The 61,991-nt window shown below is 36.0% G+C and overlaps 3 protein-coding genes across 3 annotated transcripts; 2 read left to right on the plus strand and 1 right to left on the minus strand.

The window, feature by feature from the left end:
* Positions 1-23,191: 23,191 nt before the first annotated feature.
* LOC143615543 (zinc finger CCCH domain-containing protein 19-like) lies at positions 23,192-28,782 on the plus strand. The gene is made up of 10 exons (XM_077088645.1): positions 23,192-23,686; positions 23,772-23,851; positions 24,176-24,357; positions 24,436-25,231; positions 25,841-25,965; positions 26,046-26,105; positions 26,189-26,239; positions 26,385-26,455; positions 26,617-26,768; positions 26,954-28,782. Exons 1-10 carry the CDS (start codon positions 23,265-23,267, stop codon positions 28,780-28,782), a joined length of 3,768 nt encoding a protein of 1,255 aa, XP_076944760.1. The 5' UTR covers positions 23,192-23,264.
* A 5,475-nt stretch (positions 28,783-34,257) lies between these two features.
* On the plus strand, positions 34,258-40,691 carry LOC143615541 (SH3 domain-containing protein 2-like). The gene is made up of 10 exons (XM_077088642.1): positions 34,258-34,317; positions 35,676-35,795; positions 35,880-35,949; positions 36,024-36,175; positions 38,217-38,318; positions 38,401-38,601; positions 38,694-38,756; positions 39,941-40,090; positions 40,177-40,251; positions 40,376-40,691. Exons 1-10 carry the CDS (start codon positions 34,258-34,260, stop codon positions 40,490-40,492), a joined length of 1,110 nt encoding a protein of 369 aa, XP_076944757.1. The 3' UTR covers positions 40,493-40,691.
* A 2,025-nt stretch (positions 40,692-42,716) lies between these two features.
* Positions 42,717-46,855, minus strand: LOC143615542 (squalene synthase 2-like). Its single transcript, XM_077088643.1, has 12 exons — positions 46,661-46,855; positions 45,402-45,444; positions 45,235-45,320; positions 45,090-45,169; positions 44,930-44,999; positions 44,596-44,739; positions 44,273-44,524; positions 44,015-44,090; positions 43,857-43,945; positions 43,666-43,757; positions 42,882-42,927; positions 42,717-42,794 (listed from the first exon to the last, which is right to left on the minus strand). The coding sequence occupies exons 1-12, from the start codon at positions 46,853-46,855 to the stop codon at positions 42,717-42,719; spliced, it is 1,251 nt and encodes a 416-aa protein (XP_076944758.1).
* Positions 46,856-61,991: the final 15,136 nt, after the last annotated feature.

A 61,991-nucleotide genomic window follows, 5' to 3' on the forward strand; every position in this document is an offset into this window, starting at 1 on the left:
CATTTTCAAGCCAAAAACCACTATGAAAATCCGAATAAACGCAATTGCACAAAACATACCTAGGGTTTTCCAAATGACCCCGAACTTCATATGTGACCATAATATATCAAATATGAGTTCCCCACAAAATTTCATAATGTTTCCAGCATTTTAAGTATTTTTCCCAAATAAACGCCCCAAATCGATAATAAATTCGTCAAATATTCTCGGATGGTCGAAAAATTACCAAATTTGGACAGGGACTCAATCATAAGGTCGCTGATGTCTCTGAAAAATGTCATGGCCTAACAAAAAGCACATCACAACCTTAACCTAAACAGCCCGTAATCGAGTAAATCGGTATTACCTTTGCGGTTTTGGTTCGTTTTCGCTTTCTTAATAAAGTTTCCGGGTTCTTGGGCTTCTATGTAAGCTAGATACAAGTCCTATATCATAAACCAAGCATGTATCATCAAGAGACCAGCTCTGAAAGTTAGGTTTCGGTTAGGGTTCTAAGCCAAACTTTTAAACCGTAAAAACTTCGTTTAAACCCTTTAATCCGTGTTTATGGCCAAAAACACTATCAAAACAGGTTCCTAACCATGTGTATGATCAAACCATATTTTTAAACAATTTTAGGGTTTTTTCATGGTTAGAAGTGATTTTTGGTAATTAAACTATGTTTATACGTAATCAAACATATTTAAACAAGTTAAAAATTGATCAAAATGACAAGTTTACCTAGGGTTTTGGTTAGAACATATGAAGAAGCACCCTAGCAGCTGCAAATGGCCAGATTTGTTTTGTGGAAAATATTGTGAATTAAGCTAGAGAAAAAAAAATATAAAAAGGGGACTTTGGCGGGCTGGACTTCTTGGGCCCCTTTTTGGGCCCAATTTTGGCCCATTAGTCTCGTTTTCCTTGTCCGATCGTGAAATCCCAAGTCGAAGTTTATTTCGGTTTCGGTTTTTGGTAAGAAAAATATATCGGGTATGACAAATAACGCGAAAACGAGTCTTTTTTGGCCATTTTTGTGTAAATTTAGAAAAACATACAATTTGTTTGTAAAATTCGAAAATATTTTCACGGATAGGTTAAAACATCTCCAACAAGTGTTTGATAGATCTTTCGGCTTAACGGATGATATAATGCTTATTTCGGAACTATCTTTCGCGTTTAAATCCATAGCGGGTAGTTAAACGAGCATGCTTTCGTTTAACTAGTTTGCTATCATACTAAGGTCTTAATATCAATATGTTGGCTTTTAATAGACGTATATCACTTATAGATGCCCCCCGGGATATCTGGGTCATAACGAGACCCATTCGGTTATTCGTTTGTTCGATACGCAATAAGCGGTTAATCGCTTATTCGATAAACAATTGCTAAGGCATACTCGATTTTTGTCATGATTGTCACATTCTCCCCTAGTTAAGAAATTTCGTCCCCGAAATTCAATATGCCAATTATGCCCTTTTAGGGGAAAATTTTATAAGTATCTATTTCACAATTCGTTCTTCTGTTTCTAAACACGTTTGATTCCCCATTGTGGATTCCACCGAACTTATTCAATGAAATTTTATTGAGTCGTAACTGTTTGATTTTCCCCGTTCAACATTTTTACGGGTTCCTTTATAGAGTTTAGTTGTATACAAGTTTTCAGGTGGTACTAATTTCGCTCGGTCAGTAAGGCACTCGTCTGATTCGATATATATTAAATATCGAGATTGAGATAATTTTGTTTAATACGTTATGGGGTTAACCTTCGAGGCAATTTTTGTACAGTTCCATGCATTTTCAAGTTAACTCTTCGGTTCCATTAACTCAACTAACACCCTTCATGTCACATCCCGACCAATGAAGGCGGAAACGTCGAGGCGCGACATGATTGCTCATTGCACAATGACATTATAAAGTTACAATATTTAAACAACTCATTTAAATCCATATCATCATAAATAACACAACAATTGTTCATACAAAATGCCAAATAGATAGATAAACAAATAACTTGTTCTTTTATTTTCTAATATCCTAAAGCCAAGATGATAAGTTTCTTCAAGTAATCCAATCAAGCTAACATCAAACCTGTAACATTGCATAAAATAGATTTGTCAACACGAAGGTTGGTGAGCAATTTTCATAGTTTTGGACAATAAGTATATAGTATGAAATCCACAACTAGTATATGAAAACAATAAATAATAACAACAATTTAGATAATAAAACCGTCAATAAGAATACATTGACGACAATAATGAAATCGTCAATAAGAATACATTGACGACACCTTTCTATATGGGGATACCATATATACTCGGAATTAACGTATGATCATACTTTGATGAGGCTACCCACCTTAGCATTTAAGAGGCTACCCGCCTTAGCATTCAAGAATTTGCACATAATCATGTAAAGCATATAACACCAAATCGAGCATTTATTTAAGTAAACATATACAATACGTGTTGTGGTTTAAGACTCAAGTATAAATCATTTGAATTTGAATAAGTATGTAATGCCACCCCCAAAACGAAAGATGGAAAACGGGGGATGAAAAAGTACTCACATTAACAAGTAACTTGAAAGATAGTGTCGTGAATAATCGGAGAGATCGGTTTAACGAGCAAGACCTATATTAAACAGGTCTTGTGTTAGTAGGTAGTCTTGGAAGGGTTTAAAATAAAATACATGACAAATAAAGTAAATAAATAAAGTTTAGGATTTAAAATGTAAATATTTGAGAAATTAAAGAAACGAGTTTTGTAAAATAAGTTTACTCGAAACCGGGTCTCGGTATTCTATTCATTAGTTTTTTTTCTTTTTTTACTCAACCTATGTTAAGTAATAATGTGGGTTAAAATGCGATATTGCAAAACCCTTGATTATAAGAATACCAAAACGAGGTTTAAACGAGTGTTCGGGTTTGTCGGTTCGAGACTTGATAATTGACCAAGATCACAGTTAACTTCCCAAAATAATAAATGTTATGAGGTAACTCAGTAAAATCAAAATAGACTTAACCAAGTATGTAGTTCTATTGTGAAGAACCTTAATGTTCGTTAAGCGAGTATACGACCTTATCGGTTCGAACTTGTTATAAGATCAAGTTGGTTACCAACATGCCAAGTATGTTTAGAAATTAACTAAAATTGATTTAAAATACAATCTGGAAGAAAAATATGAGTTTTGGTGGCTAAAAACACACTTGTGTGTCTTAAGCGAGTGAACTCGGTTTAGTTCGGTCCTTGAAAGACCGAGGATGGTTACCACATACCCAATTACCATGGAACTTGAAAAATAACTTATAAATAATAATACTCAAGTTTTACATTCAAAAAGTTAACAATAAAGCTTTTAAACAAAAGTTCAGTTTTTGGTTCGGTCCTTGACTCGGAATAAGACCGAGGATGGTTACCACATACCCAATTACCATGGAACTTGTAAAATAACTTATAAATAATAATACTCAAGTTTTCCATTCAAAAAGTTAACAATAATGCTTTTAAACAAAAGTTCGGTTTTTGGTTCGGTTCTCAACTCGGGATGAAACCGAGGCTAGTCACCACATACCCAATACCATGGAACTTGACAAATATGAACAATAAACTAAAATATGTAAAATTTGAGCAAGTATAACAAGTTATATGGTTAGATTTGTTAAATATATAAACAAGGACTACAAAGTCCTCAATGTAACCTTGCCTTACTAGCCCGACATTTCAACCTGTCGAGACCGGAGAAATGAAAGACCGAAGGTAAACAAGGAGTGTATATTATATATATGTTGTAAAATAAAGCTTTAAGTATTGAGAAGTTAGTTAAAATGAAAGATTAGCTTATGAAGAACAACCTATGAATTTAAGAATTTGAGATAGAAATGAAGAAATGAGCAAGCACAAATGAAGAAGATGGGTGTGTATATATAGGGTAAGTTGAATGGGTCTTTCATAAAGGGTGTTTTATGAAAATGGGTTGGTTATAGACCCAAGAAAACACAAACTACAAATGGGTCCTTCAAGTCTCCATTTTGGTAGTTTTAGTCCCTGGAGTTCGTTTTGAGCGTTTTCGGGGAATTTTAAGAACCGAAAAGAGTTTTTTTTTATCCAACAACTATAAAACAAATATTTAACATACAATTCATCATTTTGATAATATCGAAAGGTTCGGGATACGAAACGGGTCAGGTTTACATTAAGAATACAAGTATAAAATAACCCGAAATTGACAAATGTCACACTTCAAGAATCGTCATCTTCTCACAAACGAACGATTAACCGAACGGGTCGGGTTATGACCCAGATATCTCGGGGGGGCATCTATAAGTGATATACGATCTATACAAGCTAAAATATTAGAAATATGGTCTTAGTTTGATAGCAAACAAGTTAAACGAAAACATGCTCGTTTAACTACCTGCTATAGATTTAAACGCAAAAGATAGTTACAAACCAAGCATTGTATCATCCGTTAAGCCGAAAAAGACTTACCAAACACTTATTTGAAATGTTTTAAGCGATCCGTGAAAATATTTTTGATTTTTACAAACATATAGTATGTTTTTATAATTTTACACAAAAGTAGCCGAAAAACACTCGTTTTCGCGCTGTTTAACGCACCCGATAAGTTTTTCGCGCTAAAAACCGAACCCAAACTAAATTTGGACCAGGCTTTTAGTATTTAGGCTTGAGAAATCAGAAACTTGGGCCAAAATGGGCCCATAGACTTCCGATCGGCCAGAAGCCACCCCCCCTTTTTATTCTTTCACATTTAAACTAGATCCAAGATATTTTCAACATTATTTGTTGAAAAATCTGGGCATAAGCTCTGTTCCAGCCAGAAAACCTTCAAAACCTAAGGTAAGGGGCTTAAATAAGTAGCTTTTATGCTTGTTTAAACTTGTTTAATACCATAAAAACATGTATTGGTTACTAAAAATCATTCCTAACCGTGTAAAAATCCTAAAAATGATCCATAAACATCTTTTGATCATAAACACGGTAAGGAACCTGTTTTGATAGTTTTTTTGGCCATAAACACGGATTAAAGGGTTGAAACGGCGTTTTTACGGTTCAAAAGTTCGTTTTTGTGCATTAGCCGAAACCCTAAGTTAAGGGCTGTTATGTTGATGAAAAATTGCTTGGTTTGTGATATAGGACTTGTACCTAGCTTGATTAGAAGCACAAGAACCTGAAAACTTGATTAAAAAGTCGGAAACGAGCCAAAACCGCTAAGGTAATGCCGAAACACTCGCTTACGGGCTATTTAGGTTAAGGTTGTGATGTTCATATTTTTAGGACTTGAAATTTTGTAGGGACATCAGGGACCATGTCAATGAGCCCCTGTTCAAATTTGGTTGTTTTTCGACCATCCGAGAATATTTGGCGAATTTATTACCGAATTGGGACGTTTATTTGGGAAAAATAGCAAAAATACTTCAAAAATTATGAAATTTTTCTGGGAACTCATATTTGACGTATTTTTATCACATATGAATTTTGGGATCATTTGGAGAAGTTTAAAGGTGTTTTGTTTATTTGCGTTCGGGTGAACTTTTATAGCGGAATTTGAGCCGAAAAGAATATCGCACGAACCTTTTACATTCTGGAATTGATACAGGTTGAATTGGGACATGATTTGAGCATTCAGGAATTTTTTGTGGAATTTTTGGAAATTATTTGGGGTAAACGGACGATTTTCAGGCGAAATATATCTGATAAAATGAATTTTTATAAATTAATAAATCAGTAAATAATTCCAGAAATATTTTTATAAAAATCTAAATATTTTAATTGATAAGTGGCTAAATTTTCATAATTTAATGATTAACGGTTAATTAATTATGCTAATTTGAATATTAAAAAAATTCAGTTTTTATAAAAACCGGTAAGTTCGCGACTAGTGAATCTGCGGGAATTTCAAAACACCAAGAGTGATCAAAAATCATATTTTTGGACTAATTAAGTAAAAATGAACTTTTCTATGAGAAACCTGGACAATCCGGGTGGATTGTGCGCGTTTCTTCTCAAATCAAACTGAATAAACGGAAACGGGCCACGTGGCTAATCCGGGACCCTAATAGGTGATTCTTCTTTATAACTTAATAATTTTGTTAACCAATACATTTACCCAAGCTTATTTTCCCATAACTGTTTTCTGAACGCGTAAACGAGCAACTTGGCCCAGCTGGGAAAACGGGAATCTGAGCCAAGTTCGGTTTTGAGTATTAGTCATTGAACAACATCACAACCTAAGCCTATTGCCACTTTCTGGGCGTTCCAGCTACACCCAGATTAGTTATACAGCCCAGATTAGTATTGAGATTATAATAATGTTAAAATATTAATATTATTATAATATTGATTATAGTAACTACTGATAGCGGACCGAACAAACCACGAGCTGATACAGTACTGAATATCTACTAAACCGTGAGTTTCATGACCCCACTTTTAAACTGTTTTACGAAATTTTGGGGTGAAAAGCATGTTTGATTTCATTATACATACCTGAAACGTGTATTGATGTGAATTATCTAAGTGCTAACACACGAAAGTCCCCACGATCACAGTGATTAACTTCGAGCTGGTGGCTTGTGAATAGTACTATTGGTTTGACAATAAAATCAAAAGAAAATCCATAGTAATCGAAAGTAATTATCAAAATAGTTAAGTCAAATATATGAATATCCATAGTAACAGATTGGTTATTGGATATTGATGAAAACAATCTTGGTGGTTCAAATGATGGTGAATCAACTCTACAAATTCTAGATGATCTTCTAATTCAATGATCAGTAGATCCAATATCTGATTTAATCAATTTTGTTTATCCATCGATTTTGGAAAGGTTCAATGAGGTGAATTACTTTCAAGAACGTGCAATATTGGCTCCTTTAAATGAAGTCGTGCAAGAAATTAACGACCGTATGTTATGATTTTTTTTCCTGGTGAAGAGATGAAATATCTAAGTTCAGACAGTGTAGATGAGGTTGAAAGTGTTTCTAAAGACTTTGATCCAACTTTGTACTCTCTTGATTTTCTAAATGGGATAAAGATGTCTGATTTGCCTAACCATAGATTGGTACTCAAGGTCAGTGTTCCGATTATGTTGCTACGAAATATCAACCAGGGAAAAGGTCTGTGCAATGGAACTCGCCTACAAACTGTTAGCTTGGGAAAAAGAGTTATTGAAGCTAAGATTGTTTATGGTACTAATATCAAATATCATACGTTACTTAGTCGAAGTACTCTTACTCAATCCGATAAAAAAACTTCCTTTCAAGTTAAAGTAAAGATAGTTTGTTGTTTCACTTTGTTTTGCAATGACTATAAATAAAAGTCAAGGACAGTCGTTAGCAAGAGTAGGTTGTACTACACACGACCAACTATATGCTGCTTTGTCAAGAGTGAAGACTAGAGATGACATTAAAATAGTCATATTAGAGAAACAAACCAATCTTACGAATCAAACAACAAATGTGACATATAAAGAAATTTTTGGAAACTTATTATGATTAAGCTTACGGGTATGTTTAGTATTTGTTTTCATGTTACCACATTAATTAAATACATTTTTAATGTCTTTGATATGTTACTTTTATTTTTTTATTGATAATTTTTAAAGATGGTTTAACACGTGCCAGTTTGTGGTTAAACCTCATAACGTTTTTCCTTCCAAACTAATAACTATGTCATAGATCAATAATTATTCGCTTTCCTTTTACATTCTATTTATATTATATCTATAGCCTAATTAAATTATTCACTTTCCTTTAACCTCTACTTTATTATATATACTATATATTTTTATAAAAATAAATATTCTTATAAATTATATATATATGATTTAAATATATCAATTAATTTTTTCAGTGAATTTACTAAACTATACATATGTTAAAATGTAATAATATATACCATTTACTTTCATATATAATAAAGTTTATCATGGTCAGTTTCTCGGGTTTTTTATCAATGATTGTTTCAAGGTTTTTGTGGAACTTAAATTTGATTGTTATGGGTCAAAAGTTGGTAAATAGATTGCGTAGTACAAGTTAATTACATGTGATTCAAAATTTGTTACGAGTCAAAAAGGGGTAATATGAGTATTTTTAAAAGTTTTAGAATGCAAGTAGATTTATCATCAAATTTGTTACGGATTCAAAGTTTTGACTTAAAAAATGTCAAACACATGAAAGTTAGAATTTTAAACGTGATTCAGGTTTCGAATTTATTTTCAATGACATTTTTGGAAATAATGAAAATATTCGGGATTTGGCTAATTTACTATTTTTCTCACAACTATTAAAATTTAAGAGACGACGAACACTTTCGACATGCTACCTCCAGGCCTATCTATGCTTCTAGCGTTTATCAAATTTGAAACATTTGTGTTAGCATTGACTTTTTCTTTAATGGTGATTAAAATGTAGTGTGTGAAACATATCATACAAAATTATGCTCGAGTAAAGTAAAACATTCACAAAATTGAACAGGTTAACATGTTATTTTTATGAGTTGTCATTATGGCAAAGTCGAGAAGCCCCCTCAAAATTATAAAAATCATTTTCATGGTGTAGCTCAAAAGTATTATTGTATGAAAGTTTTTTTTTAAATTGGTTCATAACCTCAATTCTTTCAATTATATATCTATATATATATATATATATATATGAGATACCGAGAATCAAATTTCCAATAGATGAACCGTTCTTATGTATGTTTTTGCACTTGCGTTATTATTATGATTATTTATTAAGTTCATTTTTTTTTGAAAAAAAAAATCGTTTTCTGATATAAATAAAATCAATTTATGTACACATAGTATAGATATAAGTATAGATGTAATCATTTTTTCATATACAATATGTACTTATTTGCCTTATTTATAACTTTATTATTTTGATCATCTCGTGTGTTACACGGGCGCTAAAACTAGTTTAGTATATGAGACATATGCAAATTATGACACCTACTTTTTAAGAAATTTACAAGTTTTAAAGCATAAAGTACACCTTCTATAGCATGTAAAGCAGAGACAAACTTGTCCATCTACCTATTTAATAAAGTAAAATAACTGTGGAAACGTGTCAGTTTGTGGTTAAACCTCATAACTTTTTCCCCTACAAACCAATAACTATATCATAGATCAATAATTATTCACTTTCCTTTTACACTCCATTTATATATATATATAATAACATGATTAAATTATTCACTTTTCTTTAAACTTAATTTTATTATATATACCATACATTATTATAAAATAAATATTCTTATAAATTATAAATTTATATTTTAAATCTATCCATTTATTTTTTCAGTTAATTTACTAAACTATATATATGTTCAAAGTGTAATAATATATGCCATTCACTTTTATATATAATAAAGTATATCATAGTTAGTTTCTCGGTTTTTTTATCAATGATTGTTTCAGGTTTTTTGTGTGACTTAAATTTGATTGTTAATCGTCAAATGTTGGTAAATAGATTGTGTGGTACAAGTTAATTACATTTGGCTCAAAATTTGTTATAGGTAAAAAAGGGGTAAAATGAGTATTTTTAAAAGTTTGAGAATGCAAGTAGATTTATCATCAAATTTGTTACGAGTTCAAAGTTTTGACTTGAAAATGTAAAAAAATGAAAGTTAGAATTTTAAATGTGATTTAGGTTTCGAATTTATTTTCAAGGACATTTTTGGAAATAATGAAAAGATTCAGGATTTGGCTAATTGACTAATTTACCCATGATTATTAAAATTTAAGAAAAGACGACGAACACTTTCGACATACTAACTCCAAACCTATCAATGCTTCTAACTTTTATCAAATTTGAAAATTTGTATCAGCTTTGACTTTTCTTTAATTGTGATTAAAATGTAGCGGGTGAAACATGTCATACAAAATTATGTTCACAAAATTGAACAGGTTAACGTGTTATTTTTATATGTTGTCATTATGGCAAAGTCGAGAAGCCCCCTCTAAATTATAAAAATCATTTTCATGGTGTAGCTTAGGACTATTATTGTATGAAAAGTTTTTTTTGAAATTGGTTCACAACCAAAATTCTTTCAATTATATATATATATATATATATATATATATATATGTACATATATGATAATGAGAATCAAATTTCCAATAGATGGACTGTTCTCAGGTATGTTTTTACACTTGCGTAATGTTAGGGCACGGATTTTCAGTATCCTCAGCAAGCAGTATTCAGGCTAATCTAAGATACGGTATCCTCCAGAGGCGACATGTATCCTAATTACATTATATAACTAACACATTGTCAGCTACTTTCTTTATTTACCAGGTCAAATACCGTTGCCATGATCTCCCAAAGACTCGCACTTGCTGTTATTAGAGCGTGGCCGATAAGGAAACGTGCTGATTGAAGGGCTAACGGCTAATTGGACTGATTCCTTAGTTTCCTAAATTATAGGCAATAGTTGTTAGACTTTGTTTATTATAAATAGAGCTCTAAACAATGATCATACACACACTCTAGCACTCGAGAACTTACTAGTACTCGTTGTAATCACGATCAAGTTTGAGCTCTGCACTTGTAATCACCTTTATTATTAATAAACCGGTGGTGATAGTTTTCACCACCCGGGGTTTTTTGCTTATTATCCCAAGGATAACGAGTTTTTTCCTCGCAACAAATCTTTGTGTTCAAGCCATTTTTATTAGCACCAAGTCCCATTTTACTAATTTGGTTGTAAAATCACTATTGTCAATTTTTGACCAAAACACGTTATTATTATTATTATTTTTTATTAAGTTTATTTATTTTTTTTGAAAAAAATCAATTTATGATATAAATAAAATCATTTTACGTACACATTGAATAGATATAAGCACAGATGTAATCATTTTTTCATATACAGTATGTACTTATTTGTTTTATTTATAACTTTATTATTTGGATTATCTCGTGTGTTACACGGGCTCTAAAACTAGTTATTATATGTATAGAAATAGTTATAACATTGTCCCCTCAACTTTTATAAATTTAAGAAATACTCACAACTTTAAACCTTCATCTTTTCCCATTTATTCCTTTTGATATTAATTGTAAAACATCTTCCCACCAAGGCCGACTTAGGGTTTACCCAAAGAACGGATGGGTGACACGTGTATCAACAATCTACCACATATGCAAAGATTTGAAATTCAAAATTCAAAAATTTTACAGCTATAATGCATATCTACAGCCGTTAAAATTTGAGGACAATTGTTAGGGCACGGATTTTCAGTATCCTTAGCAAACAGTATTCAGGCTAATCTAGGATACGGTATCCTCCAGAGGTGACAGGTATCCTAATTACATTATTTAACTAACACATTGTCAGCTACTTTCTTTATTTATCAGGTTAAATACCGTTGCCATGATCTCCCAAAGACTCGCACTTGCTGTTATTAGAGCGTGGCCGATAAGGAAACGTGCTGATTGAAGGGCTAACAGCTAATTGGACTGATTCCTTTGTTTTCTAAATTATAGGCAATAGTTGTTAGACTTTGTTTATTATAAATAGAGCTCTAAACAATGATCATACACACACTCTAGCACTCGAGAACTTACTAGTACTCGCATTTTTTGTAATCACGATCAAGTTTGAGCTCGGCACTTGTAATCACCTTTATTATTAATAAACCGGTGGTGATAGTTTTCACCACCCGGGGTTTTTTGCTTATTATCCCAAGGATAATGAGTTTTTTCCTCGCAACAAATCTTTGTGTTCAAGCCATTTTTATTAGCACCAAGTCCCATTTTACTAATTTGGTTGTAAAATCACTATTGTCAATTTTTGACCAAAACAATTTGGCGCCCCCGTGGGGCAAACGGTGCTTAAATCCATCAAAAACTGCTTGCTTCATACTCAATCACTTTTTCATCCTTTCATTATGGCCTCACAACCAAAAACTAGCTCTGTCTTTGCTTCGGTGGTCATCGCTGCTTCAAACGTCAACTCAGGACCTCCACCAGTGCCAAAGAAGAGCACTCAGCCCAGAGGAGAACTTCCACCATTCGCGGGATCCTCTACACGGGTAGACCCGGTTATTTCTAACAATGACATTTTTGCTTTGATGAAACAGGTCAAAACACATATGGAGCAGAAAGAAAAGACTAACTCAAGGCTGTTTAAGGAGATTGAAGGGATTAAAAAGAAGCCAGGGCAGGAAAATACTCCAATCATGCCCAGGGTTCTTGATTACGATTATCCAAGATCATCTGTCCTCCATAATCCCGGATCCTTGGGGACACAACCAGAAAGGACTCCGTCTCGGCAGCAATCAGGATACGGGGGAACTTATCTTCCGACATCCTCGGAATTACCCAGACCAACGAGGCCAGATTTTATCAACATACAGCCTCGTTCAACCATGTCAGCCGGCATATTCTCGTCAGGATCCCTCATGGTATCCTCTAAAGTACATGTTGGAGATGACATCCCAATGCAGGCGTCACCTTATCCTGAGGATACCCTCAATGGAGGAACTAGCCGACAAGGCTCACGATACCAGAGACCTAACCATGACCTCGGTAACAGTTTATTTAATGCTAATTTATACACTAATCGTGGACATGTGCAGGATAAGGGGATAACCCCCGAGATAGCCAGGGAACTGCAAAAAATGAAAGATATGATTTCTAGTATCCCAGGGATAATACGTCCCATAGCCGAAGTACCCGCTGGTAGCCACAAGTTATCTAGGTTTACTTGGCCTATATGCGATGTAGAAATCCCCAAGAAGTTCCAAGCTCCCAGCATGAAGCTCTACGACGGCACTACGGATCCTGAGGAACACGTAGCTCAGTACAGAGAAAGGATGGAGATCAACCCCATCCCCATTGACATCAAAGAAGCTTGCCTATGCAAGGGATTCGGCTCAACATTAACGGGGCCAGCCCTCAAATGGTTATTGAGTATTCCTTCCAACACTATTACCTCATTTTCTCATTTGATTAATTTGTTCAATAATCAATTTTCTTGTAGTAGATCTTTTGAGAAAGTGACATGTGACTTATATAGAATTGTTCAGCGTAATAATGAATCCTTAAGGGATTAAATCACCAGATTTAGTAGGGAGCTTTGGAGATCCCCAACCTTGACATGGCAGCTGCTGTCGAAGCCTTCAAGATGGGACTAAGAAAGGATTCTCCTTTCTATGCTGACCTTGTCATGACTCCATGCAGGAATCTTGATGAAGTCAGAAACCGGGCATTAAGATATATTCGGCTAGAGGACGATAAGAAAGCTCATGGAATCTCGGCTATCCCGAAGTACGAGTCCACCAACAGGAAGTCAGACACTCCACAGAAGTACACTAGGCCCAAGCCTTATTCTAAGCAGGATAATCCCAGGATAAACGCTGTGGAAGAAGATAAGGATGATGAAGAGTATCTTAAAATCTCTTAATATTGTTTTAATATTGATATTAGTGGTGTGATTTGTGCAATGCAGGATCTAGGTGACAAGGCCAGATGGCCTGAGAAAAATGAGAAGCCCGGATCCATCAAAGACAAGTCCAAATGGTGTGCATTCCATGAAGACTTTGGCCATCGCACTGAAGATTGTATAGCACTTCGGAAAGAAATAGGATATCTTCTCAGCAAAGGATACCTGAAGGAACTATTTGGAAGAAACAAGAACAAGAGTTAGGATACTATCAAGATACCTGAAAGAGCACCTTCTCCTCCACCCGGGGCTAAGGTTGTATCTTTCATCTCAGGAGGATCTGACATTTGTGGAACCTCGTATTCAGCAGTTAAGAAGTGTTCTAGAGAAACAAAAATGGACAACGGAGAAAGACCTCTCCGCACTTCCACTTTGAAAACTCAAAGGATCATATCCTTCGACAAGGAGGACCGATGTGATCTTGTGGATCCCAACCATGATGGTTTGGTAATCACTTTATGTATAGCTAACTGTTTTGTGCGCAGGATACTCGTTGATGGAGGAAGCTCTATGAACATTATCCAAATGGATGCCTTAAAAAAATGGATATTCTGGAAACGGAGATTATCCCAAAATCCTCAGTTCTAGCAGGATTTAGTGGCAAGACCAAGAACACTTTGGGAGAAATCAAACTTCCATTATATATTGAAGGAACTAACTCTCTACAAAAATTTGTGTCATTGACTCATTATCTTGTTGTAATGTGATATTAGGCAGGCCCTGGATCCACAGCATAAAGGCAGTACCCTCAACTTATCATCAATGTGTGAAACTACCAAGTCCTTGGGAGGTCATCAAGATTGAGAGCGATCAGCAAAATGCCAAGGAATATTATGCTTCATCAATGAAGTGGACTACAAAGCCTACTCAAGCATAGCAATTACAGAAACAACTAGGGAAGGTCCTGCAAGCAAGAGAGCAGAATGTAAAGGAAGTATCTTTGGATCCTCAGGATACTGAAATCAAAGTATTGTTAGGATCAAGTATTCCTGAGGATATTGAGATGGAATTGATATCCTTTTTAAAGAAAAGAGCTTCTACCTTCGCCTGGAAACATGAAGATATGACAGGTATCTCTAAATCTATAATCACTCATAAACTTGGTATACATAAATCTTTCAGGCCAGTACATCAAAAGCGAAGGAAGTTTGCTCCTGAAAGAAACGATATCATACAAGAAGAGGTGTAGAAGCTGCTTAAAACCAAGATGATAAGAGAGATCCAATATCCTAGATGGTTGGCCAATCTAGTTGTAGTCCAGAAGAAGAACGGAAAATGGAGAGTATGTGTGGACTTAACAGACCTGAATAAGGCCTGTCCAAAAGATCCATTCCCACTCACACACATTGACTCAATGGTGGATGCAACTGCTGGCCACGAGCTGCTAACCTTCATGGATGCATCCTTAGGATTTCAACAAATTCAAGTGGAGCCTTTAGATCAGGAAGATACAACCTTCATGACTCCCACAGGTATATACTGTTATACTGCAATGCCTTTTGGACTAAAAAATGCAGGTGCAACATACCAGAGGCTAGTCAACATGATGTTCAAAGACCAGCTGGGAGACACGATGGAAGTCTATATAGACGACATGGTGGTAAAGTCAAGAAAGGCTGAGGATCATCTCAAAGACTTGGCAAGAGAATTTGACATTCTGGATGAGTATAACATGAAGCTGAACCCAACCAAGTGTCATTTTGGTGTCAAAGCAGGAAAGTTCCTTGGATATATGGTTACCAAGAGAGGAATAGAAGCAAGCCCTTAGCAGATCAAAGCCATCCTGGACATCAAGTCACCAAGAAATGTCAAAGATGTCCAAAGGTTGACCGGAAGAATAGCTGCACTCAACAGGTTCATTTCAAGATCTTCAGAGAAGTGTAAACATTTCTATGATATCCTGAAGAAGAATCAAAAGTTTGAATGGGGAGAAAAGTAAGAAAGGGCATTGGTATCCTTGAAGGAATACTTATCCTCTGCACCACTCCTGATGAAGCCGGTTGATGGTGAACCATTATCCTTGTACTTAGCTGTTTCTGGAAGTGCAATAAGTGTTGTATTAGTCAAAAATCACGAAGGTCAACAGCATCCAATATATTATGTAAGTAAAAGTCTACTAGATGCTGAATCTGGGTATTCTTATCTTGAAAAGTTGATTTTAGCACTTATAATGGCTTCTACTAAATTAAGACGTTATTTTGAAACTCATGTTATTCATGTAAAAACTAACTATCCTATTAAAGCTGTTTTAAGAAAACCAGAAATGTCAAGTAGGATGGCAAAGTGGGCTGTGAAGCTCAGTGCATACGATATCTTGTATGAACCAAGGACAGCCATAAAATCTCAAGCACTTACCGACTTTGTGGCTGATTTTAGCCAGGATATACTTGAGCAAGTAGAAAGGAAGTTCAACAACTGGAGATCAAGGAGAGATGGACTTTGCATACCGATGGTGCCTCCAACATAAGAGGAACAGGTCTAGGTATCATGCTAAAATCGCCACAGGGGGACATAATACCATATCTTGTGAATTTCAGACTACTAATAATGAGGCTGAATATGAAGCCTTAATAGCTGGTTTGCAGTTAGCTAAGGATATGAAGGTCAGGTATCTTCAAGTTTATGTTGATTCTTTGTTGTTAGCTAACCATTATAATGGCTCTTATGTAGTGAATGCAGAAAACTTAGTAAAATATTTAGAAATAGTTAAGAAATTAGCTATGTGTTTCGAAACATTTGATATAGTACAGGTACCAAGAGAAGAGAACACTGAAGCAGATGCCTTAGAAAATTTGGCATCAGCTCTCAAAATACTAGATGATGTCAAGATACCTATCGTGCATATCTTGACTCCAGCAACAAAGGAGAACCAAGAAGTCCTGGGGACTTCGAATCCTGAAGATAATCCAATATCCTGGACCCATCCCATAATGCGGTATCTTCAGGATAACGAGATGCCAGAAGGAGAAAATCCAAGAGCTTTCCGAATGAAGGTAACCCAGTATATACTATCCTAAATAATATTTTATATAGAAAATCACTTGCGGGTCCATACTTGAGATGCTTGGAATATCAAGAAGCATAAGAAGTTCTCAAGGATATACATGAAGGTGATTGTGGAAACCACACTGGAGGCAGAGCCTTGGTATCCAAGATACTGAGGACAGGATACTTCTGGCCAACGATGAAGAAAGACGCAATGAATTTCTCCAAGAAGTGTGATGCTTGCCAAAGACATAGCAACATCCTGCATCAACCAGCTGAGCCATTATATCCTATCATATCCCCGTGGCCATTTATGAAATGGGGAATGGATATTGTGGGAAAACTGCCCAAGACTCCTGGTGGAAAAGTCTTTATGCTAGCCATGAGTGATTACTTCTCCAAGTGGATTGAAGCCGAGGCATTTGTCCAAGTTAAAGAGAAGGATGTGATCTCATTCATCAAATGCAATATCCTCACTAGATTTGGTATTTCGGCAGAGATTGTTTGCGACAATGGATCGTAGTTCATCGGTAGCAGAACAACTAACTTTTGTGAACTCAAGATGGTGACTTCAACTTCAGTACATCCTCAAGCCAACGGTCAAGCAGAGTCAAGTAACAAGATCATCATCAACAATTTGAAGAAGAAGTTAGGATCCAAGAAGGGAAAATGGGGTGAAGAACTACCATTTGTTCTTTGGGCTGATAGAACGACGTCAAAAAATGCAACGGGACAAACACCTTTCTCCTTGGTGTTTGGGGCCGAAGCTGTTATCCCAACAGAGATGGTGATCCCCACAGCAAGAACCAGCATTCAAGATACTGATTCCAACAACCAAAGCCTTACTGAAGACCTAGATACCATTGATGAGCTCAGAGATCTCGCCAAGATCAGAATGGCAGCATACCAACAAAGGATAGCCAAGTCCTACAACAAGAATATTCGGATTCGAAGATTCCAGGTAGGAGATATGGTGTTAAGAAAGGCATTTCAGATACCACTAACCCAGCAGATGGGAAGCTAGCTCCAAAGTGGGAAGGTCCCTACTTGATTGATTCAGAAGCAGGAAAAGGGGCCTACAAGTTAATCACTATGGAAGGTATTCCTATACCAAGGGCTTGGAATGCGATCCATCTTAAGGCATATTTTTGTTAGTATCCTCGACTGGTATGCTCGTATCCTCAACATTTCAGGATAAAGGTATTTAACCTATATTTAAATTCTTATTTATTTAAACTTTATTATCCCATTATCAAGATTACTGACTTAAGCATAGGAGGGGTGTTAGCCAGGCTAACACCCACCCCTCATCAAGAGTTTAGAGTTTTGTAGGTATCTTAAGGATACGATATCTTCACAGCAATCAAAGGCTAATCATCTCACACACGAATAAGATATCCTGGATATCTCCTAAGGTTTAAAGGTCTTTACCTTTCTAACGAACGCAGGAGCTCAAGAATAAGATATCTTGGATATCTCTCAAGGTTTAAAGGTCGTCACCTTTCTAACGAACGCCAGGAGCGCACGAATAAGATATCTTGGATATCTTTCAAGGTTTAAAGGTCTCCACCTTTCTAACAATCGCCTGGAGCGCATAATGATTCGGATATAGTTCGAGGCAGGCGGACCAGACCAGCTGATAATCCGTTTGTTGTTGGCTATATACCGAATCCTTAAGATAAGTGGTAGACGTGTCACACATATGGTTTATAACATTTTCATGTTATATAAGGTTTATAACATTTTCATGTTATCTCAAGTTTTGGCATTTACATGCCCGTACGTTTGGGACTTTCCCCAGTATTATCTCAAGTTTAGACATTTTCATGTCTCTTAAGTAAAGGCCTAGTCGCCAGTTCAAAGGCTTTATTGCCAGTAAATGGGTTTTATCGCCAGGATTATCTAACTTTGTTTTGACAGATCGAAGATCGGACAATCGCTAAATTTGGGGACATCATATGTAAGCTAACTAGATGATCTACATGAAGGTGCTCTTTACATTTAGTTTTATTACTCGATTTATATTTCAAAGTATGATCATTTGGTTTGATTGTGATAACTCACACAAGGCATAATGATTTATTATCTTTAAGATATTTTCAAATCCTAATAAGTCTTTTGATTATGTTTGCTGAAGACATAAAAGTATTTCATATTCAGGATATATGATCCTCAAGATATCTTGACAAAATGTCTTAGAGATATATTTTCTAAAACTATAAATATTCAAGATACATTATCCTCGACATAACTTATTTCAGAAAATTAAAGACATGTAATATTCCAACTAAAACTTATAAGTTACTGTACACGATGCTTAAAGCCAAAAGATCATATCATTACTAATCATAAGTGCAGGAAATTAAAAAGGCAACACCCGGGTTTCGTCTTGAAAAGCCAAGATCCCTCCACCCGAATATTTCCAGATGTCCAAAAGTCAAGATAACATGGGCTTCGTCTTGAAAAGTCAAGATCCCTCTACCCATGTATCCTAATATCCTAAGCATAATATTGTTCAAAACATAAAAGTAAATTGTTTAACGACCATTACAACCCAACACCAAACACAAACACATAAAAATTGGGCTCAAGCTTTTTCTTTACCGCCATCACTGCCCAATTGCACTTAATCATCAACCGCCTTCACCACTCCCTTGATCGCCACATCCACTGCCTCCTCCGCAACCTTCTCCGCTCCACTCAGACCAGCCTCCTCCACTGTTTCCCCATTCAGATCAGCCAAGACCCTCTCCCAACCAGCTACATCCCAAAAGGGAGTATCCAGACCAGCCTCCTTCTTTAGCCATCCTGAGCCGAGATTGAAATACGGAAACAGCAGCAGATTTCTTCACCCCCTCCATAGCCTCATAAACCTTCACCAAGCATTTAGCTTCCTGATGGACCAGTTCCTTCTTAGCCATTGCCAGCTTCAATTTCACGTCGTCCAGCTCTTTAGTCTTCTTATCAAGAAGACTGGTCTTTGTGACTCCTATCTTCATTAGTTCAGAGATACGAATGTGGGCTTCACGGAGTTCGAGGCTCATGGCAGCGAACCGGGAGGAAAGATACTCGAGGCCCTACAAGGATAAAGAATCATCAATATAAATTATCTTCAAAATATAGGAGACCGTGAGAAACTGAAAAAATACCTGCTGAGTCTTATTCACGGCATCATGGAAATCAATGTCATGCACGGGAATGGATTCACTGGTCTCTTGATTCTTCCGCTTTTTAGAGCCCTTTACGCGGCTGCCTTCTGGTCGAGGGATAGAACTGGGGACATGTTCCTTCTTGATGGTGCTTCGGGTGGATACCATGCTGTCAATATCTACAAGAGTAAAAGCAGAAGCAGACTTGCCTACAAATACACAGGTTAGTATCTCTGATCCTTAACAATCATACTAACATCTCGAATGTTTCTTACCTAACATAACGGAACTCGAGGACGGAAATGGTTCTTGAAAGCTTGACTGAAGATAAAACGTTCTCTCTTCCTCGTCAGTAAGGAAGAAGGAGGTAAGCTTATCCTCGGTTTCTCCGGTGGGAGGAGCGATCTCAAAGAGCTTCAAAGCTGCAAAAAACCAAAGAATATATATCAGTTACAAAGATGTCAGCACATATTTTCAAGATACAGTATCCTACTTTTGGAAACCCAGGGATACGGAAGGGTTTCGGGCTGTGGAAGAGAATCTCTCCTAACAAAGAAAAATTGTCTCTTCCACTAATCATTATTCTGGGTGTTTTTCAAAACCAAAGGAGATCGACCGGATTTAATTTTAAGGAGATATCTTGAAGACCCATGGCTGCGAAGGTCATACACCGAAGCAAGCTCCGAAAGGGTAAGATCTAGGGCATGGTCAGTAATTAACCTCTCTAAAACGAACAAGGTCCTCCAAACCAGGGGCATGGTTTGGGCATAACTAAGACCCGTTTTGGAAAAGAACTCGGTGGTAAAGGTAGGAAATGGATAAGAAAAACCGATTTTAAACGGGAAGCAAATCCAGGTTTTAGAAACAAAATCAGAAGATAAAGCGACATCAAAAGGTCGGAAAACAGTTCCAGCAGGAAAACAACCCCGAGATCGAAGGTTCGTGATATCGGCGTTGCCAAAGATACATATCTCATTCACAGGACTTGCGAGAAGATTCTAAGACACAAAATCCTCAATACCGGAAGGACGAAGTTTCGGACTCATGATTTAAGAAGAAAGAAAAGAGAAAATTTACCTGGATAGAAGAGAGGATTGATGGAAATGATATTTATCCAAGTAATTATAAGGCCGACTTAGGGTTTACCCAAAGAACGGATGGGTGACACGTGTATCAACAATCTACCACATATGCAAAGATTTGAAATTCAAAATTCAAAAATTTTACAGCTATAATGCATATCTACAGCCGTTAAAATTTGGAGACAATTGTTAGGGCACGGATTTTCAGTATCCTTAGCAAACAGTATTCAGGCTAATCTAGGATACGGTATCCTCCAGAGGTGACAGGTATCCTAATTACATTATTTAACTAACACATTGTCAGCTACTTTCTTTATTTATCAGGTTAAATACCGTTGCCATGATCTCCCAAAGACTCGCACTTGCTGTTATTAGAGCGTGGCCGATAAGGAAACGTGCTGATTGAAGGGCTAACAGCTAATTGGACTGATTCCTTAGTTTCCTAAATTATAGGCAATAGTTGTTAGACTTTGTTTATTATAAATAGAGCTCTAAACAATGATCATACACACACTCTAGCACTCGAGAACTTACTAGTACTCGCATTTTTTGTAATCACGATCAAGTTTGAGCTCTGCACTTGTAATCACCTTTATTATTAATAAACTGGTGGTGATAGTTTTCACCACCCGGGGTTTTTTGCTTATTATCCCAAGGATAACGAGTTTTTTCCTCGCAACAAATCTTTGTGTTCAAGCCATTTTTATTAGCACCAAGTCCCATTTTACTAATTTGGTTGTAAAATCACTATTGTCAATTTTTGACCAAAACCCGTTATTATTATTATTATTTTTTATTAAGTTTATTTATTTTTTTTGAAAAAAATCAATTTATGATATAAATAAAATCATTTTACGTACACATTGAATAGATATAAGCACAGATGTAATCATTTTTTCATATACAGTATGTACTTATTTGTTTTATTTATAACTTTATTATTTGGATTATCTCGTGTGTTACACGGGCTCTAAAACTAGTTATTATATGTATAGAAATAGTTATAACATTGTCCCCTCAACTTTTATAAATTTAAGAAATACTTACAACTTTAAACCTTCATCTTTTCCCATTTATTCCTTTTGATATTAATTGTAAAACATCTTCCCACCAATGATTTTCCAACGGCCGTAACCTTTTCATACGTTAATATATATTTTTTTAAAAACTGTACCATAAAATGAGCATTTTATTGTCTTTAATTTGGGTATAGTATTGCTATAGTTTTTTTCAATTAAAAAAAATTAACACGTTATGTATGGACGTTCACAATTCGATTTTAATAGTTTCTAAGTTAAACTGTGAGTCAAACCGTTATTTGATATTTTATCATTGAAAACCAAAATTGAACCTTTGAAAATTTAAATTGAATCGTTACTAACGGTTTGGCTTCACGCATTGAGTTTCAATAGTAAGTTTGCAGTTCTGTCTAGTTTTGTATGGCCGATTTTCGATATAAACCGTAAACCAAACCGTTTGCTATTGTTTTGAACATTCAAAACCGGTTAATCAAAAGTGTTGATTGGTTTAAACATTTTCAAGGTTTCAAACGAACCTTAAACACCGGCCGTACCGTTGCGAGGTTACAAACGCACGAACACCGGCTTCCTTTGCGCTTAGTGTGTATATATATATATTATACGGGGTAAAACCTAGGAAGTTTGTAAATCACAATAGCCTGCCCGCCTGTGAGAAACCAAGCCAGCACAAGATATTGTTTTGTTGTATATAGAAAATTAGGGTTAGGGTTTTACGTGATGGAGGTTGAAGAAGAACAAGAAGCCATCTCAACCGAATCAAATCAAATCTTCACGGAAAACACCACCACTACCCAAAAGCCACAACAAGTCTTGGCATTGACCGGTGGCGTTGTGGCGGAGGGTTTGAATGATGACATCAGCAAGGGGGTTGACGTGGCAGCGGTGGAGTGTGGCGGTGGTGAGGAGGAGGATGCTAACGGAGAGTGTACGGGCTTGGGTGAGGATTCGGTGGTTCAGAAAGATGAGGAGGATGATGAAGTGAGAGAGCAGGCGGTGGAGTGTGGTGGTGGTCAGGATACTAGTGGAGACGCTGCCGTGGTTCCGAAAGACGAGAGGGATCAGTTTAAGAATGAAAGTGATAATAATATTGACAATGCTGAAGGAGGCGAAGCAGTTGTTGTTAAGGAAGAAGAAAAAACACAAGAGCAAGTTCTTTTTGCACAAGTAGGCTCTGATGATGGTCGGGTGGATAATGCTCAAAGAGATGAACCGGTTGTTAAGGACGAAGAGATGCTAGTTGCAGATAAAGAGACTTCTGATGTTAAACAAGAACCACTTGTTAACGAAGAAGAAGAAATGGTAGAGGAAGCTGCTGATGCCAACAAAGAAGGCGAGACCATTGGTGCTTTACAAAATGATGATGAAGAGAAATCTTTACATACAGAATTAGAGATTGACAAACCATTAGATACAGAAATGGAGAATGTCAAATCGTTAGATACAGAAACAACAACGGAGAATGAGAAACCGTTATTAGATACAGAATCAGAGATACAGGCTGAGAAAGCATTGGATACCCAAGTGGAAAATGAGAAATCATTACATACAGAAACAGAGATGGAGGCTGAGAAAGCATCGGATACAGTAATGGAGACTGAGAAATCATCAGCTATAGAATTAGAGACCGTGAAATCATTGGATACAGAAACAGAGATGGAGGCTGAGAAAGCATCGGATACAGTAATGGAGACTGAGAAATCATTAGCTACAGAAATAGAGACCGAGAAATCATTGGATACAGAAGTGGAGACCGAGAAATTGTTGGATACAGAAATGGAGGCCGAGAAATCACAGGATACAGAAATGGAGAATGAGGAAGAAGCAAAGACTGAGACGGAATCATCTACAAAAGGCGGTGGAGGAAAACGGAAAAGAGGAAAAGCTACCACGAAGTCTCCGGCTACACAAAGGAAGATAATTGAGGATGATGTTTGTTTCATTTGCTATGATGGTGGAGATCTTGTGCTGTGTGATAGGAGGTGAGTGAACGTGGCAATTGATGATTCGTTATGAGTTTGTTCACATGGTTTGAATTAACTGGATTTGTTGGTTTTCTTTCTGCAGGAATTGCCCTAAAGCTTATCACGCAGCCTGTGTTAATCGGGATGAAGCTTTCTTCCAATCCAAGGGTAGTTGGACTTGTGGTGAGTTGGTTTTCTGTTTATTATACCAGTACAGTTTTGTTTGTACCTTATAGTTAAACAGTCAATTTATAACTTATCGTATTGAATGGCTTATTGGTTCATATATTTACATGTGTTTATAATCATCCCAGTTAGGGTTCAGCAGGGCATATCTAAGTTTTGGATGATGATATGAAATTAAAGCAAAGATGTAGATAAAGTTTGGGCCTTTTTGTTTTAAAAGCATATTAGCTTTTGAGTCATCTATCATATTCATATGCTGTTTGTGGTTTTTTAACCATATACATTGACTAGCATTCTGATAATATTTACCATGGATTTCAGGTTGGCACTTGTGCAGTCACTGTGAGAAAAAGGCAGAGTACATGTGTTATACTTGCACACATTCTTTGTGCAAAGCATGCGCTAAAGCCTCTGATATGCTATGTGTAAGAGAGAAAGAGAAGAGAGGCTTATGTAGCGCTTGCATAAAAGTTGTGATGTCAATTGAAAAAGGTGGAAAACAGGTAATTGATGTGTAATATTAGCTTATAAAACACAAATATGAGAACAAGTAGCTTAAGATTGTTCGCTTTATTTTATAGGGAGATTTGAACTTTGATGACAAGAATAGCTGGGAGCATCTTTTCAAGGATTACTGGATAGAAACAAAAGAAAAGCATAATTTGACATTAACTGAACTTGAGCAAGCCAAGAGTTTTTGTAAAGACGACAATGTTTCGGGTTCAGACAATCCTCCTGAAAACTTAAAAACACGAAAAAGCAAAAGAAACACAAAAAAACACAAGTCAAACAAGGAAGATGACTCTGTGGAACTCGAGCCTGAAAACGCTGAGTGGGTATCAAAAGATCTTTTAGAATTTGTGAACCACATGAGAAACGGTGATGCCTCTGCTATCTCTCAATCCGAAGTACAAGACATGTTGTTTGAATACATTAAAAGAAACAAACTTCGTGATCCGAACCATAAGAGTCAAATAATTTGTGACGCGAGGCTTGAAAACCTTTTTGGTAAACCACGAGTGGCGCATATTGAAATGTTGAAGCTTCTAGAATCTCATTTTCTTGTGAAAGAAGATTCTCAGATAGATGATGTTCAAGGGAATGTTGTTGATACTGATATTAGCCCGGTTGATGATAAAGACAAGAAACGTAAAGGGCGAAAGAAAAGTGATAGACGGGGTCCGCAATCCAACCGGGAAGATTATGCTGCTATTGATATTCACAACATAAATTTGATTTACTTGCGCCGCAAGTTAGTGGAGGATCTGCTTGATGATATGGAAAAATTTCATGATATCATTGTTGGTACTTTTGTTAGAATAAGAATTTCTGGAGCTCATCAGAAGCAGGACATATATAGACTGGTGCAAGTTACAGGTATGTGTTGTCATTTAACTTTAAACAAACGAACGATCGAACACTAACAATTAAATGAATGAAGGTTTCCTGTTCGTGTCTGTCCGTTAAGAAAATGGACGTGCTCGTTTTTGTTTGTTCATTGAATGTATAACCGAACGGTATAGAATGTAAACGGATGAACACAACTGAACATAAAGAAATGAACGTAACTAGCAAAAACCAATTAAAAGTTAATGTGAACAACAATGTGTTGGGCCTAAAATGAAGTTGACTAATTTTTAATGGACCTAAAAAATTTTAATGAATATAAATGAGCGTAAACGGACTAACTTAAACAAATGTAAACTGAAACATAAATGAACATAAACGGACAGACATAACGAATTTAAATGAACGAACTTTCACAGCATAAATAAATGAATGAGACATGTACTTGTGTTAATTCGTTTTAACTAAATGGATATAAACAGCTGGTCATGTTTGTTCGTTTATTAAACGGACAGACATAAACAAACTTTCCGCTGATCGTGAAATGGTTCATTGAACATTCAGTTTGTTTACAGGCCTAATTTTAATGATGTTAAAGGAGATTGTTGGTGTAATAAATTCAATTGACTTTTGTGTTAGGTACTAGTGAAGCATCATGGTATACACTTAGCAAAAGGACAACATGTACAATGCTTGAAATCTTAAATCTTGACAAAAAGGAGACCATTTCCATTGATAGCATTTCAAATCAGGATTTCATGGAGGTGATTGGATCTAATTTGTTATTGAGCCCTCTTTTTGATTAAATAATAAATTTATTTTTTTTGTTTTTTTGTTATCATAGGATGAATGCAAACGTCTGCGACAAAGTATAAAGTGTGGGCTTATAAATAGACTGACTGTGGTATGTTTTACACCATTATTATATCATGCTGATTAGAATATTCCAAAAAAACATTTCTTTTAACGCTTGCTGTTGTTATATAGGGAGATGTTCTGGACAAAGCCATGGAAATTCAGCCGGTTCGGGTCAATGACGTAAGTTCTGTACAGTTGACTTTTTTGTTCATGAAACCGTCTTGCTGGATCTTTTTAGATGAACCATGAACAGGTCAAATTAAATAATAGTGGTTCGTAATGGGCTAATTCTGCTATGGTTTAAAAAAGTTTGTTGATTTTGCAGTGGTTTGAAACAGAGATTGTGCGGCTTAATCATCTTCGTGATCGAGCAAGTGATTTAGGGCGTAAGAAGGAATATCCTTTTTTTTAAAACTTTACTGTTGTATACTTTCTGGTTACTTTTTTCCTTGTATCAAATTTGGTCACACACAGATACATAAATATATATAATCATGTGGATGGATTTTTTTTTATCACAATATACTGAAACATTAGTGATCCTTAACTTGCATTACGCTTAGAGAATGTGTAGAGAAGTTAAACGTGTTAAAGACACCTGAAGAACGGGCCCGCAGGCTAGAAGAGGTCCCATTAATACATGAGGATCCTACTATGGATCCAGAATACGGGTCCGAAGATGACACCGACCCCGATGATAAGAAACAAGGTGCTTTTCTTTTAAGTTTAGACTTTTGAATTTATCTTTTATTGTCTAGAAGTAGAGACGGGTGGGTGAATTCAGGCCAGGCCGGGTTGACCAATGACCACAAACACTTTTTGGTCAAATTTTTGAAAACTCCCTAGAAGTAACCAAATCTCATTCGACTTTTTTTATTTGACCCGTTTAAGCAGAATCATATAAGAGATCAGACAGTTTCAGATTCAACAGAAGAGGAGATTACACTTCCAAAGAATCTTGGACTCCTCGAGGTTCTTCAGGAAAAAGTCAGGTTACAGAATCTTGGAGCGGGACCCCTCGTGGTGGTTCTTCTGGGAAAAACCATGAATTCACAGAATCTTGGAGTAGGACCCCCAGAAGTTCTTCAGCCAAGAATCTTGAATTTGCAGAATCTTGGAGCAGGACCCCACAAAGTTCTTCAAGCAAAACTTATGAATTCTCTAAAAATTTGTCAAGTAAAAGTTTCTCCATCAAAGCGGAAGATGCAACTACTAGTTTCAAGGCACATAAGGAAAATTCGCGGGACCCGTTTGTGCAACAACCAATCATATCAGAGAAGCCGAATGTAGAATCAGCTCCTAAAATAAATGAAAGTGAGAAAATGTGGCATTATAAAGATCCATCTGAAAAAATTCAAGGCCCGTTTTCGATGGTCCAGTTGCGCAAGTGGAGCAAAAACGGTTATTTTCCTGTCGGGTTGAAAATATGGCGAAAAACTGACAAGGAAGATGATGGGATTTTATTAACTGACGCATTAGAAGGTAAGTTTAAACTTGGCCCGAGAGCAGTAAGTCAAGATGGTCAAAATTTGACCCGTAATCTTCCGTCTCCCACACCAAACAAAGCCAATGTTGGTTGGAATGCAGGGCAAACGGGCCCGGTCCCGGGCCCAGGCCCACTAATAGGTCCTAATCCACCTTTGGTTGCACGTGGAAACAATGATGGTAATTTAGCCGGGTCTATTGGTGTTTCTACATTTCAATCTTATGATCCTTCCACCAATACTGTCTCGGCTCCAGTTGCGGCTGCGGGTGCGCCACAAAATGTTGACCCGGGTGTTCAGAATCCGGTCCAGTTTTATCAATTAGGCCAACCGGTAGCACCACCTGACAGTAACATGCAGGCTCAAATGGTTCAGTCTGTAAGCGGTCAAAACCCTCAGGGTTGGCCCCAGAATATGCAACCGAACCCGTCTATGAATATGGCTGGACTACAACCGATGGTCTATAACCAATGGCCTGGTGTTCCAACAATGGTTCAGAACCCAGTTGGTAGCTTTATGCCCGTACCCCAAGACCAGTGGGCCCAACAGTACCCGTTTTCCGTCAATCAACCCACTATGCAACAACCACAGCAACAATTACCACCGAATCTTAATTGGGGTGCAATGGCTGCGAATCCAAACATGGGCTGGGTTGGCCCAAATACTGGAAACACAATGAATTGGGCCCCCATGGTTCAAGGCTCGCAAGCAGTTGATCCAAACTGGGCTATGCAAGCGGGTTGGGTTGGACCCATGCCTAATCAAAGCTGGGTGGCTACTCCAACTCAAGTACCGGTGGTTGCTGGAAATGGGAACCCGGGATGGGTGGGACCCGTGCCACCTGGCGCTAATCAAGTGGCTCCTGGTGCTGGTTGGGTTGCACCAAATGTGAACCAAGCACCACCTGCTGATATGAACACTGGGTGGGTCGGTGGACCTGCGAATCAAGGTGCACCGGTTCCAAACCAGGGTTGGGTCCCACCTGCTGGGAACCAAGGACCACCGCCGCCACCTGGAACCGCCAGCCCAAACTGGGGTCCGCAGAACCGTGGCGGCAATCGGGGTGGAAACGAGAACCGAGGTAGTCACTCAGGAGCGAGGAGGAACAGAGGAGGTTTTGGTTCAGATGGTAGCAGGAGGAGTTTTAATAATAATAGCCAGCAAGAGTCGTTCCATAGAGATGGTGGGTCGATGGATAAGGATGACGGGTCGGTTCATGGAGATGGTTGTGACCAGTAGGCTGCCCTGCCCGTTTGAAGAAAGAGTTTTGTTTAGGGCAGTTGAAGTGGTTGTACAGCAATTTTTGAATTAGACTGACTTCTGGTGTTGATGTTATAGAACTCTTTTTTGCAGTTTTTGGACAAACTTAAAGCGGCCTTTTACATTTACATGTGCTAATTTACTTTATGTTTTCAGCTTTTAATTACTCTTGATTGTTATATAAGTTTGTTTTATTTTTATATTAAATAATTTATTTATATATAACTAAATGTAGATTTTGAAGTCGTCGTGATATGGTGAATTGGTTGTGCCCTGTCATTAGTCGTTTTTCTGAGGCCCCTTTAGTTGTGCCAATCAATCCGCCTCGCTTTTGATTGGGGTAGCTGGCTGCATGAAATACAGACTAACCAGTAAACTGAGGCGTTGAAGCACAAACCGAGCAATACTAATCAACATTTGATAAGCTTGATAATATATTGGAATGAACTTGTTATTTGTTTGCACTTTTGCAGCATTATCTCTCAGACGTTATTTTACACATGGATTTTTTTGGCATGGATATTTTCAACCCAAAAAAACTTACTGCAAACAAATTTCGAATTGTTATAATTGATTTTAAACTAACAACTTGGTGTGTTATACATGAATATAGAACTAGGTCATGGGCTAAACAATATTTAACCATAGAAAGTATTTGTTGTTTTTCTATAAAATTCATAATTTACATATCACATGGCATGTGTATGGCCAACACATGGTTATTATTTTTAATAGCTCGTCCATGTGTTGATATTTAAACTCCTCACTAAAATTAAATTAATGAATCTAAAGTGAATGTTCTTCCTTCATTGATTAAGTTTTAATTGTTATTGGTGCTTTAGTTTCTGGTGTTGAATAACTCAATAACGACCAAACTTCAAATAAACTAACTGTTATAGTATTAGAAACAATTTATAAATTAGTGAGAAATGGGTGATTAGTGATCACTATTGGAATAAGCGCGATGAGAGTTGTGATCACTATCAAACCCAGACCAGAGTGGTCGCTACCTTATTGCTGGGTCATTATAAGATAAGTTTGTTAACATGTATGTCGTTGTAGTTGTAACAACTTTTTTTTTAATAAAATCCAAGTTAAAATAGAAACAAGGGATTCACACATAGGATATATTTAAAATTTCATTCTAGAATAATAGAAAATTTCAAGTTAGACCAGACCTTACACAAACTCATCATTTATGTCTATATAAATTTTCTTGATGCTTTTTTTTGAAGGCCAATGGATTAATTAAAAACAAAAAATGAACACTCCCAAGCCAAAGCCCGGAACAAGGAAACAAAAATACAATGAAAAGAAAACAAAGAAACACAAGATTACATGAAACTAAACCAATTTACCTACCCATGACCGTCATTTTGATTCTGCTCATTACCTATAAGAAGGACGTTGCCTTTATATCACTAACCAACATAGCGATTGAGACATGTTTATTGTTTGAAAAAAAAATCATTTCTCGATTTCCATAATAACCAAAAAGTAACTAATGTATCAATTTACTCTTTTCCTTTCTTAAGTTTACTTTGATTGGAAGCTCTAATATGTCTTGTATAGAATTAAAATATCCCAAAGTAGGTATTTAGACCCATGAGTGACCAAATAATTCTAGCAAAGTGGCAATGTACCATCACATCCATAGCATTTTTCGGACAAGTACTGTAACATTCGTTATTTTTTTGTTTCGTTTTACCCGGCCCGTACTATATAATTAGGGTTTTGAATTATTAATAAAAGTTCTTTTATTCATTTATCATGTGTTGGTATTCTTACAACTCGTTTATGTATTTAAAATATCAAGTTTTAGCGTTAAAAGGACCAATATCTAAACTATAGGGGCTAGTCTTGTAAAAGAAAGAAATGTGGAGGCTCAACCTCACCGTGTCAAGCGACGAAGGAGCTTGGGCCGGCTACGTGACGCGGGCAGCCAGTGGTCATCAACTAGTTCATTTTGCAGCTGGTTCAGCTTGTTTATGCACTTGTTTACCCGTTTTGACTCATTTTATCCGCAAATCTTCATCCAGTTTGAGCTAGGATTCAAATTTAAGACCTCTGGAACATTTCTTCATCATTATCTATCAAAAACACGTTATTTATATCCATTAATTTGAATGATAAACCGAATTTGGTTTTTATCATGTTTTATTTGAAGTTTGAGCTATCAATTGGATTTAGTGATATAACTTCAAGCTTTGTTTTGATTCCTATATAAACAAGTATTCCTCTACCTTCACTCTCTGCTATCAAACCCATCAAACACTCTCTCATTCCCGAATCAAAGTATTAAAACAAGTATTCTTCAAGTCTTGACCTTTCAAAGTCAAATAGATCTAGATCTTAACTCTTTCATATCTACTATCAATTGATGTGTAAGTTTCTTTATGAATTGTTATGAGCTCTAAAATGAAAGCCCTCAATCAATTTCAATGGATTTGAGGGATTTCATGTTCAATTTTGTCAATCTCAATCTAGGGTTTATGTTGGAAACTAAATTATGGCTTTTTGATTACACTATGAATTGACCCGAATTAGCTTCTGACTTTTCAATGCTTTGTGTTTGTAATTAAGTTTTGGACATGTTGGACCCGAATTCAATCTCATAACGACATTCGGACTGACTACGAACCGAACACTCGCTTAAAGTTCAATTTCTTTATTTTTATGTTAAATCTTAGATTTTATTATTAATTTTTATCCGTTTTAGTTTTATTTTAACTTTGTAATGTGTGTTTGAATTTTAGGGCTCATTAATTTCACAAAATGAAATGGAATTAGAATTGGGATTTTCATAGGATTTGGAATCTGAACATTCCAATAGGAATTGAAATTTGAAGGAATTGAAATCCAATTCCATTCTTGATGTGTTCGTTTGGCAAATGAATTGCAATCTTCACCACAAATGAATTGAATTTTTTTTAAACAAGGATAACAGCGGAAATATTTTAGTTTTTTTAGATTTGTTAGACTTTTTGTTTTTTATTTATATATTGCATTATGATTTTTTTATTATTATTATTTTTGAATTTTTTAGGGGTTTTCTATTAAGATAAAAAACCCCTAAAAAATTCAAAAAATAAAATAAAATAAAAAATTACTAACTCAAAATATAAATAAAAAACAAAAAAAGTTAAAAACTAAAATGTTTTATTCGTTATCCTCGTTCAAAAAAAAAAACAAAAACAAAAACTCGAGAAAAGATTCCAATGAATTCACTTGAAATCTTCCATGTTTTGAAAGGATTTGGAATCCCTTTATTTAAATGAATTTAAAAGAATTGAATTTCAATTCTAATTCCAATTCTTGACAACTGTACACATCAAAATAGAATTAAGATTCAAATTCCAACGAAACGAGCACGCTATGTCATTGGATTTTAATTCCAATTTCTTTGAATTCCCACGAATTATGTGAAACGAACACGCCCTAGAGTTTTCTCAAGTTCGGTTTGGTTAACTCGCTTAAAAGGGTTTTCTTCTAATTAATTATTTTCTTTCACTTGTCAACTATATAAGGTGAGTAATTCACACATATTTTTCCGCTTTATTTTGGGGGTATCATATGTACCACAAATTATATTATTTAGTTTAAACGAGTCCTCAACCACAATTCGTACTAATGCGTTTACTTGCAATTGCTCGTTAATTGTTATGTGCTTATTTGTCAAAGTGTTAATTTATTGTTATGGTGAACATCATCCTCATCGATATAATCATATACAGCCATCCTAGTAGCTTGACTTAGTGTCATGATGAACATATTTTATTGTTTATTATTTAAATTAATTATTGTAGTTACCGCATCCGCATTGAATTGTTATTTAATATTACATATATATCAAAAACTTGTGTATTGCTCACCAGTCGTTGTGTTGGCAAAAGTATATATTTTACGTATGTTGCGGGCGGTTATATTAGATGAAGGAAGTTTGAAACAAGTAGATGATATCTTTAGGATATCAATGAACAATTATCATGATTTTATTTGCTTTGAATTTTGGGTTATGTTTATTTGAATTTATGTGATGTACTTTGGTTATTTTAAATTAAATAATTAGTTATTGTCACTATTATTGTTAGTGTCTTGTGAGTTACTATGCAATCAGTTGCGCCCCGTCATTTCCGTCGTAGGTTGGAGTGTGACAAGTACCACAGATAATCAATGAGTTCCTGAGTTTTTTTTCTCTATTTCTGGATTGATAAAATACTTTGATTTCTTATCTTTGTGATAACATGATCATATCTTGCATGATCGACATGATAATTTATATTATAATATTACTTATTCAATAATTTGATTGATTTATGCGAGTTGATTTTCTGTTACGATAAATTGATGAAACAACGGCGATTTCAATTGCGGCTTCAACAACTACAATAGCTATAACAAAAATAGAAAAAAATGGATCCTTTTAGTTGATTAAAAAAAATCAAAACATGTTACAAAATTGAGATTAACTGCATTTTATATAAGAGCATGTTTGGGATTAAGTTTGAAAAATGCTTAATGGCTTATTGGTGTTTTCAAAAAGCCAATAGACTAAAATGTGTTTGGCAATCACAAAAATCTTTCTTATTTAGATTTTTGAAAAGGTTGAAAAGCAGTTTCCAAAAGCCCCAAATCATAGCTTTTCAAAATAGCTTTTGAAACAGCCAATAAACCAATAAATATTTTTCAAACTCAATCCCAAACATGCTCTAAGTTCAAGACACATATGAGCTCTAACCATATTTTGACTTGTACCAATCAACATAGACCAACAGAAAATAAATAAGCACTCAAAACAAGTACACATTCGAGCATCATTAACCAACTCCTTATAAAATCAACATTTATACATCTTAAGCCAAGGCTAATTTAGTCGGAATCCAGTCCAACGTGAACCTCTAAACAAAACAATTTACCTTCATGGGTAACCATTTGTTGATGTCAACTCACCATTTATGTTTATTTATAAGGATGCATAAGTAATCTCTGTTGATAATGAATCAAATGCCGTAATGTCTCAAGTTCGAATATGATTATAGTCAGTGGTGGGCTTTCGTGTGACGAGTTTTCTCTGAAATAAAAGATAATGGGGTTGGGCTATCCATTGCTGTCTGCGACCACAGATGTATGAGGTCGTATTTTACCGTTGATTGCCCAAAGTAAAAAAAAATGACAATTGGCATGTAAATAATGAAATATTTTGTTAGATGAGATAATTTTAAATGATAATTAACATTTATTTAAAAATGAAGTATTGAAGAATCGTAAGTAGCAAGCAAACCTGAAGAATTGAATCGTTGTTGCTGTTAGAAAAGAAAAAGAAACCCTAGATTTGATATGATAGATAATTAAGCGATATTTTAGGGACGGTTATTGTAACAAAGTCTTTTAAGAAACAAACAGAAAGCAATTCGAGTGGATCCGACTAATACATCATCATCATCATCATCATCAATGGAAGCGATCAGGAAACAGGCGACGAAACTCAGAGAGCAGGTTGCCAGGCAACAACAGGTATGTATGCTCATTGATTGACTGATTCTGATTATCATTTCTTTCTTTCTAGGATAGTATGTATAGTAGTAGATAGATTTATTTAAATATGAATGAATGCCTGTCTTAGACATACACACACAGTAATCATAATCACTGTTGCTTCTTATATTTATTTAGGCTTTGTTAGTATCATTTCTCCTAGTTTGCACACTCCTCAAATGCCAATTTAATATTCTCTGACCCTTCATTTCTTCTAATTTCCAATAGATATGAAGCTGTTTGCATCCCAAATTCAAACTATTTTTTACAAGGACCAATTTGGAGTTCCCTTTGGGCGACTTTTGATATGAATAGATGAACATCATAACTAGACAGTCATATCCAAAGATAGGTTGCTAGGGTACTTAAGCATCCTATGGAAATCTTGATTGGTGGATTTGAGTACAATCAAGTCATGCTTAATCATTCGTTTGTTGCTAATTTCTAATGCTAAAACTCATTTGTGAGGACCATATGTAATGTTCAAGTAAGAAGATTTTGATGACCCTATTACATAATTAATGAATCAACAAGATTATATGGGAGTAGGTTTTCTGTACATTTGGCATAATTTTCCTTCAATAGTTGTGTGCACATGATAAAAAAAAAACAAGAATACTTTCAGTAGAAATGGAGTTTATAAAGAGATTAGTGGTGTCCTTGACGCTTAAAGCCTTAAAGAGTTACTTTAAAAGAACTTTATACAAAAGTAGGCATGTTAGAGACTTTTTTTTTTGTAATTCAACACTCTGAACTCGATATTTGTCCACCAAGTTATACGTTGTTAAATGCCTCCTGGTCTTGAAAGCATTGTAAGTTATTTATTAGCAGCATTTGAACCCCCTAATTATCTTATCTGTGTCAACTATTCATGGTTCTATCAGAATAGTGTGCAAAAATATTCAGAAATAATACTATCATGCCTCCTGGTCATTATAGTATTATTTATTTAAATCCCTTTGTCTCCTAAGTCCTATAAGGTAATTGGTCTACATATATTTCTGTATCTTCTGTAGTTCTGTACTATTATATGTGGATCGAATTTATTTGTGCTATTTGATGTCTACAACTTGAGAAACCTCAAATAGCATGCTTCCTATGATAATATAAACAACTTTTTCAAACACAATTCAGGAACTAGTCTAAATTGCGTATTGCCTTTTTATTGTTTGGGTGATTGCAACTGCTGTTGTAGCATTTACTTGGCATACACCACATGGGTTGCTTACCCTCGTTATTATATTCTATAGTTATAGGTATAACTGTAAAATCATTCTCAATCTTTTCCTCCTCATAACCATCCATGATCAAATTCATAAAAAAAAGTGTTTTTGCAGGCGGTTTTCAAGCAGTTTGGTGGTGGCTATGGCGGTTCTGACAATGTTGTCACAGATGAGGCGGAACTCAAGCTTCATCAGAAACTTGAAAAACTCTACATTTCAACACGTGCTGCCAAGGTTGCTTTCATTCTTAACATTTCTCAACTCTGATTAACAAAAATAATACTCTCCTTACAGTTTGCATCTTTTTCTGACTATCAGCATTTTCAAAGGGACATTGTTCGTGGTGTTGAAGGGTACATAGTTACTGGTTCCAAACAAGTTGAAATAGGTAAGTTTTTTTTTCAACCTTAGTTTAACTCATAATCTGGATATGATTCACATATATGGTTTATTTATAAACAGGAACCAAATTGTCTGAAGATAGTAGAAAATATGGTGTTGAGAATACATGCACTAGTGGTAGTACACTATCTAGAGCTGCAAAAAACTTCTCAAGAGCTCGTGCCCATATGGAGAAAGAACGGGGAAACCTGCTTAAATCATTTGGGACACAGGTTTGTTTAATGCATGATTTCCCCCCCAACGCTATATGTGTGTGTGTGTGTGTGTGCGCGCGCGAGTGTATGTTTGTGTGTGTGTGTTCTTTTTTTTTGATGTCATAAGATTGTATCTGCCCTTTTAGAAAACAAAAGTATAATATACTGTTATATAGTATATTATGTAAAAATCAGTTACTTATAACATTATAACATGTTTCACTAAATAAACAGAGAGAACATTATGAGATAGGATGATAATATTGTTTTCCTATTTGTTTTATTCAGTGAAATAAACTGATATATTTGATTTCCTTAAGGTTACTATAAAAATGAGGAAATATTATATTAGTGTTATGAAAGCATAAATACAATATGTTGGTTTTTAAAAAATTTATATTAAATTATTTTCACTCATACACCCATATATATATATATGTGTGTGTGTGTGTGTACTGTATAGGGTGAGGTTCATTACAAAAGACCAAATTATTGCGTGAAGTGCACATTAAGAATAAACCTAAATCGTTTTTTTTGTCCCTAAGTTTGGTCAATTATGAGACTTTCGTCCTAAAAGTATTTTTTGTGCAACTGGACCATCGAGGTTTCCCACTTCTTGCCAATTACGTCCAAATCGTTAACTCCGTCTATTATCAAAGTTAACTCAGGGGCATATTTGTCTTTTTAGTCTATTAATTATTTCATTCTGTTTTTTAATACTTGCCAAAATCCCGTTTCCACTTTCTCTCTTGGGATGAAGAACAATATCCATCTTCTTCACTGAAATTCAGGATAATCGACCCCTTTGTAAATGCCCCCTATTTTTGCTGGAAAGTTAAGAACACCTGTTGTGTCTCCGACCCTTTGTAATTGTCTGCCGGAAAAAAGCACCATCCACCGCCATTGATGAACAAGCCTTTAATCTCACAGTTGAAAAATTCTGGTGCCCACCACTGGCAACAGGGCAACACCACCGCAGTAGCCCCGTCATATCCTCCACCTCTATTCGACTTCCCGACCGAAACCCACACCCTCACAGAGTCACAGCCTGCAACACCGCTCCTTCCTCCCCTCTATGTTCGCCGGAAAAAAAAAAGATTTGTTGTGGGAACAAATGACGCGACGAAAGAAGAGTTTGTTGTACGAGATTCTTTGCCGGAGAAACGAGATTGCATTGGGTTTCAGATCCGAGTTTACCCCATTGATGAAAGAGTTCATTTTGCTGGTGTCATTTCTGGTGGATTTGGTAGTTTACTTCTTGTTCAGATCTGGTGGTCAGTGGGATGTCGGTCGGAGAAGTGGTGACGGCGGTCTTCCGATGGGAGGAGTGGTGGCGTGCTGGCTGTGTGGTGGCGGTGGGCGGTGGCTAAGATTGTCTAGCGGTGGTGATAACTTGGTAAAGTGAAAATTAGGGTTAGAATATGAAGAAGATGATAAAAGACCAAATGCAAGGTATGGGACTTGTCTCACATCGGTTGTATGGGCAACTGATATAGGGTTTATAAGCCAAATGGGTTCCCTCACCTATCAGACTAGTCTTTTGGGTTGAGTTCTTCTGTTTGGTTTGTAACACATACCTTAGTGAAAAGTCAGTTTTACCCTTGACTTAACAATGGAGTTAACAATGTGGACATAATTGGCCAGAAGTGGGGGTTGCACAAAAGAAACTTTTTCGATGAAAATCGCATAATTGACTAAACCTTAGGACGATTTTGGCAATTTACTTTTTTTTTAATCAATAGTTCGTGTGTTTAAAAACATTTGCTTCTTACATATATGTCTCTGACCATTAAACTAATTGATGTTTTTTTTTCACCTTTAAATGTTTACCTACACGTCTGCAGGTTATATAAATAAATTAATAAAAAAGATGAATAAACATTGCAGTTAATCATTTTCTTGTATTTTTACGTTTTTTAAAGTCGTAAAATTGAATGATTTATGTTGTTCTTTCTGTTCTAACAAAAGATTGTTTTCTGTGTAGAACCTTCCGTTGTATATATACGTGACTGTGTGTGTGTGTGTTATATCCTTGTAATTATGGCCAATTTGTGAGTAGGTGGCAGAGCCGTTAAGAGCAATGGTAATGGGAGCACCACTTGAAGACGCTCGGCATCTCACTCAACGATACGATAGAATGCGACAAGAAGCTGAAGCACAGGTTTATCATCAATTGCCTTTTATGCTCTTTCATTAATCGTTATATGAATTATAATAATAAAACTTCTATTTAAATCGGGTAGGCCATTGAAGTTTCCAAAAGACAGGCAAGAGTTCGAGAAGGGGTGGGGAATCCCGACATGATTATGAAACTCGAGGCAGCCGAATCAAAATTACAAGATCTTAAATCCAACATGGCAATATTGGGAAGAGAAGCTGCATCAGCAATGGCTGCTGTTGAAGCTCAACAGCAGAAAATGACCATTCAGAGGTTAATTTCCATGGTAGAATAAAGCTCTTTGCTTTAAACTTTTTTTAAAATGTTAATTTATGTCTCATGAGGTGGTATCTGAAACTACTTTTTCTTCTTCGTAAGATTGAGTCAGAGCGTGCATACCACCAAAATGTTCTTCAGATTTTGGATCAGCTTGAAAGCGAGGTATGCAATACATTTTTTTATTCTTACAATGTCAATATTTGATGACCTGGCAACACATTTTGTCCTTGTTGAGATTTATAAATAGTTTATGTACTAAAATGACTCCAAACTATATAATATGGCATTTTAACTATAGCCATTTGGTAGTCTGACTTTTTTGGAAGTTTTAACTTAGAAGAAAATGGGCTGGGTATTGGTAATCCTAGTCCCATACCCATTGAGCACATGCTACTTTTTACCTGTTGGGTTCGTGGGTAATTCCTGTTTGTATCGACCCGTTTGAACGTTTATGATCTTATGTGAATAACAATTATTTGTCGGGATTCCCATTACTGAAAACGTGATCTTAAACTCACCCCCAAGAACTTATTTGGAATATTAAATACTTATATAATCCTAACTATTCTATATTTTTAATAATTTTAAGTCTCAACATCTTTATAATACTATTAATTATACTTTTTAGATTATATAATAAATTAATGTATTTGGTTTTGATGCGGGTAAACGGGTATGGGTTGGTTTTGGGTAACTGCGTGGATATCACTTCATACTAAATATATTATAACTAATCCCTTACCACGAGACCCAGTGTATACCTGAGTACTCGTCCCACTACCCATATCTCAAATGTTTCGGGTTTTCCTGTTTGGGATCGGGTTTCCTGGCATCCATACTTTTAACCTGTTGGGTTTGGATTTCTGACCCATTTGACATGTTGGAGACATATGACCCAATTGGACCTTTCTATGTAAATGGAATGAAATCGCCACCTAGAAATGAGAGTGATAATGAATCTCTATATGACTATTATAATAAATATTTTGCTAATCTTCTCAAGAAGTGAGATTTCTGAGTGAAACAGAGGCTGCAAAACGGGTCGGGTCAAATTTGATACCTTTTAGTATGTGCCAATTTTTTTTTCCGGATTTTTAACGTATTTTAAGTAATAATATATTAAGCAAAAAATAAAATTGCATTGTTAAACTAATAGTCTAATTGATTATAAAAATTATGATCTAAAGTGATTTGGAGTTTTGAGTGTTTGGGAACACTATTCTCAAGTTCCAACCCATTTAACCCGTGACCAAATTCTACTTGTGACTGGTTCACTACCCCCATTTTCTAGCAAACACTTTTTTTTTTCATAATTTCTTGATTTATGGGTTTGGGGCGATATGCAGATGGTATCCGAGAGACAAAGAATTGAAGCAGCTCCGCCTACTGCACCAGTGGAAACACCTCCGCCTCCGTCATATGAAGAAGTAAATAATGCCTTTACGTCTCCGATGCCAAACGGGTCAAATGATGAGTTGGACTACTTTATAGGAGAGGTACCTAAATTCACAATTGTTTATCAAATTTTAACCATAATAATAATATTTAATAGTAAAAGGTTTTAATATCGTTTATCCCTCAGATGATGCACGCATTTCATGCTGAGTCTGATACGGAGCTCGGTTTGTCAGTTGGTGATTATGTCGTCATTAGAAAGGTAAGCATATCAAACTGGGCAGGTTGGGCCGGCTAATGGGTCACTCATTTGAATTGGGTGGCGATGAGGGGTATTTTTGGAACAAAAGATATTTTATAGATTGATTAAGTGATTAATTTTTTAGGTTTCTAATAATGGTTGGGCGGAAGGTGAATGCAAAGGGAAAGCGGGTTGGTTTCCGTTGGGGTACGTTGAAAGACGAGAACGCGTTCTTGCTAGCAAGGTAACAAACATCTTTTAGGATTCACGTCTTTTTGGCGGGAGGTTCAAGAATGTTATTCCTATACGTTTTTGGTCCTCAAATGTATAACAAAGAAAAGAAAAATGAACAAGACATGCACATGCTATTGTTTTAACTGTTATATTTTCGTTCTTATACATCTTTTGTTTTCCCCTGATGTACATTATTTCGATTTTCGTCTTCCTCCGGTTTTGCAATGAAAAAAAAAACAAAAACAAAAAACAAAACTTGATATTTAAGTCTTGGCTAGCAATCGCTCAAGGACATCAAGAACCATGAATATGCTTGGAGGTTTCGTTTGTTACAAGGTCAATGCTTGTTTTGGTCATGTTTTTAAACCACTTGTAAATTATGTCGATAATTAACTACATGGTTGCATGCTTTAAATGCCCTGAAACTTAAACAAAGACAATATAACCGTATTAAAAAAATGGGGTGGGTCAGGTCAGGTTGGGCAAGGTAACGAGCCAACTCGTGACAAAAATAGGCACATGCCGTGTCAAAAAGTGAATAATATCACACAATTGATTAACAAATTAGCAGTATGATTACAACACATGTTTCCATATATTCAAACCAGAAAACACATGAAAATCCCAAACAGGTTCTTATAATGAATTAATGATCATCATTTTTAAGAAGTTGTAAAACATATGTTTACCGGGAACTTAACATTAAGATCGAAAATGGGTTTTAACTTTTAGGTTTTCAGTACAATGCTTGCCATTATATGTTGGTTCATACATTGTGGTTTCTTCAAGGAGATGAACCGTTGTTTTTGTGAACAATGTTTTTATTATTACCGAATATACTGTGACTCCAGTTGGTTCGGTGCTCACCCACAAACAAGGCCAGGGTCTGAACACCGAATCCTCCCTCATCCAAGTTGTTTTCTTTTGAAACCAAATCTAGTAAGCCCGTGTGCTTCCTCAGGAACCCGATAACATTTAAATATCTATTTAAAATCTGCTATTTTAAATATATCTCCACTTCAGTAAACTAAGAATACTGAGATCTATCTATTATTAATTTGGATTGTATTCCTTGTATTTATGCCCATTGTAACATTCTATTCAAAGTGCGGGTGTTTATATCATTCTCTTATATTTATTTGAATTAATGGCAAGCTTATTTCATGCCTTGACATCTTTGGAATTACTATAAGTTATTGAAATATATTCATTGATTTGTGCATTGTATTGCCAATAAACAGATTTGTATACAATAAATATTTCAATAACTTATAGTAATTCCAAAGATGCCAAGGCATGAGATAAGCTTGCCACTAATTCAATTGAATTAATGAATATTTATCTGGATTGTTAATATCTATGTGCTCGAACTATTGTTTTTTTTAAAGCTATATGTGCTCAAACTATTGTTTTTTTTTTAAAGGTATATGTGCTCGAACTATTGTTATTAAGATTTGGTTTTTTTCAATTATTCTGAAGACTGCAAGCAATAAATAGAAATGCTGATGTTGATTTTGAGAGTATAAACTAGTTGCTAATTTGCTTAATGCATAATCTTGAAGGCATAATAATTAATAATAGTTGCATTTTAACAAATCAATCAAATATAACTATCCAATCATTTTAACCATCCTAAGGTATTCAACAAGTAATATAATCCTGATATCTGTATCACAACGGCTTTTCCAAGAACCTGAACCTCAAATTATTGCATCATACACCTACATAAAAATGATCATGGAATTCTCAGTTACATTTGTAGGTTGGCAACAGGTTTGGGTCAAAACGGGCCAGGTCATGCTGATTTGATTTGCAATTCTGTTTGTCAGGTATAAACTTTCTATAAGTAGATAGTGTGTGGGATTAATGTGTTAACTACGATTATACAAAACAATATTATTTAGGGACTATCTATAATTTCTGACATGACACGAAAATAATCAAGTTTTGGGCTGCCATGTCTAGCCTGTTTAACAAACGGGCCGTGCTTGGGTTCACCTTTTTAACCCACTTATGACATGTGTAATCCGCTTATTACAACCCTCCAACCCGTTTACAACTCCCATTTACAACCTGGTTGACCCATTTAGGCAACTTTGACCTTGTTGACCCGTTCAACCGGTTCCCCATTTAGCTTTACTTTTTTTACCCGTTTCAGATAAAAACACAGTCCAAATTGACCCGTTCATAAGTACCTGGGCCAAATTTGTGGCTTCTAAAATGAGCACACAATAGAAGTTGGTAGTTTACTACTAAACATGCTTACTGATTTTGTTGGGTCGAGATAGATACGCGTAAAGAATTGCCAGTATAACGATAACAAAACCAATCTGCATTAAGATCATGGTATATATATTGTTAGCAGGAAACAGATTTGGTTGACTAAAAAGGTCAATTAAGGAAATCTGAATTCTCACCAGAGCTGGATAGTAGCACAGCCCGTCACAAGATAAGTATGATTTCCTGCAAAACACAAGAGTAAATTCAGCTAATATGCGAACAGGCGGGGTCAAACTGGTCAAACGGGCTGAAAAGTTCACAAGTGCATTCAAAATGCACAAACCTCATAAAATCCTTTTGTTAAAATAACTATTTGTATAATTTAATAATAATAAAATACAAAAATGCGTTTGTGGGTCTGAGTCAACACGTTACCGATGCTAAACTGGCTAGGCTTGTAAATGAACCGAACGAACATGAACGGGTCATATTCGTGTTTGTTCTTTCGTATAACTTTAACTAAACAAACGATCGAACACGAAAAATTAAACTTATGAGGTTTTCTTGTTTGTATTTATTTGTTAAGAAAATGAGTGTGTACGTGTTCGTTTACGTACATTTGTTATAGTATAAACGACCGATTCACGAACATCCAACATTATAAAAGTAAACCAAGGGTTTCAAAATATGAATACTATTTCAAATTAATATTATTGATAGATAAATTTGAATGAATATTCCAAATGAACATATAGAACGATTATAAACGAACGTAAATGAAAGAACAAACATAAACGAACAGTAATCAGCGAACATAAATGGCACAAGCGTAAACGAGCGAACGGGGCATGTGTTCATTTTGTTCGTTTATGAAATAGACGAACATAATGCTGAACGTCTGGTTCATTTACCCTAAACCCTAAGCCCAGCCGAACCAACCCACCCGTCGTTTAGCATATCATTTACATTCGTTTGACGTACCGTTTGTCAAGGGTGCCCGATTTCCTGCAAATCCTTTGTATAGCCTCTATCCTGCTGATTGTTGTATTGGCATTTGGATCCTTCATGTTAACCTGGTAAAAACAACAATACAGAAATAAACCTATAGTATTTCAATAAATAATAAAATATAAGACAGATTTAAGAGACATTATTGTAAAACTGATTCATACCTTGGATCTGAGGATTGATGAAAATTCAAAGAAAGCGCCATACACGTCTGCCATGGTTTTTGTTCGGTCGATTATTTTTGCAGTAAGACCTACAAATGAGAGCAAGAAAATTAAATAATTGAACATGAAGAATGTGGCGAAAGAAACAGTAATCTTACCGCGTCTAAGTTTAACCACACCTCTAAAAACTTCAACGTTGTTGTAGCATAAAGTCAGTGTTCCAATTGCCATAATCTGATACAACATCCATCACTTGAATCCATTATAACATCCACATACTTTTAGTAACATTCATAAAACTGATCATAGATATGGCAAAAGTTGCCATTTCTGGAAGCTTTCAAACTACCAAATATACTTTGTGAGCAATGTAGGATAAATAATTAGTGGAAAACCTTCATCAAATAATAAATCACCTGTGGTATAGCACCAAACTTGAAGATTTCGGGATCACGTAGGTTGGACATATACTTTAAACAATCTTCAATATGTAGTAGCGCGTTTGTCACCATTTCATTCAGACACTGAACAGCCTTTAATGAATTTTCTGTGTGTTTCAAGTCCTCTAGTTTATCAATATATTTACTCCAGATCTGTTGAGGCCAAAAGATACGCGGCTTGGGTGTCTCGTTAGTGTCCTCAAGGTAATCTCTAATGATGTTTGTTTTCTGCACCATTAATACAAAGCTCAATCAATAAGCTTTAGAAGTGACCAGAAACAAGATTATTTAGTTATTACCTGAAGGAATAGGCCCATTGAATTGGAAATAGATTCGTGAAACAACATTTCTTTTCCTGAGGCATGAAAGAGCTTTGACAACCCTAACCCAACAAGTCCCGCAGCGTAATGGCAATACTCATCATAGTCTTTAATCGTATCAACCTAATCAATAATCAAATCTTCACTAAACATTTTAACTATCAAAGGGAATTTTTTTTAAAGAATGCATGCACGATGATGCACAGATATGCATTGAGAAAGATATCAAGGACAGATATGCAGTTTCATTTTGAGAAGATCAGATAATGTATCCTTCAAAGTTGAAGCAATGATAACATATAAATATATGTACCTCTTTGAATACAAACTTTGCCATTCCTGCACCCATTTTCATGGTTATATCCTCAATCGCCTCCTGATAGCTACACAATTATGTTAATATGCATTAATCCATCAACTTAAAAGAGTTTAGAATTCAATTAACATAGTAGTTATATAAAAGGCAAAACCACCTATCATTAAGCTCCAGAAAAGCAATGGAAACATGACAAAATTGGTCCATGAGAATCTTGTATTCCTTTGTACCACCTTTTATATATGAAGTAAATCATTTATTTTTCTAGAGATGTAAAGAAATTAATTAGCAGCAATAGGTTCAAATTTCCAATCAGTATCATAGATATGGCGATGAAATTCCATCAGAATTGGTATTTTAACCATGGTATCCAGGCTTGTATCATCCTCTGCCCAACCAAAATTAATTACTTGATTAAAAAAGTCTTTTAGAAAAATAAGCAAACATTAATATTCATAACTGAGCATACCAACAGTGTCTAGGGCACGAAGAACCAGATAGAAAACACATACCTGCATCAACAGAATCATGACTCCTTTCAGCAATTCATTATAAAATGGAAAAACTTAAATATCAGATGAACAGTGACAGATTATTTATGTATTGGAGATTCTAACTGAAATCAATTTTTTTTAAGTGCGTCATCATGTTAACAGATTACTGTCTTCCCAATAGCAATATGTAGCAAATACAAATATAATTATGCAAATGGCTGCCTACAAGTCACACATGTTAATATTTTTAACTTAAGGTATATATGTGTGAACCCTCAGATGAGCAAAAGTGAAATTGCATTAATTTTGACGTTATTTTACTAATCTCGTGAAAATAACGTTAAAAGTGGCGGAAAGTTAATCAGGCATCATGTGGTGGCGTTGATAGTCGAAAGACAAGGGTACATGCATCAATCAGCCAGTGTCCCGATGGTTGAGTGTTATGTGCCTTAGTCCAAGGCTTGATGCAAAACTACTATCGAGCCGGGGGTCTCACCGGAAGCAGCCTCTCTATTCCTACTGGGTAGAGGTAAGGCTGTCTACATCTTACCTTCCTCAGACCCTACTATAGCTTTGCTATTTGTGGAATTTTACCATAGCTTTGCTATTGGTGGGATTTACTGTGAATACGATAGATTATGATGTTTGAGTGTATCATCATCACCAGCCAATGCCAGTCATCTATACTAGCTTAATCATTCAAACTCATCCACATCAACTTATAGAATTAAACAACCACATCACTTAAACACCAAAATGTAATGTTTCCAACCATATGATTACTCCATATATAGCTAAAAACATTAACAGATATGACCAAAAGAGAAAACAATAATATCAAACATGTATTCATCATGCCATCAGTATCTTAAATAAATTCACCGCAACGCACACAGAATAATAAACAATATGCCACGTGTAGATGCGTATCAAATCTTTGATACAATCAACTGAAGCATTCACATTTCACAATACGTGCCCTAAAGTGAAAACTAACGGAAAGTTGATACAACGTAACGTTGCTGCAACGTATTGAATTCATGCAATATTCATGATCCACAAATCAAACGTTTATTTGCAAATCGTAATTCACAATTAAAACCAATTTTCAATCCATAAATCATTAAAAAACGTAAAATCATATATCGATTTCATGCGTTCACATGCACATGCACAAAATCCACATAATTAGCGAATAAGGGAAGGCATGCATGCATAATAAAATGAAACTTACAGCGTCACGAAGCTCGGTTCCTAGCATTTGAATAACGAGAGCAAAGCTTCTTGAAACCTTGTTAAGCATGGAATAACAGAACTCCCAATGCGGCTCGGTGGGGATCTGCGTCTCGGCCTGCTTGGCCACCATCTTGAGCTTCAACAACCGATACAGATCGTCCGGATGCTCGAACATCTCCTTTATGATTCTCATCCTTAATCAATCAATTACCAATTTGCAGATCGGAATATATGTATATTGGATCGATGAACATGAATTAATTTTTCTCTCTTTTTTGCTTCCTGTTGGTTGGGAAGGATGATAATAATAATAATAGGCTTAGGCCAGCCAGCCGTTACAGTTGTGGTTTAAATGGTTTGAGCCTAAGAATGAAATGAAATGTACGTGGATATATGTATGAAAATATTGTTACATGGAGGAAACGGTTGGATTTTATGGACCGGTTCGGTAAAGACAACGCAACTGACCGAGTTTTGACCCGTTAGAGTTACATCTAGGGTAACGAGTGCGAAACCCGCTTAAGTTAGTTAACCGGGTATGACATAAATTAACGAGATATTATGAAACAGGCTTTTGGGAACAAGAGATGAGCTTGGTGGCCCGTATTAGCTTAACTAGTTAATTTATAAACTAGTTAACCTATCATTATGATCTAATCCTAGCCACCAATATAATCAATCTCTTCCAAGAACTCCGCACCACCACCACCGCCGCCAGCTGCCGTCCGTGGAGCTCACACCTGCTGCGGGCCTCCAAGCCACTGCCGATGCTGTCCTGAGCACCCCGACACCGCTGCTGTTGCTTCTCCGTTGCTGCTGTCCGCGCGCTGCCACCGCCACTACTGTTCACCGCCGCTGCCTAGTGCACCGCCACCGTGGGGTCTCGTTTGTCGCCTAGTGTTGCTCGTTAACTCTCGGTGTCTCGACCGGTTATTTATTAACCGAGGTAAAATTATATATATATATATATATATATATATATATATATATATATATATATATATATATATATATATATATATATATATATATATATAATTAGTTTTGTTGTAACCGTGCTCGTATGCTTTGTAACCGGATCCTGTCGGGTTTTGTTTTGGTGCTGATTACTCGTTTATATTCTGCTGCGCATTTATTAATTAATAAGATTAATTATTATTTGTCACATTTATTAAACCGGGTTTTAATAAACAAAATTTTGACTAATCACCACTGAATCCCAACAGTGATATCAGAGCCTTGGTTACAACGTACGAGTCGGTACCGGTCTTTTAACCGGAATTAGAACACAAACTTTAACTATTTTTAAAGTTTCTGGTCTAATTAATTTTTTAGACAACTATATGTTTTGGTCAAATTTTTTATTTTGTTTTTATTTGACCTAAAGCTTGCCCGAACTTTTATGTGATTGTTATGCAATATGTAAATCTGGCACGATCGTGTTTATGGTTGTTTGTGATGTTTTGGTTTTGGCCATATGGATAATTCAAATTTGTAATAGTTAGGGTTTTTCTTTTATTGTATTTATTTGTAAATATTGTACTAAACGAAGACTCGAAGATAAAGACAATGGAAACTAAATGGGAATCACGAAGTTAATGGAAGTTGTTTGAGACGACGATTAGATGCACTCAAGTCCATCCTTTTGGTTGTTTGTGTGTCGTGACCCATGACCCGTTTGGTCTTGCTAATAGGCTCTAGCAAGATCGAACAATTTTTGACCATATATATTTATATATATTTTTATTGCTTTTATGGTTGCTTATTTTGATAATTGTTATATAATAACCAACCTCACATCAATATATATATTTTAAAAGGAGTTTTAAAATATTAAAAACAGTCATATTTAAACCTATAATTCCATCTTATACCTTTATTAATTAGCATCAAGATTAAGTATGGATGATTGACAAACTGTGAATAGTGATTTGGAGACAATTACTTAATTTATAAAATCTAACTTGATATTAAATATATCTTTGTATACTTTTGAGATGGTGTAATGATTATGGTATGTTTTTACATTAATTTGGATATTCACTTTTAATTAATTTGATGTTTGTTTGTGCTCATTCATTTATGCGTCTTTGTATAAAAGAAAAAAATGGTAGTTGTCATACATTGAATTTTCGGTATTCTAAATTATGATGTATTCAGGATAACTTCAGGATGCAGTATCCTTCAAAACGACAGGTATCCTTAAAATATTATCGTACTAACAATTCAATCTCCGTTATTTAATGTCATCAGGTCAAGTAACGTTCTACACATCTTCTCGAAGACTCGGTCTACTCTCAACAACCACTTAAGCAACTTGGATCATGGAGAATAACAGGTACATTTGATTTAGTCTAGGTTTTCTTGATTTTTAGGAGATATTGTTAGTTTATTTCTTGTATAAATTGAGCCGATAACTGGACTAAAAACACATACATAACACATAAGCTCGATACTTAGATATATTCGTGCAATCATTGTAACACACAGTCCAGATCGACAGCTCCGACAGTTGTATTTCTTTCATTACTTAATAAACTGGTGGTGATACTTTCATTGCCCGGGGTTTTTTACTTGTTATCCTCAGGATTACGAGCTTTTTCCTCGCAACAAATCTTTGTGTCAGTACATTTACGTTCATTTTTATCAAGAACCTAACCTCACTTACTAATTTGGTTACGAAATTACTCTTGTTGATCTTTACCCAAATAAATTTGGTGCCCACCGTGGGGTAATCGGTGCTTCAGTTTTTCAAAACCTTTTACGTTGTTATCGATCACTTTCATCCCTTCATCATGTCTTCACAGCCAAAAACCAGTTCCATATTTTCTCCAGTAACTAGCACTGCTCCAAACATCAACCCTGGTCCTCCGCCAATTCCGAAGAAAAACACTTAGCCTAGAGGAGATCTTCTAACATAATCGGGAAGCTCTACACGGGTAGACCTTGCTATTTCTAACAATGATATTCTCTCTTTGATGAAACAGGTAAAAACTCATATGGAGCAGCAAGAAAAGACCAACCTGAAGCTATTTAAAGAAGTTGAAGGGATCAAGAAAAAGCCATGCTAGGATACGACTCCGCTTATGCCTAGAGCCCTCGATTTTGATTCTCCAGGATCATCTACTCTTCAGAATCATGGATCCTCGGGGGTACAACCAACGAGGGCTCCTCCTCATCAACAGTCAGGATACTGAGGTAATTATCCTTCGGTATCCTTGGAACTATCCAGATCTATGAGGCCAGACCCCATCCATATGCTGCCTCGTTCAACCATGCCAGCAGGCTTATTCACCTCAGGGCCTCCTATAGTATCCTCGGAAGTACATACAGGGGATGATATCCCTATGCAAACGCAACCTTATCCTGAAGCTACTCTTACCGGAGATACAAGCTATCGGAGCTCAGGATACCAGATACCTAGACATGATCCTGATAACAATTTACTTAACACAACTTTATATGCTAACTGTGGATCCGTGCAAGATATGGGGATGTCCCCCGAAATATCAAGAGAACTTCAAAAAATAAAGGATATGATCTCTAATATTCCTGGGATAATATGTCCAATACTGAAAGTCCCCTCAGGGAGCCACAGGTTTTCCAGATTCATCTGGCCCATATGCGACGTGGAGATCCCCAAAAGATTCCAAACTCCTAGCATGAAGTTGTATGACTGCACTACGGATCCTGAAGAACACGTAGCCCAATATAGGAAAGGATGGAGATACCCCGTAAACATCAAAGAAGCTTGCTTATGCAAAGGATTTGGTTCAACACTAACAGGAACGGCTCTCAAGTGGTTAGTTATTGAGTATTCCTTCCAATACTATCACCTCATTTGCTCATTTAATTAACTTGTTTAATAATTAGTTTTCTTGCAGTAGATCCTTTGAGAAACTGACAGGTGATTTATACAGAGTAGTTCAAAATAATGATGAATCTTTGAGGGAGATCACTGGATTTAGCAGGGAAGCTTTAGACATCTCCAACCTCGATGTAGCAGCCGCTGCTGAAGCTCTCAAGATGGGATTAAAGAAGGATTCTCAATTCTATGACGATCTTGTCATGACGCCATGCAGGAATCTCGATGAAGTCAGGAATAGGGCCTTGAGATACATACGACTGGAGGATGACAAAAAGGTTCATGGAAATTTGATTGTAACGAAATTCGAGTCTACCAACAGGAAATCAGATTCTCCACAAGAATTCTCCAGACCCAAGCCTTATTCCAAACAGGATAATTCCAGAATAAATGCTGAGGAAAAAGACGAAAATGATGAAGAGTATCCTAAACTTTTTTAATATTGTTTTAACGTTGATATAAGTGGTGTGATATGTGCCATGCAGGATTTAGGTGACAAGGCTAGATGGCCCAAGAAAAATGAGAAGTCCGGATCTGACAAAGATAAGTCCAAATGGTATGCATACCATGAAGACTGGGGCCATCACACTGATGAATGTATAGCACTTTGAAAAGAAATAGGATACCTACTTAGCAAAGGACACCTAAAAGAACTATTTGGAAAGAACAAGAACAAGAACAAGAACAAGAATCAGGATCCTGCCAAGATACCTGAAAGGGCGGCTTCTCCACCACCCGGAGCAAAGTCATTGCCTTTATCTTTGAAGGATCAGACATATGTGGAACTTCATACTCAGGGGCCAAGAAGCGTGCTAGGGAAACAAAGATGAATAACAGAGAGATACCTCTCTGTACCTCCACATTGACTACCCAAAGGATTATATCCTTCGAAGAAGAGGATCGATATGACCTTCAGGATCCCCACCATGATGGTTTGGTAATTATTTTAAGTATAGCTAACTGTTTTGTGCGCATGAAACTTATCGATGGCGGGAGCTCCGTGAACATCATCCAACTAGATGCTTTGAAGAAAACGGATATCTCATAATCTGAGATTATCCCGAGATCCTCAGTCCTCGGAGGATTTAGTGGAGAGACCAAGAATACGTTGGGGGATATCAAACTTCCAGTATACATAGAGGGAGTAAACTCTCTACAAAAATTTTGTGTTATTGACTCGTTATCTTGTTGTAATGTGATCTTAGGCAGGCATTGGATTCATGACATGAAGGCGCTATCCTCAACATACCATCAATGCGTGAAACTTCCAAGTCCTTGGGGGGTTATCAAGATAGAAAGTGACCAACAAGATGCCAAAGATTGTTATGCATCATCAATGAAGTCGGCCACAAAACCTAATCCAGCATAGTAGTTACAAAAACAGTCAGAAGAGGTCCTGCAAGCTAGAGAACAAGATGTGAAGGAAGTATCCTTGGATCCACAGGATACCGAGATCAAAGTTTTGTTTTGATCAGGTATGCCTGAGGATATCCAGCAGGGATTGATATCCTTCTTAAAGAAAGAGCTTCCACCTTCGCCTGGAAACATGAGGATATGACAGGTATCTCCAAATCTATCATTACCCATAAACTTGGTTTAGATAACTCTTTCAGGCCAGTGCATCAAAAGCGAAGAAAATTGCTGTTGATACACATTTTGTACGTCTCAGTCTTTATCAGGGCATTAATGTAATTAGTATAAAGTATAGGGGTCTTAATGTAAATATGGCTAAATGGGCCATTCGCTCTAATGTAATGTTACATTCGCTACCCTGTAACGAATGTAACACATTCGTCTAATTGTAAGCTCATTCGTTAACCCTGTTTAACGAATGAGAACAACGAATGAGGGCTATTCGTTATAGGTTAAAGTATTAACGAATGAGGAGTTCATTCGTATGGTTTAATGTAACGAATGACACATTCGTTAACTGTTAAGTTAACGAATGTGGTCATCCCCTATATATATTCTGTAAATTATTCATTAATGTAAGTTTTTGAATTTTTCAGTTCAGTAATCATTCTCTCTCGTTACTCTGTCATCTCCATAACGTATTACAGTTTAATCGTATATCAATCAACATGTGTATCGTTGTTATCAAGATCTAGATCCGTATTCAAGGTTCTTTCAAGTGGTAACAGAGCCTTGGATCTGATCTACGATACATAATCGAGTGTTAATCGTATTCAATTGATTCGGTTTCATGATGAATTGATTGAGTTTTAAGGTAAACTGATAATGGTAGAAACAGAGACTGTTTTTAATGAGGATTTGAACTAGTTTTTTTTTTTTTTTGTGTTTGTGAGTTCGGACTAGGCAATTAAGGTTCGGATTTGGTTTTAGATTGTTTTGATAGAAGTTTTAAGTAGTTTCAGTAAGATTCGGACGAGTTGGAAGTTGAAATTGGAAGTTTGAATCGTTGAAGACTGATTCGTTAAGATGAAGTCTTATTCGTTAGGATGAAGCCTGATTCGTTACACTGTTTACACTCATTCGCTATTACTTCAATCTCATTCGTTCAATCTTATTCGTGAAGATCAAATCTTATTCGTTAAAGCCTGATTCGTTCAAGCTTATTCGTTAAGTCTGATTCGTTAGATAAATTTGTTAACGAATATCCCATTCGTTAAAGTAATCAATTTTTAACGAATATCCCATTCGTTAAAGTATTAACGAATATCCCATTCGTTACTGTTTCATTCGTGTGAACAGTAAACGAATAACCTTTGAAAGTTTGACAATTTTAATCCCTGAAGTTTATCATGGCTGCTCAGAATTCATCTTATTATGCGTTAGCATCACAGAATGTCTTATTGCAACAGATGCTGACGATGGATAACGAGATTGGCAGTCACAATAAGTGTCCCAAGCTGTTGAAACTATCGGACTTTGCCCGTTGGGAACCAAGATTCCGTGCACATCTGGGATCCGTGCATCCTAGCAGTGTTCGTTTTCTTGATGATGTTTATGCTGCACCACTGATCGGTAATGACAATACAAGTTGGACTCCGAAACCTTTTAAGGATTATGAGACACATGATTGAAGGACTTTGAAAGTGAAACGAAAGCATATTCTACACTCACTATGGCTTTACTGGAACATATTTTTCATCAATATAGTACGATCAAAGTCTGTGCTTCACTGTTTACTACCTTGAAAACGAGAAGTTTGGGAAATACTCTCGAAAGCAAGAAGACTTTGGTGAAATTTTAATTCAGAAATTTTATCCTGATGAAAAATGAAACTGTAGAAGAAATGATCAACCGTTTTAGCCATTTGATTGTTGAGATGTCATCTGTTGATCTTGAGCCAATTGAACAAGATAAGATTGATACTTTAAAGAATACTTTACCTACAGATTATTCAACTTTTTTGTTCGTGCTTAAGGAGAACGGTTTCTTTCAGAAAGCTGAACTGACTGCTGAACAATTCATTAACAAGATCGAAGAAAGGGAATTTGATCTTAAATGTCAATCTACCTTAAAAGAAAATCAAAATCCGCAGTCATCAACTCAGAATCCATTACTTTATGATGGTGCATTACCGGCAAACAATGTGACAAGCTCAGTGCCTATTAATGCATTCTTTGCTCAATCTCAAGAGGTTCCTAACGTAAACAATTCTCCTAATGTTTGTTTCATGGCAAGTGGTGCAACTGGAAACTCAAATGCTCATACTTCAAGCCTACCCAAGGTTAATTTACAAGAAGCTGAACAACAGTTCGCTTTTGTATATGCGTTTATGACTTCATATGAACAACTGGTGGGAAGTAAGATTGCTACGAGTGATCACAGATGAGGACTATGATCAAATCGACCCAGATGATCTTGAGCTTATGGATTTAAAGTGGAACATGGCCATGATTGTTCGAAAGGTTAAAAAATTCATGCAACGAATGGGAAAAGATCTTCCCACGTTGAACAAAAGGGTTGGATTTGATAAATTAAAAGTCAAATGTTATAATTGCTGTGAATTTGGCCATTTTCCCAAAGATTTTTCTGACCGTGCTTCTACAAAGTCTTCATCTAGAGGAGATAAAAATAACACTGCTGCCTCTGGTGATCAAGACAAATCTCCTGTTACTCAAGCTTTATTGGTAAATGATGGAGTTGATTGGTCTCAGCGCTTATTGGGAAACCAGGCAAACGTTGCTATCGTTGAGCCTGTGGAGAAGTTTGAGGATGCAAGTAGCGATAATGTATTAGAAGGTAGTGATTCTTCTGACTCGGAAACTGACAGTGATCAATCTCTGTCATCTTCACAAGAATCATCTCCTGAAGAAACTGCATCTTATGCCTGCATGGCTAAGATTGATGAGGTATGTCCTACACCTCAAATTAATGTAAATTGTTCTGAGTGTGCTGTGTTAAAAGCCAAACTTGAAATAGCATTAACTCAAAACAATACATTTACTAATGATTACTTTACTATCAAGGAATGCTATAAGCAAAAGACAAAATTGCTTGAGCAAACGAATCTGAAAATTCAGAAATTATCAGATAGTAATCATGATCTTAAAGCAAAGTTTCATTGTAAAATTATTGAAGTGGATCAACATTTAAAGGAGATTCTTCGTCTTTGAACTTGCATTTCCAAACTCGAATAAGAAAAAAATGGAATTAAATCATAAACTCAGTAAATTCAGAGATTCTTCTTTTCTTTTGAATAAGATAATTGAGGTTAATCATTCACACAAAAAGAACGGAAAAGCAGGTTTGGGATACGTCGAAATTCCTCCCCCATTTAATCAGGATTACAGTAGCATTCCTAAGGCAGAAAATTCTTTAAATATGCCTACTGTTAAACCTGAAAATGTTGAGTCATGTGAACCAACTCGTGAACCAGCTATTATTGAAAGCAAAAAGGTGTTTACCAAAAATGAAATAGACGGTTCAATTGAGGAGTTGACTGAAACAGATGTGATAGTTAAAAATAAGGACATTCCAAGTGATAATCACATTCTGTGTGAACCAGAAGATTTTGAAAAAGTTGTTTATGATGCAAAATCTTCAGATGTTTCTTTAAACAATTCAAGTGTTCCTAACGAGCTTCCTAAAGTAATTCCAAAGGAACACGTTAATGTAACTTCCACAGACAAGCTTTCAGTATCTGATGAGGAATTAATGCAATTTATTAATCCTTCACTGAAAACTTCAACTGGAAAAGTATTTAAATTAAAAGGTCTCTCAAAAGTGTTCTCAGACAAAGACGTTCCATTGAATCTTCTTAAACCAGAATTGATTGAAAGTGTATTTCAAGATGAAACTACTCAAATGACTGAACTTGAGAGGAAATTTCTTCAATCAAAAACTAGTAATGTTCAAAAACAAAAAACAAATGTTTTAAACCTATAAAATTCATCAAATCGTCAGGTTTGGAAAATTCATCGAATTTGACAAATCTTGAATTTGACAAAACGAAGAAGGGTTTAAAACATGAGTCATCAAAAAAGGTCACTTTTGAGACACCTAAATCTGATAATCTGAAAACTTTGTTATCACAACCGACCGGTACATCATCACAACGAAGATTAGACTCTCGACTATGTTTCAAGTGTGGTGAATTGGGTCACATTTCAAGACGATGCAAAGCAAAGATCGATAATATCAAAAATTAGTCAACTTGCAAAACGAATGATTTTTCTAACATAAAAGAAAATCAAGTTGATGATTCTTTGATAATGTATTCAAACATCAATCCGAGGAAAGTTATTCGGATTGATACAGTTAATGTATTGAACACTTGTGTTGACCGTGCTCAACCCATTTGTTCAAACACAGATTCGGGAAGAATCCGTGATAGTTATCTTAAGACGAAATCTAAGAAAACTGCCACTTATTCTCAAGTACCGAATATGTGTGTTAATTTATTAAGTTCTCCAAAGGTTTCAAAGGAAGAGCCCAAGACTGAGGCTTGGGCTGCCTTTTTGAACTAATCGTTTTACTTGATTATGCAGGGTACATCTAGGTCTGTATCAACTCAAAAATGGATATTGGATAGCAGATGTTCTCAGCATATAACCGGTAACATAGACCTTTTACACAACATTAAAGATATTCAAGGGGGTTATGTGGCATTTGCTGGTAATCAAGGAGGGATGATTACAAAAGAAGGAGAACTTTCAAATGGTAGAATTACGTTTGAAAAGGTTAATTATTGTGAAAAGGTGGATCACAATCTGTTGAGTGTTTCACAGATTTGCGATAAGAAGTTTACCACCATTTTTACCGACAAGGAATGTGTTATTCTTCAACCAAGATTCACAATTCCAGAGGACATGGTTGTCATGCGATCACCTCAATCAAATGATATTTATGTACTTGACATGAATTACGATGTCAAAGTTTCGCCCTCATCTACTTGCTTTGTGTCTAAAGCAACAGAGAAAGACTCTATTCTTTGGCATAGACGCATGGGACACATTCACTTAAGAAAAATGAACTTTTTGATGACAAATGATTTAGTGAATGGAGTGTCACTCAAGAGCTTTAAATTTAATGATCATTGCGTCGCATGCAAGAAGGGGAAACAAAAGAAGAAATCTCACCCGACCAAATCATTAAACAATATAGTTACTCCTCTGGAACGACTTCATATGGATCTCTTTGGTCCAGTGAACCGTGCTAGCATTGCTGGAGATTTTTATTGTTTGGTTGTGACGGATGATTTCTCTCGTTATTCGTGGGTGTTATTTATGGGATCGAAAGATCAAACTCATGTGCTAATTCAGAACCTTATTACAAAGATCGAATCACTTTACAAACTGAAAGTGAGATGAATTCGTAGTGATAATGGAACTGAGTTCAGGAATAATGTATTGGATTTCTTCTGTATATAGAAAGGAATTCATCGGGAATTCAGTGCACCTTATGTTCCTCAACAGAATGGTGTGTCCGAGCGAAAGAATCGTACGTTGATTGAAGCGGCACGTACAATGCTGGCTGATTCTAAGCTACCTGTTCAATTCTGGAACGAAGCTGTGAATACTGCCTGCTACACATTGAATCGCGTACTAACGGTAAAGAAGCTCTAGAAGACTAGTTACGAGCTTCTACATAATTGTAAACCAAACTTAACGTATTTGGAACCATTTGGGTGTCCATGTACTATGTTGAAGAAAGATGTTGGAAAGTTCGATGAGAAAGCTTTTGAAGGTTATTTCTTGGGTTATAATTCTCCGAAGAAACGGGTATTCAATCTTTCTTCTGGTTGCGTAGAGGAATGGTATCATGTTGATTGTCAAAGTTATACTACTCCACCAACTGGTACAGGACCCGATTGGATGTTCGATTACGAACGATTATTTAATTCATTTACATCAACAGTTACTGATAAACCTGAAGATCTCGTTAGATCGTATTTGGAGGATCAATGTCTTCCAAGTCCAAGGTTTTCCTCGGTTGATGCAAGTGACTCTCCTAATGTATCTGAAACGTCACACGATGTTTCTGAATTTTCCGATGATGCTGATTTTGTTGATTCATCGTCTGTACTGGTAGATGACGCTCAAGAACCTACCGAGCCTACTCTAATCAGTGATGATTCATCATCTGTCTCTTTAGACACTGCGGAGGAAAATATCACCAATTTAGGTAATAATGTATCTGTTCCTGCAAATCATATTTTACGGATTCATTCGCAACATCCACAGGATCAGATAATTGGTGATGTGAACGACGGGGTTTGCACAAGGCATCAATTGTCTAACATATGTGATGATCAATCTGATTATAATGTATCTCCTACTGAGGATTTGATTGTTTGTGCTTATGCGGGTTTGCACTCTTCGGGTATCCTTAGTATCACACAATACACCTGTTTTTTATGAACCAACAAGTGTCGCAATGGCACTCAAGGAACCATAATGGGTTGAAGCTATGCAGGAGGAGCTGCAACAGTTTGTTAGACTGGGTGTATGGGACTTAATCGACAAACCCGATCGCGTTAAAAAGGCGATTCCTACAAAATGGGTTTTTAAGTGCAAGAAGGACGATCGTGGGGTTATCGTGCGAAATAAGGCGCGTTTGGTCGTTCTTGGTTACAATCAACAGGAAGGCATAGATTATACAGAAGTGTATGCTCCGGTGGCACGACTGGAGGCTATACTAATATTTCTTGCATATGCAGCCTACAAAAACTTCAAAATTTATCAAATGGATGTAAAATCGGCATTTTTGAACGGAACAATTCATGAAGAAGTGTACGTGAAACAGCCTCCTGGCTTCGAGGATCCAGACTTTCCTGAGCGTGTTTATCATTTAAACAAAGCTCTATATGGTTTGCATCAGGCCCCGAGAGCCTGTTACAGCACATTGGCTGATCATCTGATTGAAAGTGGATTCAAGAGGGGAACTGTGGATTGTACGTTATTTTACAAGAATATGGGTGATGATCTGCTCCTCGTCCAAATTTACGTGGACGATATTATTTTTGGTTCGACAAACGATAGTTTATGCAAAGACTTCGAGAAAACAATGCAGACAAAATTCGAGATGAGTTCGATGGGAGAAATGAGTTTCTTTCTGGGATTGCAAGTTCACCAGTCTGACGCCGGGATCTTTATCCATCAGACAAAATATGTGAACGATGTCTTGAGACGATTCAAGATATCCGATGGCAAAATTCCCTCTACTCCTCTTCCCGTGGGTCACAATTTACCACCGGATGAATTGGAGGATACTGTAGATCCGACCCTATATCGAGCTATGACTGGATCACTCATGTATTTGACTGCTTCTCGACCGGACATTATGTTTGCTGTCTGTTTGTGTGCTAGGTATCAATCGAGTCCCCGAGTGACTCACCTGGCAGCAGTATGGCGTATCTTACATTATCTGCGGGGAACTCCAGACATCGGGTTATGGTACCCCAAAGACGACAACTTTGATCTCACCGCCTTTACTGACTCGGACTATGGAGGTTGCAAGATCAATTTCAAATCGACAACTGCGGGATGTCAATTCTTAGGAAATCGGCTTGTTTCCTGGCAGTGTAAGAAGCAGATAACGGTCTCAACTTCAACAGCCGAAGCGGAGTATGTGGCGGCCTCGAGTTGCTGTTCACAGGTTCTGTAACGATTCCGACGAAACCAGGTATACCCTAACCGGTAGACGTTAGTTACGTCATATGTAATGTCGGGTACATGAGTTACCATGGTAATTATACGAGAATACATGGTTCATTGTATTGATTGTATGTGAATATATAATTCACCGTATTGAATATGCGATCAAACGATCGATAGTTATTGAAACCCGAATGAATCGAGGGTTCAATTATAGACGAAATATATGATATTTAGTGATGTTATGAAGTATTAAAGCTTCGGGGTAAGTGGATTAAAGCACAGAAAAAGGATTTCGATTTAATAGTACGTCGGTACGTTAAACGAAACCTTTAATACCAAACCAAGCAAGAGACGATTGATCAAGCCGAAAAAGATGCGTAATAGCTAACACTATGATGTTTTAAGTTAATAAATGTCATGGTTTAAGTTTTAAATCGGTTTTATATAAATTTCATTTTTTAGACGAAAAACAACCGTTTTGGCCTCGTTTTAAGCCGAATTAAACGTTTAACCGAGAAACGAACTGAATCAGATTATCCAAAACATTATCCGGATATCCGAAATCCAAACATGTGGCCTAGAATGGAGAGGTGGGCCCCACCCCACCCTCCATGAGTTCCGATCGGTATAGGGGGGGTTATACCCCATTTCAATTCTTTTTTCTACATCAAAACATTCAAGATCATCAAATCCTCTCAACTCCTTGATCAAAAACCGAGATTTTAACAAGAAAGACCAAGGTAAAGATCGAATTATATACGTTTCCATCTTCGTTTCTTGAGTTTGTTTGCAAAAAAATGAGGTTTCAAAGATGAAAACCGATTCTTGCATGATCAAGTGATGTATACGGGTTATACAAGGGATCTTGGTCCAAGAAATGAGTTAAACGAATCAAAAACGAATTTTTACGGTTAAATCTTTGTTTTTAGTATCATAACCGTAACCATGAAAGAAATGGCTTGATCGTGAGTGTAACTTGCTTGGTATTGTGGTATGTTGTTTGTAGGCTCTGTATTTAGTGGTAGATAAGGCGGAAAGATGAGTTTGTAGCTTGTAGTGGCGGAAAACGAAAGGTATATTCGGTTATGTTCGGTTTTGGGAAATGTGGACAGATTGTTGATGCTTTAGAGTTAGGTCATAAAATTTTACAGAGGTGTTAAACACATGAAAAGATGAGTTCTGTGAATTTTTGGTAATGTTTGGATAAAGGATGAATATTTGGTGAATTTAATGCTCGGTTTTGGCCAAAAATGGTGAAAAATAGTTAAATATCATGAAAAATTCTGGAAAATTTCAGATAAGCTTTTCATATCATGTATAAGTCACACACAAAATTTGAGGTCCGTTGGAGTAGTCTAAGTAGGCTTTTTGGTTAAACGAGTTCTAGGGATTTCTAGCTCGGTTTTGGAAAAAGGGCATGTAAAAGAAGATTTTGGTTCTGGAAAAATTACAGGGGACTATGTGGATGGCAGGGGACATCCAGGAAAAATTTGGGATTTTTCTAAGGTCGTTTGGTATTTACGACATATTTAGTGTTTAAATGGTGTTTAAAAATAGATAAATAAACTTTAAATATAAGAATTAATTCTGGAAATATTTTTATTAAATTCCCCACTATTAAAAAGTGATTTGTGCAAAATTTCAAGATTCAAGAGTAAACGGATAATTAATCGTGCTGATTATCAAACTTTTAAAGTTAAAACGCGTAAACCGGTGAAGTTCGCTTAAGCGAGCTGACTGGTGTATAAAAACCTTAAAAATGGACTATTTTCATATAAATGAGTTAAACAAGTAAAAATGAATCATCCGAAAATAAGTCGGATGATTTGGGTATTTTTAACCGATTTTAACTGTTTCCGGTACGCCAAAGACGGAAACGAGTCCCGCGGCCAATCGGGACGTCTAAACCGAGCTATAATTTCACATTTTGAATTAAATTATCAGACAACCACTATTTTCGGGTCGTGTGTGACCAAACTCATTTTTGAAACATAAAACGGATATTCGTGCTAGGCACGCAAAACGAGAAAACGACTAATAGAAATTGTGACCATGGAACTCTAAACGACATCACAATCTGAGTCCGGAGAAGTATTTCTGGGTTAACATTGCCCCCGGAACAGGTACAGTACTGGGTTAACAGTGTCCCCAGATGTACCGATTGATAAGGTTAAAGATTATATAAACAATAATTGTATAATAACGATCGTAGGGATCATATTACAGATTGGACGTGTTAATTGATAATGATTGTCGTTACCTGCTTGCATGTGCTAAGGTGAGTTTCACGGGCCCCTTTTTACTGAAATGTTTTAAATATTTTCCCGGGGCGGAAAGCATGTTTCTATCAAAATGTTTAAGTACATGCTGATCGCATGGAAATGAATGTATTTATA

The sequence above is a fragment of the Bidens hawaiensis genome, unplaced genomic scaffold (assembly GCF_021521415.1).
Source record: "Bidens hawaiensis isolate Kalapana, Puna unplaced genomic scaffold, B.hawaiensis_p1.1 tig00043517_1, whole genome shotgun sequence".
NCBI lineage: Eukaryota > Viridiplantae > Streptophyta > Magnoliopsida > Asterales > Asteraceae > Bidens > Bidens hawaiensis.

Coding starts and splice junctions, on each gene's coding strand:
- LOC143615543 (XM_077088645.1), top strand. CDS start 23,265: ATGGAGGCTGAGAAAGCATCGGATACAGTAATGGAGACTGAGAAATCA. Junction 23,687..23,771: donor CTTGTGCTGTGTGATAGGAG/GTGAGTGAACGT, acceptor TTCTTTCTGCAG/GAATTGCCCTAAAGCTTATC. Junction 26,456..26,616: donor GATTTAGGGCGTAAGAAGGA/ATATCCTTTTTT, acceptor AACTTGCATTAC/GCTTAGAGAATGTGTAGAGA.
- LOC143615541 (XM_077088642.1), top strand. CDS start 34,258: ATGGAAGCGATCAGGAAACAGGCGACGAAACTCAGAGAGCAGGTTGCC. Junction 36,176..38,216: donor TTAAATCATTTGGGACACAG/GTTTGTTTAATG, acceptor ATTTGTGAGTAG/GTGGCAGAGCCGTTAAGAGC. Junction 40,091..40,176: donor TGGACTACTTTATAGGAGAG/GTACCTAAATTC, acceptor TTTATCCCTCAG/ATGATGCACGCATTTCATGC.
- LOC143615542 (XM_077088643.1), bottom strand. CDS start 46,855: ATGAGAATCATAAAGGAGATGTTCGAGCATCCGGACGATCTGTATCGG. Junction 45,445..46,660: donor GAACCGAGCTTCGTGACGCT/GTAAGTTTCATT, acceptor CTGTTGATGCAG/GTATGTGTTTTCTATCTGGT. Junction 45,170..45,234: donor ATGATACTGATTGGAAATTT/GAACCTATTGCT, acceptor ACTTCATATATA/AAAGGTGGTACAAAGGAATA.